General features: G+C 46.7%; 3 protein-coding genes across 4 annotated transcripts; 1 reads left to right on the plus strand and 2 right to left on the minus strand.

Annotated features, from left to right (window-relative positions):
* Positions 1-3,825: 3,825 nt before the first annotated feature.
* On the minus strand, positions 3,826-16,534 carry LOC309378700 (alpha-N-acetylneuraminide alpha-2,8-sialyltransferase-like). The gene is made up of 8 exons (XM_081927275.1): positions 16,380-16,534; positions 13,275-13,389; positions 12,302-12,382; positions 10,114-10,266; positions 9,855-9,996; positions 8,728-8,840; positions 7,331-7,420; positions 3,826-5,435 (listed from the first exon to the last, which is right to left on the minus strand). Exons 1-8 carry the CDS (start codon positions 16,486-16,488, stop codon positions 5,012-5,014), a joined length of 1,227 nt encoding a protein of 408 aa, XP_081783401.1. The 5' UTR covers positions 16,489-16,534; the 3' UTR covers positions 3,826-5,011.
* Positions 16,535-21,749: 5,215 nt separating this feature from the next.
* Positions 21,750-31,596, minus strand: LOC309378772 (C-type lectin domain family 1 member B-like). Its single transcript, XM_081927417.1, has 6 exons — positions 31,305-31,596; positions 28,062-28,160; positions 26,470-26,568; positions 24,897-25,048; positions 24,053-24,195; positions 21,750-22,359 (listed from the first exon to the last, which is right to left on the minus strand). Exons 1-6 carry the CDS (start codon positions 31,543-31,545, stop codon positions 22,236-22,238), a joined length of 858 nt encoding a protein of 285 aa, XP_081783543.1. The 5' UTR covers positions 31,546-31,596; the 3' UTR covers positions 21,750-22,235.
* On the plus strand, positions 30,386-45,884 carry LOC309378791 (C-type lectin domain family 1 member A-like). 2 transcript variants are annotated; one of them, XM_081927468.1, is made up of 7 exons: positions 30,386-30,483; positions 33,964-34,097; positions 37,180-37,266; positions 39,035-39,133; positions 40,508-40,662; positions 42,694-42,836; positions 45,590-45,884. In XM_081927468.1, the coding sequence occupies exons 2-7, from the start codon at positions 33,998-34,000 to the stop codon at positions 45,708-45,710; spliced, it is 705 nt and encodes a 234-aa protein (XP_081783594.1). In that variant the 5' UTR covers positions 30,386-30,483; positions 33,964-33,997; the 3' UTR covers positions 45,711-45,884. The 2 variants fall into 2 exon arrangements, with proteins under 2 accessions (XP_081783594.1, XP_081783593.1); XM_081927467.1 differs by lacking the exon at positions 30,386-30,483 and having other exon boundaries at positions 33,573-34,097.
* Positions 45,885-51,199: the final 5,315 nt, after the last annotated feature.

The following is a 51,199-nucleotide window of genomic DNA, read 5'->3' on the forward strand; positions in this document are numbered from 1 at the left end:
TTATTATGGGTGCTGCAGAGGATTCTGGGCCTAGCTGTCACCTTTCCCCTTTTCTTGCGAGGATTCCTATTCGGAATAATGGGATTTCCCTTTAAAAAAGGGAAGCGTTGACAGCTATGTTTCTGGGGCACAGCCTTGGCTTGCAGGTAGTTGTGCAAGAAGCATGAATCTGTGTGCTGAGGTTGGCATAGTGAATGCATTGTGAACAGTGCCATTCTAGGCATGGTCGTAGGCTAGCTGCTTCCAGATGTGTGGTTGCAGTGGGATCAGTGGGATTCACATGCACCAAGCTTTTTTTCCTGGCATCCACACGACATCTGCAAAAAAATGTCAGCCCATGTTCCTCCCCCCTACTTAACCTAGATTCACCCTTTCACGAGAGTGTGAGCACAGTGTGCTGGGCCCGGGGATAACCCGAGTAACGCGGTCCAGGTCCAGTTCCGAATCCAAGGGTTCCGTGAGGTCCAGTTCCAAATCCAAGGAGTCAGTCCAACAGGGCCAAGGCAGGACAGAAAGGCAGGAAACTAGGTCAGGCACAGGGTCTCAGGCAGGATCTAACATACAGCACTGTTGCTCCCGCAACCTGGGGCGGGGTCCGACAGCCTTTTATCTCTGTTGGGGTAACAGCCGGTCCTGATCCCCCGGGGACTCACCTCCCTGTCTCGCCCGAAGGCAAGCACTCCTCCTGCAAGTACTCAGGTCTCTCCTTCTCTCAGACGTCAGTCTCTGCAGCTCGGGAGATGTCGGTGGGTTACTAGACCCAGAGGCCGCCTCAGCCTCCCCTGACCCAACCGGTAGTGGAGCAGCTGTAAGTGATGGCCCAGCTGGAGGCAACGAGGTCATCCCTGCATCTGGAGCCAGGGCAGGCTCAGGCTCCTGACTCGGCCCAGCTGGTGTTTGTTGCAGGGGAACCTGTGCAGACTGGGACTCTTCAGGGTCAGGCCCCAGACTCAGTTCAGATGCTGCCTGAGGCAAAGGATCCGATGCAGACTGAGACTCCTCTGGTTCCGAGTCTGAGCCCAGGTCCTAGGCCATCACACTGTGGTCCTGTTGTCACAGTGGCCAACCAGGTGTGCCAATGGGATTTGAGCAACTCTCCCCTCCTATGGTTTTGAGCAACTGCTGTTTTGGAAGCATCGCTGCCTCCAACTGTCTTTGACCTGTGTCACCCAGATCTGCCCCCCCTCTCCTCCCCCTTTCCTATGGGGCCATCTCCCCTCTTCATGCTCCTTCCCTTAAGCCTCTAAGGCAGGCATGGCCAAACTCAGCCCTCCAGCTGTTTTGGGACTACAACTCCCATCATCCCTAGCTAACAGGACCGGTGGTCAGGGATGATGGGAACTGTAGACCCAAAACAGCTGAAGGGCCAAGGTTGGCCATGCCTGCTAAGGCATTCGACAGGTAGCCATTGGATTTTCTGCAGCCTAAGCAAATGCAAGGATGACCCTGGTGGAATGACGACACGGCAACTCGGCAAAAATGTGCGGTAATCTGGTGCGGAAAGACCCAGTGCTTGCCTTTGCAGAAGCCATGCTGCAAAGTCCTTCAGCAAGACTTGTCCTTCACTAGGCTCGGTAGTTTCATTTACAATTTACAGGTGTTAAGACCTTAAATAAGTTGGCGTTCTTGTTATTAAATATACCAAGAAAAAAGCACACCAAGAACTCAAGCCAATGTAAGTTTCAATAGTGGGAGTGCTCCCTGCTCACAATTCAATAGTCGATAGAAAAAAGCTTTTCTGTGTGCACGTTGATCTACCCACACGTAGTTGTTTTCCTTGAGAAACGTAGAGAATAACAGGACATATTTATCTGAAAGTCCTCAAACTTACAAACTTCAAACTTAACTGATGAAGGTGAATACATCGAAACAGGGCCCTGTCCTGGTTTCCAATCCATAACTGACTTCTGCTCAATGATTGAAACTGAGTCTCCATCTACAAGCTGATAAATAATAAGGATCAACATTATTGTAGAGTGAAAAGGAGAAAATGTTTGTAACAAATTATTGTTTTATACATATCTCTTTGAGTTTGAGTTTGTAATCTCTGTTAGAGTTTGTAATCTCTATTTGAGTTTGTAATCTTTATTATAATACATACCGTATTTTTCGCACCATAGGACGCACTTTTTCCCTCCTAAAAAGCAAGGGAAAATGTGTGTGCGTCCTATGGAGCGAATGCAGGGGGGAGGCAGGTGGGAAAAGCCCCCAAGAGCTGCACACAAGCTCCGTGCGCTCTTGCGGGCTTTTCCACAGGAGGGAGAAGGGACTGACTGGCCGCATCAGTCCCTTCTCCCACCTCCCAGAAAAGCCAGGAGAAGCCGCGATCTCTTTAAAGGAGTTGCACGGCTTCTGCGGGCTTTGGGGATAGGTGAGGGAATCCCCCCACATCCCAGGAAAGCCAGGAAAGCCCTGCGCAGCGTCTCCCGGCAAGGAGAGGCTGCACAGGTCTAAAGGGGAAGCCTATACAGCGAGCGGGATCCATCCCGCCCGCTGCCTTGGCTTGTTCCATAGCTGCGCGCAACCCCTCTGGCAAGGAGAGGCTGCATGGGGCTATGGCTTCTTTAGCCCTGCACAGCGTCTCCCGGCAAGGAGAGGTTGCACGGGGCTAAAGAGGAAGCCAAAACAGCCAGCGGGATCCGGCAGGGAGAGGTTGTGCGCAGCCTGTACGCTGCTCTTTGGGGCTGGGGGGGGAGATTTTTTTCTTGATTCCCCCCCCCCTAAAAACTGGGTGCGCCCTATGGTGCGAAAAATACGGTACTTTTGAATGGATTAGTTTTTGTTTCTATTGACTGTTGAATAATAATAATAATAATAATAATAATAATAATAATAATAATAATAATAGTAATAATAATAATAATTTATTATTTATACCCCGCCGATCTGGCTGGGCTTCCCCAGCCACTCTGGGCGGCTTCCAAAAAAATATTAAAATACTGCAATACATCAAACACTAAAAGCTTCCCTAAACAGGGCTGCCTTCAGGTGTCTTCTAGAAGTCTGGTAGTTGTTGTTCTCTTTGACATCTGGTGGGAGGGTGTTCCACAGTGAGGGCGCTACCACCGAGAAGGCCCTCTGCCTGGTTCCCTATAACTTGGCTTCTCGCAGGGAGGGAACCGCCAGAAGGTCCTCGGTGCTGGACCTCAGTGTCCGGGTAGAACGATGGGGGTGGAGACGTTCCTTCAGATATACTGGACCAAGGCTATTCAGGGCTTTAAAGGTCAGTACCAACACTTTGAATTGTGCTCAGAAACGTACTGGGAGCCAATGTAGGTCTTTCAAGACTGGTGTTATATGGTCTCGGCGGCCGCTCCCAGTCACCAGTCTGGCTGCTGCGTTCTGGATTAGTTGTAGTTTCCGAGTCACCTTCAAAGGTAGCCCCACATAGAGCACATTGCAGTAGTCCAAGCAAGAGATAACCAGAGCATGCACCACTCTGGAGAGACAGTCTGCAGGCAGGGAGGGTTTCATCCTGCGTACCAGATGGAGCTGGTAGACAGCTGCCCTGGACACAGAGTTGACCTGCGCCTCTATGGACAGCTGTGAGTCCAAAATGACTTCCAGGCTGCGCACCTGGTCCTTCAGGGGCACAGTTACCCCATTGTGAGTAGGGACCACTCCCACTATTGAAACTTACATTGGCCTGAGTTCTTGGTGTGCTTTTTTCTTAAGATGAGTGACCTGCCACTTCCTCTATAAGTCCCCCTCTTGACTCTAGTGGGGAAGCTGAACAAAGACCTTTGCAGACCCCAGCTGAGGCTTCGGAGTTGAATGAAGACTTAAGTTCTATGCAAGCTGAGTTGCTGTTGGGGAAAGCAGAGCTGCGCTTGTATCAAGTTTTATTTCAGAACCTCTCTGATTTCTCTTTACACTTGTTTCTGAAGATCTGAACAGACATGAACCTGGGCCCTGCGGCCTCAACGGAACACATGAAAAAGCATTCAGTTGTAAAACAACAACTAACAACACAGTAAAAGTAGGATTGGCGTGGAAAGCAGGTTGGGGATCAGACTGCTATTGCTCCGCTATAAATCTGGGAAGTGTCTTTCTGCATCCCTGGCAAGGGCAACTTTCTGCCCAGGCGCCTAGCAATGCGCTTTGATGTGCTCCAAAACTGACCGAGTAGTTTCCCAAAGAGCTGAGATGAAGAAGGCAGCGCAACGGCCAGCTCCTGCTCTCCGCCGCAGACATCCCACAAACACAACAAATGCCAATGAAACCAAGAAACTCTACCGGGGGAAATCGTCACTTCCGGTGACGGTGGTTGAAGCTGCTTCCTGGCTTCTGAATCTTTAGGAGCAGCCGGAATAAGCAGCTGAGGTTTGAACGCCCTTGGACTGCAGACAAAGTTTGGGGGGTTCCTTGTACTCCCGTCTCTGCGGCTGGGAGACTGTCCCCTTCAGGAATGCACCAACGACCTTCCTTATCCGGGGACAGGGAAACCTCCGTTTGCGTGGCCCCGCAGCTAGCCAACCCTACCCATTTGGCCCATGAGACCATTTTGACCACTTGCGGCAAAGGCAGAGGACCAAGAACAGGGAAAGAAGACGCAGCTTGGTCGAAAGGGGGCTTTGCAAGCCCTGACAACCAGCTGGTTCTCTAGACTGAAGGGCTAAGTTATGGGGATGGGCCCTAGATGTCCACTGCCCAACGCTTATTTCTGGGGTGCAGGGACGCACGTCCACCTCCAACTCTTCGTTCAGGCTGTTCACAGAACTCTACTCTCAGAAAAAGAGCAGGGGGACAACGTTAGCCTTCTGAAAGGACCCCCTTTTCCTCATTTCGGGAGACTCTGGTAGTACTAAACAACCCTGTTCCTCCTCTAGAAGTCTGTGGGGTCCCTCCAAACGGTATCACCGGACTCCAGTTCCCATCATCCCTGGTGGAAGATGGGAGATGGAGTCCAGCAACACCGAAAGCTTCTCCAAAATGGCTTGCCCACGCCGGAACTGAAGTCTGAGAGGAAACGCAACCTCCTCCTTACCCCAGAGAGAGATTTCCCTGTTCCTCACTGACATTTGCCCAGCCGCAGTCTCAGGATGCCCTGCAGGTACATCTTCAGGTAGCAGGAGAACTCGCTGGGCCTGATGCGCACCTGGGTGTGGCGCGGGAAGGGCTGGCCGCTCAGGCCGTGCGCAAAGGGCCAGAACCCGTAGAGAGTGATGCGCTGGCAGAGCTCCAGAGCCAGGCTGACGAAGGCGAAGTTGGGCGAGAGGCACTCGGGCTGGAAGCCCTCGCGGGTCCAGTAGCTCCCCAGGGCGTCCAGATACTGGGGGTTCAAGAATGAGGCCCGCTGCAGCACGTCTGAGTCCTCCAGCGGGTGCAGAGGGGGGTTCCTGGCGCGGCTTTCAAGGGTGGGAAGGAGGAGGAGGAGGGAATCCCGGTAGGGGCGCAGGGCATCCGCAAGACGCTTCCGCTGGGAGCCCTGGTACCTGTGGGTGGAGGAAAGGAGAAGGAAGCTGCCTTCAGAAAACAAGTAACACATGTGTGGGGATACATAATAATAATACTACAGTGGTACCTCGGTGTCAGGGAACTGACATCAGAGTGAGAGGCGGAGGCAGGGCTCCAGAGCGATGCCGGAGAGGGGACCAGCAGGGGGGAAGGAATTCAGCGCAACACCAGTAGAGAAAGGAGGGAGATGGAGGAATTGGAGACTGGTCTCCAAGACCCTGCATCATAGACTAGTGGAGAGAGCGTTGGCATACCCCTGCCTTCCTCTTACTTGTGCAGACGAGTTCCGTGCAGAGAAAGTATGAGGACTTGGCGTCAAACAGCTCTTATGCTGGAAAAGCTTCAAGAAACGCCCACTGACAGATTCTGCAAGCGACTGACTGGCCACGGAGTGTGGGCTGGCAGCCAAGGCATGGTGAACCAGGCAATCGAACACAGCTAGCAGGCAACTTGCGCACAAGTAACCCCTTACAACCATTACACAGGTTATGGAGGGACACGGGTGGCGCTGTGGGTTAAACCCCAGAGCCTAGGACTTGCCAATCAGAAGGTCGGCAGTTCGAATCCCCGTGACGGGGTGAGCTCCCGTTGCTCAGTCCCTGCTCCTGCCAACCTTGCAGTTCAAAAGCATCTCAGAGTGCAAGTAGATAAATAGGTACCGCTCCAGCGGGAAGGTGAACGGCGTTTCCGTGCGCTGCTCTGGTTCGCCAGAAGCGGCTTAGTCATGCTGGCCACATGACCCGGAAGCTGTACACCGGCTCCCTCGGCCAATAAAGCGAGATGAGCGCCACAACCCCAGAGTCGGCCACGACTGGACCTAATGGTCGGGGGGTCCCTTTATCTTTACCTTGGGTTACAGACACTTCAGGTGATAGACACTTCACATTACAGACTCCGCTAACCCAGAAATAGTACCTCGTGTTAAGAACTTTGCTTTAAGAACAGAAATCGCACGCCAGCAGTGGGAGACCCCATTAGCTAAAGTGGTACCTCAGGTTAAGAACAGTTTCAGGTTAAGAACAGACCTCCAGAACGAATTAAGTTCTTAACCCGAGGTACCACTGTAATAGTAATAATAATAATAACAATTTATTTATACCTCACCCATCTGGCTGGATTTCCCCAGCCACTCTGGCTGGCTCCCAACAGAATATTAAAAACATGATAAATACATCAAACGTTAAAAACTTCCCTAAACAGGGCTGCCTTCAGATGTCTTCAAAAAGTCAATATATTTGTTTATTTCCTTGACATCTGGTGGGAGGGCATTCCACATGGAAGGTGCCACCACTGAGAAGGCCCTCTGCCTGGTTCCCTGTAACCTTACTTCTCACAGGGAGGGAACCGCCAGAAGGCCCTCGGTGCTGGATCTCAGTGTCCGGGCAGAATGATGGGGGTGGAGACGCTCCTTCAAGTATACTGGACCAAGGTCGTTTCCACACCGGGTACCACCTGACCTTGCTATGCCACTGAGTCCAACATGGCCCTGATAAATCCAATGGCTCTTCTGATGTGCTGAGACCCCTTTCACTGGTGCACAGAAGCCCTTTTTCGGACATCATTTATGCACAAGGCCCTTTTTAAACAATTAAATCATGAGCTTGTATCGAACAGCATTAGCTGTTTCTTGAGCTGCTTGGTTTTGCGCTATTCATGTGCTGTTGTGTGTTGGTTGTTGTTTTTTTTAACATTTTGCTGATTTTTAAATGCTTTGCTTTTCTGGCGAGCTACACAGCTCAGTGTCGCTCTTGGGAGAGCAGACAGTATCAGTTTGGACCTAATTTGGGGTGCTTAGCGTTGCCAACTGTACCTGCTCCCCAAATGGACAAGACGTCTCGGCGTGCCACCCCCCCTCCGCCCCCCCTCCTCTTACTTAGAGTCCAGGCTGCTGAAGTTCAAGGCCACCAGACTCGTCTTGGACCCCACATCTTCCGAGGAATTCCTGGCTGGAGGCAAACTGAACCTGGATTGCAAGAGGAGAGGGTGAGATGGAAGAGGAAATCAAAGTCTGCGTTAGCTCTCAGATAAACACTCTCCTATTTATTTATTTCATAAAATGTAGGAGATAGGCTGTTCCACCTTCCCGATTGTAATGGTTATATGGGGTTGCTCGTGCGTAAGTTGCCGCCACTCCTGGCTAGGTAGCCTGGTTAAACCTTTTCTGTCTGGACAGCCCTTCACTTCGTGGCTGTCTCAGTCGCTAGCAGAATCCGTCAGTGGGCGTTTCTTGAACTTCTTCCAGCAAAGAGGTTCTTTGACGCCAAGTCTACGCCTACTCTCCCTGCGCGGAAGTCTTCTGCGCAGGGTGGGTGTGGGCAGCGGAGGACCCGTGTTCTCCCCGCTGGTCTCCGGCGAGGAGTCCTGGAGCCCCCTCGCCGATTCCCCCATCTGCCCCCCTTTATCCCTGGTGTTACGGTGATTTCCTTCCCCAGCCGATGAGCTGCCTCTCTCCCTGCTGGGCCCTTCTCCAGCATCGCTTGGGAGCCTTGCCTCTCGCTCCGATGGCAGTTCCCTGACACCGATATTTAGCTGTTATAATCTTAGTATAAGGTTACCAGTCGTCCCCATTTCCCGGGGACAGTCCCCCGATTTACAAATCAGTTCCCCTGACAAAATCCTATCATTTCTACTGAAGTTGAAAAGCGCCCCCCGGATTTATTGAAAAAAATCTGGTAACCTTATCTTAGCAGCAGGTTGAACGTTATTTTTGCATCATTTTCCAGAATAGTGCCTTACGTTCCAGGGGTATTGATGGCATCATAACATATCAAGGAGGGATGCGGGTGGCGCCGTGGGTTAAACCACAGAGCCTAGGACTTGCCAATCAGAAGGTCGGTGGTTCGAATCCCCGCGACGGGGTGAGCTCCCGTTGCTCGATCTCAGCTCCTGCCAACCTAGCAGTTCGAAAGCACGGCAAAGTGCAAGTAGATAAATAGGCAGAAGCAGCTTAGTCCTGCTGGCCACATGACCCGGAAGCTGTACGCTGGCTCCCTCGGCCAGTAAAGCGAGATGAGCGCCACAACCCCAGAGTCGGCCACGGGGATTCGAACCGCCGACCTTCTGATCGGCAAGTCCTAGGTTCTGTGGTTTAACCCACAGAGCCACCCACGTCCCAAAACACCCCGGTAGGCTGGCCTAAACAATATTTTGGCCCAAAGGGTAACACAGCAAAGGCGCTTGCCTGATCTCAATCGGCAGGGTGTTCCCAAGTGTAGTAAGGAACATTCCCCCTACCTCAAGGGCTCTGAATCACTCTCAAAGAAGAGTTACCTGATTACGAAGTCTGCCTGGTCAATCTCTTTCCCGCAGCGGCTTCTCTGCAGGATCCCGCCATTGCCCACCACGGCGCAATGCTCGTACTGAACTTCCGAGAAGGTGGATCTCTGGAGGTTTCGAGGGGAAAGGGAGAGATTTCAAAACATCTGTGTCTTAAAACGTTTTCAGAATCGACGTGCGAAAGAAACGCCAAAGGCTGATTCCACCCTGGGAGACCCCAAGGGTATGTTATAAGAATTCAAGGTCTCAAATATAGAAGAAATATTCATAAATTCACACACATCTAAATATAAGAACCATGTGTCTGAAATAGTACGGAAGAGCAATTCTGAAGCCATTTTGAGCTCCTTGTCAAGGAAGGGAATTATAATAATACAGTGGTCCCTTGGTTCTCAAACTTAATCCGTTCCGGAAGTCTGTTCCAAAACCAAAGCGTTCCAAAACCAAGGTGTGCTTTCCCATAGAAACTAATGCAAAACGGATTAATCCCTTCCAGACTTTTAAAAACAACCCTTAAAACAGCCATTTAACACGGATTTTACGATCTAACGAGACCATTGATCCATAAAATGAAAGAAATAAACAGTGTACTGCAGTCACACTATCGATCAATGGCGCTCAAAACGGAGAATGTCCAACTTCCAAAAAAAGTTCACAAACCAGAACACTTGCTTCCAGGTTTGCAGTGTTTGCATTCCAGGTTGTTTGAGTACCATGGCGTTTGAGAACCAAGGTACCACTGTAGTAGTGGTAATAATAATAATAATAATAATAATAATAATAATAATAATAATAATAATAATAATAATATATTATTTATACCCCGCCCATCTGGCTGGGCAGCTTTCAACCAAATATTAAAATACAGTAATGCATCAAACGTTAAAAGCTTCCCTAAACAGGGCTTCCTTCAGATGTCTTCTAAAAGTCTGATAGTTGTTTTTCTCTTTGACATCTGACGGGAGGGCGTTCCACAGGGCGGGTGCCACCACTGAGAAGGCCCTCTGCCTGATTCCCTGTAACTTGGCTTCTCGCAGGGAGGGACCTCAGTGTCCGGGCAGAACGGTGGGGGTGGAGACGCTCCTTCAGGTATACAACAACAACAACAGTCTTCCCAGCACCTCAGGGAGCAGGTCCACCAGCTCAGGTGTCACGGGCACTTTTTGTCCATCCTTCCCGAAGACGATGTTTGATCCCAGAGGGGTGTTTTCCTTGGTCAGGATGAGAAAGGAGGAAGCGTTGCAACAGTGTCCCAGTTCTGCCCTGCAAAGGGAAGGCAGGTTAGGGATGCGCCGGCAATGGCAGGTGGTCCGCATACACCCTCACCTGTCGCCTCCAAGGGCATCTTGCTGATCAGGTGAGTAGGAAGGGTATTTTTACCTGTACTGGGCCACAACTGCCGCATCCGGGTCCCACTGGCATTCCTCCGTGAGCAGCACGTGCTCCAAGATATTCTTGTCCTCAGTCCAGATATCCCACTTCCTGACGGCACGGATCCTTTTCTGATTCCTGGACGTCTTGCGGTACTGGAAGCTGCCACCGGGAGAGAAAGAGAGAAGAAGATCAAAGGCTCTCACGCAGCAGGACTTCGCTTTCTGGTCAGGGCTGTGTGGAATTGCACCTGGTACCTGGTGGGTGTGCTTGTTTAATAAAATTAATACTACTACTACTAATAATAATATTTTTCGAAAAGGTTATGCAAGATGGCTGCAAAATACAGTGCTACCAGACAGGATCGGATGGCAATATGCACAGACAATGCACATTTGCACATCACAGCCAAACGCAAACAGACATGAAATGAAACTAGGGTAAATAAACCGCAGGTAGGTGAATGTCTGGAAGGTACAGACTGGAACTTGTATTTTGTTTTGTTTTGTTGTTTGTTCATTTATTTATTAAATGTGCATGTTGCCCTTTATCTGTAGACATTGGGGCAGTTCACAGCATTCCATCACCCATCTATCATCTATCTATCTATCATCTATCTATCATCTATCTATCTATCTATCTATCTATCTATCTATCTATCTATCTATCTATCTATCTATCATCTAAATCTATCTGTCTATATCTATCATCTATCTATCATCTATCTATCTATCTATCTATCTATCTATCTATCTATCTATCTATCTATCTATCATCTCTATCTATCATCTATCTATCTATCTATCTATCTATCTATCTATCTATCTATCTATCATCTATCTATCTATCTATCTATCTATCTATCTATCTATCTATCATCTATCTATCTATCATCTATCTACAGTATATCATCTATCTATCTATAGCTATCTATCTATCTATCTATCTATATCTATCTATCTATCTATCTATCTATCTATATCTATCTATCATCTATCTATCTATCTATCTATCTATCTAATCTATCATCTATCTATCTACAGTGTCTATATCTATCTATCTATCTATCTATCTATCTATCTATCTATCTATCTATCTATATCTATCTCTATCTATCTATCATCTATCTATCTATCATCTATCTATCTATCATCTAAATCTATCTGTCTATATCTATCTATCTATCTATCTATCTATCTATCTATCTATCTATCTATCATATCTATCATCTATCTATCTATCTACTATCTATCTATCTAGCTATCTATCTAGCTATCATCTATCTATCTATCTATCTATCATCTATCATCATCTCTATCATCTAATCTATCATCTATCTATCAATTTATCAATCATATCATCTATCTATCTATCATCTATCTACTATCTATCATATCTATCTATCATCTATCTATCTATCTATCTATCTATCTATCTATCATCTATCTATCTATCTATCATCTATCTATTTATCGGTCATATCTATCTATTATCTATCATCTATCAATCTATCTATCATCTAATCTATCATCTATCTATCTATTTATCTATCAGTCATATCTATCTATCATCTATCTACTATATCTATCTATCTACTCTATCTATCTATATCTATCTATCTATCTATCTATCTATCTATCTATCTATCTATCTATCATCTATCTATCATCTATCTATCTATCTATCTATCTATCTATCTATCATCATCTATCTATCATCTATCTATCTATCTATCTATCTATCTATCTATCTATCTATCTATCTATCTATCTATCTATCTATCATCTATCATCTATCATCTATCTCTATATCTATCTATCTATCTATCTAATCTATCATCTCTCTATGGATATTACATGATAAAAACAAAAACAAACCAATAAGCCCCCTCCCCCAAACACATTTAAAAGGGGAATAAGATGTTAATCAGCCCAAGGCCTGGTTGAAAATGAACATTTTCCCCTGGCCCCTAAAGATATGTAATGCTGGAAATTGTAGTATGGGGGGCACCGGCTTGGCGAAGGCTTAGATGGAGAGAAGATAGAGAGGCGGTGAAGTTTTGGGAGCTGCAGGCAGGAATTTGAGATGGGACCAGAAAAGTGATGGTAGCGGAGGTGGATTTCGGGTTGCAAGCCGGAACAAGCCCCTGAGTCAATGTGACCTCTAGCGCTAGCCACCAACCTGTGTCAATACTCACTTTCCGAAGAAGAGGTTCTTAGATTCCAGCAGCCAAATCAGTTCCTGACATTCCTTCTGGTCTTGTATTTGAGCCCATTCTCTGGAAAAGGAAGCCGCAGGCAGAAATAATAATAATTTATTATTTGTACCCGGCCCATCTGGCTGGGTTTCTCCAGCCACTCTGGGCGGCTTCCAACAAAGACCAAAAATACACTCAAATGTCACACTTTAAAAACTTCCCTGAACAGGGCTGCTTTCATATGTCTTCTGAATGTCAGGTAGTTGTTTATCTCTTTGACACCCGATGGGAGGGTGTTGCACAGGGCGGGCGCCACCACCGAGAAGGCCCTCTGCCTGGTTCCCTGTAACTTGGCTTCTCACAATGAGGGAACTGCCAGAAGGCCCTCGGAGCTGGACCTCAGCGGCCGGGCAGAACAATGGAGATGGAGACGCTCCTTCAGGTCTACTGGACCGAGGCCATTTAGGTCTTTAAAGGTCAGCACCAACACTTTGAATTGTGCTCGGAAACGTACTGGGAGCCAATGCACGTCTTTCAAGACACGTGTTATGTGGTCTTGGTGGCCGCTCCCAGTCCCCAGTCTAGCTGCTGCATTCTGGATTAGTTGTAGTTTCCGGGTCACCTTCAAAGGTAGCCCCACGTAGAGCCCATTGCAGTAGTCCAAGAAGGAGATAACCAGAGCATGCACCACTCTGGCCAGACAGTGCGCAGGCAGGGAGGGTCTCATCCTGTGCACCAGATGGAGCTGGCAGACAGCCGCCCTGGACACAGAACTGACCTGCGCCTCCATGGACAGCTGTGGGTCCAAAATGACTCCCAGGCTGCGCACTCAATTTTAACTCATGAGCTATTGCTGCAATCTGCTCCGACTGTATATTTTACCTTTATGAACGCTGTTTTTATGGTGTTATGTTATGCGAGCTGGTCTTTGACCGTGATAAATTATCTAATTATTTAACCCTCGGAAACTTACCTTGCTCTATGCAGCAGCAAGAGCGCCACCCCCAGGAAAAGCAACAAGCAGACTGGTCCCAGCGCCAGGGACCATTTCCGGGGCAGGCAGTTCAAGGACATGATGGCACGAACCGCTGGCACCAAGAGAAATAATTATTATTATTATTTATACCCCGCCCATCTGGCTGGGTTTCCCCAGCCACTCTGGGCGGCTTCCAACAGAATATTAAAATACATTAGAAACAAGCCTGTTTATTTTTTTATTTTTTAAAAAAGTTTTCATTGTTAAAATAGTTCATCATTAATACACATATATTACAGATATACAAGCATACAAACATACATTTCATACAATCCTTAAAAGTGTTCAAACATACTTACACTCAATCCCACAAACAATTTCTTTTTCCCATCACCGTCCACCACCCCTCATCCCACCTTTGTGTTAGACTTCCAATCTACTCAATTGCAATTTATTTCCACTTCTATTACTTTCTTTCACACACCTTTAGCCTAATTTCATGCTTCTTTTTCTATTACACATTGTTATTCATCTTATTTAGCATTTCAGTATTTGAAACGGAAATAATAATAATAATAATAATAATTTATTATTTATATCCCGCCCATCTGGCTGGGTTTCCCCAGCCACTCTGGGCGGCTTCCAACAGAATATTAAAATACATTAGAAACAAGGCTATTTAGTCTGGGGAACGGAGGACAGAGCAGGGGCACAAGAAAACTGCAGAGAAAATATTGTTATTATTATTATTTTCAGATAATTTTAAATTGAGTTTTCCATATTTAATCACATTTTATCACCGAAATCTATCACCTTAAGGATTGCTCAAACGGAGCATCGACTTCCTCTTTCTGACTTCCAAACATCTTTTAATAAATTCTTAGCATTTCTATAACCACTTTTCCCCTTCTTTTAACATTTCACCTCATTATATGTAAAATAGCTCCTTGTTTTAACATCGCAAAACATTTCAGCTCAAACCTAGAAACGTTTTCAAATGTCTACAATTTTGAAAGCTGCAGAGGAAATATTACGTTCCGCCGCATGCCTCGTTTAATTGCAAATAAAAATTTAAAAGGGGAGTTGGTGGAGAACGGGTACTGCTCCTTGTACCATCCCCTGAGGACCGATGGTGACAGGATGGGCAATTGCCTGGCTGAATAAAAATGGCCAGAAAATGTAAGGAGATCATATCAGCAAGCCGGTATGTAATTTAAATTATAAAACTATTAATGGCCTGCGCATTACTGGGCCAGGGCGGGGAGTCCTCTGTCCACATCTGAGCACAATTTTAGAAGGATATTCACAAGCTGGAAGTTCTGCAAGACCAAGATCAGCAAACTTTTTCAGCAGGGGGCCTGTCCGCTGTCCCTCTGACCTTATGGGGGCCGGACTATATTTTGGAAAAAAATAATAATGGACAGATTCCTATGCCCCACAAATAAGCCAGAGATGCATTTAAAATAAAGGGATACATTCTACTCATGTAAAAACATGCTAAGTCCTGGACTGTCCAGGGGCCGGACTGAGAAAGCGAATGGGCCAGATACGGCCCCTGGGCCTTAGGTTGCCTACTGAGTTGAATAGGATCCAAAATGCAGTAGCGTGATTGGTCCTAGAACAATAGGATCCAAAATGCAGCAGTCTGATTGGTCCTAGAACAATAGGATCCAGAATGCAGCATTCTGATTGGTCCTAGATCAATAGGATCCAAAATGCAGCAGTCTGATTGGTCCTGGAACAATAGGATCCAGAATGCAGCAGTCTGATTGGTCCTAGAACAATAGGGTCCAGAATGCAGCAGTCTGATTGGTTCGCAGGAGCCACCCAATCCAGCTCCAGGTGGACGTGAATTCGCAACCTGATTGGCTGACAGGAGAATCCTGGAATTAGCCAATCACGTGGGGCCCACTGTGAAAATAATGTATATAAAGTAGACATTTGGGGGGAACGGGCATTCCTCACTACCATGAGCTGAATAAAGAGCATGAAATCCACACTCGACTCCGAGTACCGTATATTTCACTACCCCTGGCTAAGATGGTCAAGGATCTGGAAGCCGAGCCTGATGAGGAACGGTTGAAGGAGTAGGGGGTGTTTAGCCTGGAGAAGAAGAGACTGAGATCAGAAATGGGAGCCATCTTCCAATATCTTTCAAGTGGAGAAAGCTTGTTTTCTCCTTCTCTGGAGGGTAGGAATCGAACCCATTACAGTATTATGAACCGTTTTGAAAGGCTAATCTGGTAAAGCAAAATGGGAGCAAAGGAAAGCAGGGTGTGGTTTTTGTAAACCGCTCTGAGGTCTTCTGACGACGCGGCGGCTTGTAAATCTGGTTCAATAACAACGATGAATTCAACCGAATCGATTTAACGACCTTTGATGAATTAAGCCTCCCTTTGCAACCTGGCACCCGCCTGTCGCGCTGCAATGGTTACGAGTGTGTGGGGGGTCACCCATCTCTCTGCCTCACCCACCTCGCAGGGCCGTCGTGAGCATAACACAGAGAGAGGGAGAACTGCTTAGGCCACCTTGAGATTCCGGGAGGAAAATAATAATAATAATAATAATAATAATAATAATAATAATAATAATAATAATTTTTATTTATACCCCGCCCTTCCGGGTTCAAAAACCGGGCTCAGGGCACAAACAACAAATCTAAAACACTTTAAAACCCTTAATTATAAAAGCAGCATAAAATACAGTATGAAAACATGAATAACAATAAAATTCAAAAATTCAATTAGAGCTAGCTGGTGGGATTTAAATGCAATAAAAGCGATAGTGGTGCAGGCAGGCTAAATTTAGCAAACAGGAAGACCCCTCGTATTTCTTTATCCCCACCCTAAATTTATTTTTTTTCCCAAATTTATAGCAAACATAAAAGAAAAAACATTACATTACAAAATATTTATATAAAAAGGAACAAACAGACAAACATTTATCTTGACTGTATTTCTTTTGGGAATGGGGGAACAAAAAACCCCAAGCTTTTTTAGTTTTTGCTAAGAAATAGAGATGAACGGAGCAGGCTGCGCCATTTGAACCCAGGACCGAGCAAAAGAGTTCCAGCCATCCCTCCGCCTGCCCCACTTTACATACCACCAGCCCAAGGAGATGCTTGGGGGCTGCCTGCCCCACTGGGGGGTGCCTTCCCCTTGTGTGGAGCTGAGCAGGTCCCCCCCAGTTCTTCCTGGCCCAATCCCCACATACAGAAACCCTAACAAGGGAGAAGTGGAGCCCTCAGAGGTCAAAGCCAAAATGGGCTCAGCCTGGCTTGTCCCCTGGGTTCTTATACCAAGCAGCCGGCCAATCAGGGACCCCCAAGAGCGGCTGTGTCCTTCTGGCCGGCCAATGGGCCGCTAGCGTGCTGCTGGAGGGCGTGGCCTGCAGCGGGTTCTGGGCGTAGCTCTCATTTGAATAGCGTGGCTCCCTTCCCCCCCAAACAACTGCAAAGAATCATGGGAAATGTAGTTGCGGACGCCCGACTCAGAACTACGTTTCACGGCACCCAAGAAACTAGGCTTCCCAGGATCCTTTGCGGGGGGAAATGCACTTTCGGTGCGTGGCGTGGGAAGATAATAATAATAATAATAATAATAATAATAATAATAATAATAATAATAATTTATTATTTATACCCTGCCCATCTGGCTGGGCCTCCCCAGCCACTCTGGGTGGCTTCCAACAGAACACTAAAATACAATAGTCTATTAAACATTAAAAGCTTCTCTAAAGAGGGCTGCCTTCAGATGTCTTCTAAATGTCAGGTAGTTGTTCTTCTCTTTGACATCTGGAGGGAGAGCGTTCCACAGGGCGGGAGCCACCACCGAGAAGGCCCTCTGCCTGGTTCCCTGCAACTTGGCTTCTCGCAGGGAGGGAACCGCCAGAAGGCCCTCGGAGTTGGACCTCGGTGTCCAGGCAGAACGATGGGGGTGGAGATGATCCTTCAGGTATACTGGACCAAGGACGTTTAGGGCTTTCAAGGTCAACACCAACTCTTTGAATTGTGCTCGGAAACATATTGGGAGCCAATGCATATCTCTTAGGACCCGTGTTATATGGTCTCAGCGGCCGCTCCCAGTCACCAGTCTAGCTGCTGCATTCTGGATTAGTTGTAGTTTCTGGGTCACCTTCAAAGGTAGCCCCACATAGAGCGCATTGCAGTAGTCCAAGCGAGAGATAACCAGAGCATGCACCACTCTGGCAAGACAGTGCGCAGGCAGGGAGGGTCTCATCCTGCGTACCAGACGGAGCTGGCAGACAGCTGCCCTGGACACAGAATTAACCTGCGCCTCCATGGACAGCTGTGAGTCCAAAATGACTCCCAGGCTGCACACCTGGTCCTAGTGCCCATTTGCCATGTCCATTCTGTGGCTTGCAACCGAATATTAAAAACACAATAAAACATCAAATATTAAAAAAATTCCCCAAACAAGGCCACCTTCAGATGTCTTCTAAAAGTCAGATATTTGTTTATCTCCTTAACATCTGATGGGAGGGTGTTGCACAGGGCGGGTGCCACTACCGAGAAGGCCCTCTGCCTGGTTCCCTGTAACCTCGCTTCCCGCAGGGAGGGAACCACCAAAAGGCCCTCGGAGCTGGACCTCAGCATCCAGGCTGAACGATGGGGGTAGAGATGATCCTTCAGGTATACTGGGCCGAGGCCATTTAGGGCTTTAAAGGTCAGCACCAACACATGACCCCAGTCAAGCTTGCAAAAATTTACCACTTGCCTGATAATAAATGTTGGAAATGTAAAGAGATTGAAGGTACTTTCTTTCACCTCTGGTGGACATGCCCAAGGATTAAGGCTTTCTGGGAAATGATATATAATGAAATGAAAAAGGTATTTAAATATACCTTCCTGAAGAAACCAGAGGCCTTTCTCCTGGGCATGGTCGGTCAATTGGTGCCAAAGAAGGATAGAATTTTCTTTATGTACGCTACAACAGCAGCAAGAATACTCATCGCAAAGTATTGGAAGACACAAGATCTACCCACTCTGGAAGAATGGCAGATGAAGATGATAGACTATATGGGATTAGCAGAAATGACCGGCAGAATCCGAGACCAGGGAAAAGAGTCAGCGGAAGAAGATTGGAAGAAATTTAAGGATTATTTTAGGAAACATTGCAAAATTAATGAATGTTAGAATGACGTTGAATTAGAAATTAAGTGGTTTTCAGCTGTAATGATTAAGTAAAAAGAAAAGAAAGGATAAAAAGTAAATGAAAATTAAGGGAGAGGATTTGCTGAATTAATAATTAGAAATTGGAATACAGAAAGGGGAGGTATGAGGTGGTCGGGGAAGTAAGTTATAAGAAAATAAGGAATTGAAATTATACTTGTTTTTGTTTGTGTTTTGTTTGTATTATTCTTTTGTTTTTATAAAATTTTTGAAACTTCAATAAATATCTTTAAAAAAAAGAGGGGCTTTAAAGTCCAGCACCAACACTTTGAATTGTGCTTTGTGCATTTCTCTGGCTACTCAGCTGAATTACACGGTGCAGTCAAAAACCGCTAGCACATTTGCAACGCTAAGCAGGGTCCGGTATGGTTTCCAATTGGATGGGGGACTGCGTGTCGAGATTCCTGCGTTGCAGGGGGTTGGACTGGATGACCATTGGGGTACCTTCCGACTATGATTCTATTTAGCAATTTATTACTGGCTTCCAAGGGGTTAGGCCAGCCGTTGCATCGTTCATTTGCACCATTGCAGAGCATGTCAACTGGGACTGCTGGACCTCCAAGGTTGATTTGACGTCTCCAGGTGTACGGAGAAGGTGCCTATTATTTATTTGTAGTACCTTATCTTGTGAAACCACATTCCAAAGGTGCAGTCGCAAAATTAAAAGATGCCTGCTTCTTGGGAGAGAAGCAATGACACACCTGGACAACATCTTTAAAAGCAGAGACATCACCTTGCCAACAAAGGTCCGTATAGTTAAAGCTATGGTTTTCCCAGTAGTGATGTATGGAAGTGAGAGATGGACCATAATCGCTGAAGAATCGATGCTTTCGAATTCTGGTGCTTGAGGAGACTCTTGAGAGTCCCATGGATGGCAAGAAGATCAAACTGATCCATTCTGAAGGAAATCCGTGAGTGCTCACTGGAAGGACAGATCCTGAAGCTGAGGCTCCAAGACTTTGGCCACCTCACGAGAAGAGAAGACTTCCTGGAAAAGACCCTGATGCTGGGAAAGATGGAGGGCGCAAGGAGAAGGGGACGACAGAGGAAGAGATGGTGGGACAGTGTCCTCGAAGCTACCAGCATGAGTTTGACCAAACTGCGGGAGGCAGTGGAAGACAGGAGTGCCTGGCATGCTCTGGTCCAGGGGGTCAGGAAGAGGCGGACACAACTAAATGACTAAACAACAACAAGAGCATCTTGTGAAACCACATTCCAAAGGTGTCTGCATAAGAAAGGGATGGTCATCAATCAGAAGCTGCGCCTTGGTTTTCGAACATTTCGGAAGTCAAAGAGACTTCTGGAAGGGATTAAGTTTGGCGCTTTTGTCTTTGCTATTTATTTTGCTTTTTTGTTTTTGAGGCTTTTAAGGTTCACTTGTTTTTGTGACTGTGTGGAACCCAGTTCAGCTACTGATTAATTGATTGTGTGACTGCGTAAATGGATAAAAGCCCCCCATTCAAACAATGACTATCATCAGTGCAGGTAAGGAAATAATAAGAATCTTAATTTTTATCACCTACAATACTGTCTTATTTTATAGGACAGCACATTGATTATTGTTTTCATTTTATGGATCGATGATCTCGTTAGATAGTAAAATCCATGTTAAATTGCTGTTTTAGGGGTTGTTTTTAAAAGTGAAACGGATTAATCCATTTTGCATTGCTTTCTATGGGAAAGCGCACCTTGGTTTTGGAACGCTTTGGTTTTGGAGCAGACTTCTGGAATGGATTAAGTTTGAGAACCAAGCTTCCAGTGTATCTGCTAGGACATGAGCGCCGGGGACTCCTCCCTGACGAGCAGAGACATTTCACTGTGGTGGGCTGGTGCGTCCTCCCTCAGCCCGCATTTGTGGCTTCCAGCCTCTGGTGGAAGGCTACAATAATAAAATAATAATAATAAATTTTATTTATATCCCGCCCTCCCCAGCCGAAGCTGGGCTCAGGGCGGCTAACAACAATCAAAATAATCCAACATTCTAAAAACATTCATTATAAAATTAATTAAAATCAAATTGATGGCAACCATTAAGCAAAATTCTGTGCAGATTGCCAGAGGAGGGGGTCAGGCTGCGCCCTGACCAAAGGCCTGGTGGAACAGCTCCGTCTTGCAGGCCCTGCGGAAAGATGTCAGGTCCCGCAGGGCCCTAGTCTCTTGGGACAGAGCGTTCCACCAGATTGGAGCCGCGGCCGAGAAAGCCCTGGCTCTAGTTGAGGCCAGCCTAACCTGTCTGTGGCCTGGGACCTTCAAGATGTTTTTATTTGAAGACCGTAAATTTCTCTGTGGGACATACCAGGAGATCTACAAAAGGAAAGATCTCAAAGTGGAGCCACTGTAATAAGAATTTTAAGGTCTTATATATATAAAATACATGTTCATAAATGTACCAAGCAAACCACATGTCTGGAGCAGCACAGGAAGACAGTCCTGAAGCCATTTTGACTCCCAAGCTGACCAAATGTTTCTCTGCAAGGAGGGAGGAGGTGGGGAAAAAATCTTCCTCGTTACAGGAATTTAGTAGTCAGCATTTCAAAGGGTGACAGACTACAGTGGTACCTCTGGTTGCGAACGGGATCCGTTCCGGAGGCCCGTTCGCAATCTGAAAAGAGAGCAACCTGAAGTGCCATATCTGCGCAGGTGCGCCGCGCGATTTGCCACTTCTGTGCATGCGTGTGACATCATTTTGTGAGTCTCCACATTCACAAGCGGCGAAAACCTGAAGTAACACTTTCTGGTACTTCCGGGTCGCCGTGGTATGTAACCTGAAAGAACGTAACATGAGGTATGACTGTACCAGGAAAGGCATTATCAGATAACCTGGCAGACAGGAGATAAACAACGCACTCAAATTTCTGTTGTAGACCGCCTTTTCTGTGATGTAGGTATGATGTTTCTGGGGGGTGGTCTTGGGTTACACCCCTTCTGTGATGTATGTATGATGTATGGAGGAGTGGTCTTGAGCTCCAGGGCAGGAAATTAAAAATATCTATATAAGGGCAGGCACACCTTTGTTCTGGGTTCCTCCTCCTTTCCTGCGTGTGAGGGGAGCACCCTGTTGCAACAGATCAATACAAAATCAGGCTTACTAGCTGCTTTGCTTCTCAATATTCTCTGGTTGGCCTTTGTTATTTTCTCTTACCAATAGGGAAGCCACGTAAGGACTCTATATGGGCTCTTGGATACCCCATAAGGGGAAAAGGGCAGGTTTTGTTTACAACACCACTGAGCATCAGTCCCAGGGCAACCCAAGAGAGATCAACGGCCGAGAGCTGCGGAGGTAGTATAATACACATTTATTTTTAACATCTATTGACTTATTCTTCCAGATCACCCTCCCATCTGTCAGGATCACAGAGTGGTTTACCATAAGCACATGAGAACGGCAACGAAAACATCAACAAACCAACGGCCAAGCCAATGCACGGCCAAACAGTAAAAAGAACGGCCGCAATGGGATTTCAGCGGCAAATGGGGATTTTGCATTTCGGCAGATTTCGCCCAGTACGCCTCCAAAGGCCGAAGCGAAAAGACAAGTCTTAAGGGGCAGAGGTAGAAGCTCGCTAGCGGAGGCAGATGACTTCTCCGGCTGTTGCAGAGAGAGCAGCTCGTGGCACCGGCAGCTCGTGGCACCGTGGCCAGAACACCAGGCCCACTCCATGCGCCTTCGTAGGGTAAGATGCGCCCCTTGACGAAAGATGTCCGTGGATGCTGTTTTCGTGAGGGCCTCTAGAGAGAGGCGCCTGGACCCGGGATTGCTGCCTGCTTCATTCCACCGACTTCTTGCACAGACACTGGTGTTTGCTGCTGCATTCAAAGATGTACGAATCGCCATTTCTGAAGTTGACGCAGATGTTCACCATGGCGGAGACGTGCTGCCAGCCTCCAGACCTGTTAGGGATAAGGAAGCTTAGCCTATTTTATTTTTTAATGCGATTCCTGGGATCGGGGAAGAAGGCTGCCATAGCGAATGGGAAGAATCTGCTGCAAGCAGAGATTGTGGGAGATAACTGCAATTCGCACAGCAAGGAGCTACTACTAAAGCATTTGCTAACAGCTACCTGCCTAGTTGAAGGGACGCGGGTGGCGCTGTGGTCTAAACCACTGAGCCTCTTGGGCTTGCTGATCAGAAGGTCGGCAGTTTGAATCCCCGCGACAGGCTGAGCTCCTGTTGCTCAGTCCCTGCTCTTGCCAACCTAGCAGTTCGAAAGCACGTCGTGTACAAGTAGATAAATAGGTACCGCTCCAGCGAAAGGTAAACGGCGTTTCTGTGCGCTGCTCTGGTTCACCAGAAGCGGCTTAGTCATGCTGGCCACATGACCCAGAAGCTGTACGCCGGCTCCCTCGGCCAGTAAAGCGAGATGATGCCACAACCCCAGAGTCGTCTGCGACTGGACCTAATGGTCAGGCGTCCCTTTACCTTTACCTAAACTGATTTTAATTGATGTATAATAAAGTTCACTTTTTTAAAAGAAGAAGATATGAGCAAAGTAAGGCACGACTGCGGCCACGAAGCGGAAATGGAGCAATGATTCCAAACTACAAGAAAGAAGATTCCACCTAAACATTAGGAAGAACTTCCTGACAGTAAGAGCTGTTGGACAGTGGAATTTGCTGCCAAGGAGTGTGGTGGAGTCTCCTTCTTTGGAGGTCTTTAAGCAGAGGCTTGACAACCATATGCCAGGAGTGCTCTGATGGTGTTTCCTGCTTGGCAGGGGGTTGGACTCGATGGCCCTTGGGGTCTCTTCCAACTCTATGATTCTATGATTCTATTCTATGATTCTATGACTGGACCTAATGGTCAGGGTCCCTTTACCTTTACCTGCCTAGTTGCGGCTTCTGCATCCGCTATTACAGACTGGTTTTAAAAAGCTTTATTCCTAACCAGAGAAACGGACCCAACAACTCTGGGTTCTCAGAGGGGAAGCAGAAATTTTGGGCTTCGCAACTGTCTGGCGAGTCTTGTGTTTTTTATTAGCTTATTTAAGGACACAGCCTCACGGGTGGCAAATTCCACCCAATTATGATTTTGCCTGTCACCATTTTCCATTATATGAGTTTTTCATCAACTGTTTATGTCTTGGCTTGAAATACTGATGTATCGCCTCTTTTGAACACGTTTCTTCAAAATATGTAGTGCGTACAGTCAAACCTCAGATGTCGAGAGTAATCCGTTCCGGAAGACCGTTTGACTTCTGAAACGTATGACAACAGAGGCGCGGTTTCCGATTGGTTGCAATAACATCCTGCACTTGAGTGGAAGCTGCGTCGGGTGTTCGGGTTTCGAAAAAGGTTCGGAAACCGGAGCATTTACTTCTGCGTTTCTGGCATTCGGGAACCAAAACATTCGAAAATGGAGCCGTTCGAGAACTGAGGTTTGACTGTGCTGTTGTAAGAAATCCCCAGAGAGACCCTTGGCCAATGCAGCTACTCCCTGCGCTCAAAGGACTTGCGTAGATCTCCGAGAGCCCTCACAACAGGACACAGTCTTTTCATCATTATTATTAAGTCAATATTAGATGTAGGCAAAACCATTAGACATCAAACACCCTTGCTTCTCATGCAGAAAAAGGAGGAGACTCACATCCTGATGTGGAGGTTTGCCCCGTCAGCCCACTTCCAGATTCTGTCGGACGTGTTGTACATCAGGCCGATCCAGTAACTTCCACCTCGGAGCCGGTTGTTGTGCATCATGAACCAGTCCACCGTCTCCGACAGCAGGAATTCCTGTGGGAGAAGGAACCCCCAAGGCCCATCATGCAGGGCAGCCAGAATTTTGCAGGGAGCACACAGGGGCGTCTTACCCAGAGGCTAGCATTGCAGGAGTTTGGACTAGAAGACCCTCGAGGTCCTTTCCAACTTGACAGTTCCATGTTTTTAAGAAATTGCAAGCACAATATATGAGGTCCCAATGTGCAATGAGCCCGAAAAGAGTGTCAGGGTTGCGTGTGGGAACTGCACACCTATCGGGGAGGTTTATGCAATTTCTGCCCTAGGCACACGCCCCTACGTTTCTGAGCACAATTCAAAGTGTTGGTGGTGACCTTTAAAGCCCTAAACGGCCTCGGTCCAGTATACCTGAAGGAGCGTCTCCACCCCCATCTTTCTGCCTGGACACTGAGGTCCAGCACCAAGGGCCTTCTTGGTGGTGGCACCCTCCCTGTGGAACGCCCTCCCACCAGATGTCAAAGAGAACAACAACTACCAGACTTTTAGAAGACATCTGAAGGCAGCCCTGTTCAGGAAAGCTTTTAGTGTTTGATGCACTACTGTATTTTAATATTTGGTTGGAAGCCGCCCAGAGTGGCTGGGGAGGCCCAGCCAGATGGGCGGGGTATAAATAATAAATTATTATTATAATATTATTATTACCCCCTACCCCGTGCCAGAGCAAGAACCCCGCACCCCCAACTCCAAAGAGCTTTCACCATTTCTCCTTCGGTGCTCCCGATCAAGAGGCCGCTTTTGAGGGACTTGCAGTGGCTCAAGCAGTCTTTCCAGGACATGGGTTCGGTGGTATGCAGGTAGCAGTTGTCTCCCCATTGCATCCAGTGCCGTTTGCAGGACTTGCACGTCAGGGCTGTGGAACAAGGATGGGCGGGAGGGAGGTATTTAAGAGGTATTTGGTTAAGAAAGCCCAACAGAGGCTCTATCTCCTCAGAGTGTTGCGCAACAAGGATGTCAATCAACATTTGATTATCTCCTTCTACTGGTCAACTGGTCCTTTCATACTGCATCACGGAGTGGTACACTGGTTTGACATCAACTGATAGGAAGTGCCTACAGAGGGTGGTGAATACAGAACAAGATATTATGGGCTGTCCCGTGAATCCGCTGGAAGACATCACGGAAGAACGTTGCCTCAGGAGAGTAAGGAAAATTCTCAGGGATGATTCACACCCTGGCCGCCACTTTCTTGATCTCCTGCCCTCAGGCAGAAGATATAGAATGTAAAAACACGCTGATTCCCGGACTGTCCGTGGGCCGGATTGAGTAGGCGATTGGGCCGGATCTGGTGCCCGGGCCTTAGTTTGCCTACCCTTGAGCTATAGCGTATAAGCTAAACTGGGCATGAGCATCGTGCCTCCCCACTTAAGCTGGGCAGAAATCTTCCTGGGCCTTGGGAAAGAGGTGCCAGGCTTTAATACTTCAGTGCTCTAATTTACCGGGAACATTTAGGGAACTAGCCTCGTACCTGTAGTCCCCTGACCGTACGCCACTGCATTATTGTCAAATTATTTTTTCCCTTTGCAGAGCACAAGTGATGTGGCATTCTAGCGACATCAATTCTCCCTGGAGCGAGCTGGACTGGGCTGGGCCTCGGATATCCCCAGAAGAGTCAGGAAAACCAGCGCCAGGAGGGTCAGCAAACCCTGGCTCCTCCGCAGCCTGGCTGGGGAATTCAGAGGCTGGTGTCGCAGAGCCAGACCCAGGGACTCCTCATAAGCGCACCTATTATGTACTGAGTTGAATAGGATCCAAAATGCAGCAGTCTGATTGGTTCTAAAACAATAGGATTCAGAATGCAGCAGTCTGATTGGTCCTAGAACAATAGGATTCAGAATGCAGCAGTTCTGATTGGTCCTAGAACAATAGGATCCAGAATGCAGCAGTCTGATTGGTCCACAGGAGCCACCCAATCCAGCTCCAGGTGGAAGTGAATCCGCAACCTGATTGGCCTACAGTAGAATCCCGGAATTAGCCAATCACATGGGGCCCATTGTGTAAATAATGTATATAAAGCAGATACTTTGAGGGAACTTCCATTCCTCCTCAACACTATGAACTGAATAAAGAGCATGAACTCCATACTCGACTCCGAGTATCTTTCAGCACCAGAGCTTTGTCAACGAGAAGCAAGGGCCACTTATTTGCCAGAGACTAATTGGTTTTGCCATTTTACCCATTCCCACCCATTTCCCTATTGCATCTCTCTTGCAATAACGATTGCCGCTATTGCTTTAATAAACAGGTGAAGAAAATATCGAGAGCTCTTCTCACTTCTGCCTTCTGCTTGCTGCTGAACGGCCATCTTCAGTCTCTTCTCTGAACGCTGCAGCAGTTGAGATTCGGCAGTGATTTCTGTCGCCACGTGGGTGTCTGAAATGAAAACGTATTTCTCTGTGTGTGTGTTTTTTTAAAATAATAATAATGTTAACGGAGAAATCTGAGGGCTCCCTTGGACAAAAAACAAGGACACCAGCCAGGAATACCAGAGCAAAACAGCAGCCAGTAGGCTTGGTCTTGATTGAAGACTGTCGCGACAGGACTCCCACCTGCCACAAGGTGGAACAAGATGGAAGCCCTGAACAAAAGAGAACCCAAATTTTTATTAGCTGCTAATCTCCATGTTACACCCCCCCAAACTACATCACTAATACATCATGGTTGCATCATGAAAGGGGAGGTCTGGTGGCAGTAATCTGAGCATCCTGGACCCTGCCCCATGGTTCCCCTTGCCCTCCACCAAACACCCATCAAGTGTAACAAAAAAGATATTTACATTTCCCAGCCAAGTTAATCACACCCTTTTGTCTTCATCTGGGTTTGTTATTTCTGGAATGACTACCTGTCTGGCACTCAGGTATCAGGATGCCAGGAATTATCACTCAGGCAGAGGGGCTGCTGAGTAGCTGAGCTCACATATCTAGATGAATTTCTAAAGTTTCCCTAGTGAGCCAGTACATAGATAAAATTACCAGTGAATTCTTACATTTGGTATCGTGCAGCAGAGGCCCTTTGAATAGATAGGAAGAAACTGTGATGAAGTGTTTTGTGGGGACAAATCACAACAGTCACAAAAGCGATGGTGCTGATTTTGGTACTGGGCTGCATGTGCATGATATCTGCTGCCCCAACCTATACATAAATTCCTGCAACAATAATAATAAATTTATTGCACTGGGGCAACAGAGCACATTCCTTGTGCAGATGTAAAGGTATGTGCTTGAAACTCTCCTGGCTGCCAGTCTTGTTAACTTGCCCTGGGACCACATAATAATAATAATAATAATAATAATAATAATAATAATAATAATAATAATAATAATTATAATTATAATAATAATAATTGTTATGTACTGAAGTTCTCACCCTGGGCCAGCAGGGGGATACTGTAGACAGTTATGCAAATGAAGGATCGAAAGTGACGTTCAGTGATTGGATAGTTTGTATGCAAATGAAGGATCGAAAGTGACGCTCAGTGATTGGATAGTTTTAGAAAGTTGCTACAGTAACGTTGTACTGGAGCTCTATATAAGCAGGCTGACTGAGCTCTTCAGTTCAGTTCTGTTCTGGCCTCTGAACAAGAGCTGTTTGAAGAATCGCTGTGTCGTCTGATATGTTCACCCACAACTTAACAATAATAATAATAATAATAATTCCCTTGAGTTCTGCAGTCCCAGAGCCAGTTAACGATAGAGAACGACGCGCTGCATCATGGATCATGCAGCCCAGCCTTTTTATGATTATTTCCACCCCAAACAGGGCAGCGAGTCCCCGCTCTAGGGCAGCGTGCAGGCCCCAGAGGAAGGGAGACCCGGGTTGGGGGTTCGGAAGCCTCTTGTAAAGCCCCACCCCACCCCGGTACTCACAATTGTAAATCAAAATGAGCAGAGTGCAGAACAAGGCCAAGGAAACAGCCACCAAGAGCAGCGCCCAGATTTGCCACCAGGTGGAGATGCCCAAAACATCTGCAGAGGGAAAAGGAGAAGCATTAGAAGCACGCCCGTTCTGCTTTCCTGCCTGGCACGCCGAGGCCTCTGAAGAATTGCAGAATTGCAGAGTGGGAAGGGGATCCTCAGAGGCCATCTAGTCCAACCCTTTGCAGTACAGGAACAAATACAGAAATGCAATAGTGTCATACCTCGGGTTGCAGACGCTTCGGATTGCGCGATTTCGGGTTGCGCACTGTGATAGGAATTTTGAGGTCTTGGATATATGTTAAATGTTCATAAGTGTACCAACCAAGCACATACATAGATCAGCACAGGAAGACCGACCTGGAACCATTTTGATTCCCAAACTGACCAAATGTTTTCTTTGCAAGGTCAAAGGAAAATGGAAAAGCCTCCCCATTGTCTTTTCCTTCACAAATCCTGTCCTAAGGTCACATTTAAGACATGAATAGGGTGTGAGCCTGTGACCTGGATCAGGAACTAAGTATTTATCATTACGAAAGACTGGCCAGGCTCCCAAGCAATCCAATCAAGTGACCTGCCAGACAGGAGAAAAACAACATTCAAATTTCTGTTTTAGACCCGCCTTTTCTGTGATGTAGGTATCTGGGGGTGGTCTTAGGTTGCACCCCTTCTGTGATGTATGTATGATGTTTCTGGGGGTGGTCTGGATCTACAGGGTGGCAATTTCAAAAGTCTTTATAAGGCCTTGCCTTATAAGGTATGAATAGGGTGTGAGGCTGTGACCTGGCTCAGGAACTAAGTATTTATCATTACAAAAGACTGGCCAGGCTCCCCAGGCAAGCCAATCAAGTGACCATTAAACAGGTAACCTGGCAGACAGGAGGTAAACAAAGCACTCAGATTTCTGATGTAGACCGCCCTTTCTGTGATGTAGGTATGATGTTTCTGGGGGTGGTCTTAGACTCCAGGGAGGGAATTTAAAATGTCTATTTAAGGGCAGGCACACTTTTGTTCTGGGTTCCTCCTCCCTCCTGCATGTGGTGAGGACCCTGTTGCAACAGATCAATAAAGATCAAGCTTACTATCTGCTTTACTTCTCAATATTCTCTGGTTGGCCTCTGTTATCTTCTCCTACCAATAGGGAACCTATGAAAGGACTCTGTAAGGGCTCTTGTGTCCCCCATAAGGGAAAAGGGCAATTTTTGTTTACAACAGCACCGCGCCGAACCCGAAAGTACTGAAACGGGCTACTTCCAGGTTTCAGCGCTTGCTAAATCGCACTATGTGCATGTGCAGAAGTGCTAAATTGCGCTTTGTGCATGCGCAGAACCGCTGAATCACAACTGCGCAGGTGCCTGCACGGATCACGTTCGCAACCCGAACATCCACTGTATAGTTTGTTTGTTTTTTAAGGTGGGGGCATACGCTTCAGCATTTCTCCGATGGAAACAGAGACGTCCTATATAATAATAATAATAATAATAATAATAATAATAATAATAATAATAATAATAGTTTTACTATTTATACCCCGCCCATCTGCCTGGGTTGCTCCAACTTTTTCAGGGAGGCTCCCAACATAGACGAAAACACAATAAACATTTAAAACCTTCCCTATATGTACAGGGGTGCCTTCAGACGGCTTGGGGGGTCGCAAATCTCCATACCCTCCAATATTTCTCTGATGAAAAATAGAAACGTCCTAAGGGAAAGGGGGATCAAATCAGAAACAGGGATCAGCTTTTGAAATCTGGGACTGTCCCTGGAAAATAGGGACACTTGGAGGATCTGGAATCTCAGAATGGCAGAATAGGAAGGGGACCCCACAGGTCATCTAGTCCAGCCCGCTGCAGTACCTAAACAAAGACATAAATATAATGTTGTTGGTTTTTATATATATAAAAGGTAGTGGGCGAATTAAGCAGGGATTGGGTGTGGGGAACAGCGTCCTAAAATCCCCACCCACTGGGATGCTGCTATTGTTACTTTCTGTTTTGCAGAATCACCGTATTTTTCTGTGTATAAGACTAGATTCCCCCCCCCCCAAAAAAAATAATGTCCAAAATTTGGGGGGCGTCTTATACGCGACGGCCATCTCCCCCCATTTTCTTAAACTGGAGTCCCCCAAAATAGGGGTCGTCTTATACATGGGGGCGTCTTATAGACGGAAAAATGCGGTAACTGTATAATCTGGTATTTTAGCAGGAGGAATTCTGCCTTCGGAGGGAGCCATGTGAGAACCTGCAAAACGCAACCAAAATAAATAAAATTAACAAAGAAACGACGTACAGGGTAGGAGCTGTAGATGAAAAACGGCAGCCGGTTCCAGACCTTAAATCGGCCTTCCTCAACCAGGCTCCAATGAGTCAGGGAGGTAAAGCAGATAATGATAATGTGGATGTCTAATAATAATAATAATAATAATAATTTTTATTTATACCCCGCCCTCCCCAGCCAAGGCCAGGCTCAGGGCGGCTAACAAGCAATAATGAAAACAAGTTGAATGAATACAACTTAAAAACATGATTAAAATACAGGAGGAGAAAGGAAAAAGAAAAAAGAAATGGAAAATAAATAAAAATTTATACCGCGGTACCTTGGTTTGCATATGTCTTGGTTTGCACACATTTTGAATGACAAACATATGAAACCCGGAAGTGCAGGTCCCGGTTTCTGACCTTTTAAAAATTATTATTACAACCCATTTTTGGGGGGGATTACCGACAAATTTATTTGGGGAGGCCCCACTGGCGAAAGCGCGCCTTGTGTTACAACCTGTTTCGGTTTACGAACGGACCTCCGGAACGGATTATGGTTGTGAACCAAAGTAGCACTGTATATATCAATCAATCAATCAATCAATGCATGCTCCCCAGAGATCTTGGAGGGCGGTAAATGAAATAAAAACCCCAAACCCAAAATAAAAAACGGGGAATCTCAAGGGAGCAGGAACCTCCGGAACGGATTATGCTTGTAAATCAAAGTACCTCTGTAAATATCAATCAATCAATCAATCAATCAGTCAATCAATCAATCAATCAATCTGCATGCTCCCCAGAGATCTCGGGGGGCGGTAAATGAAATAAAAAACCCAAACCCAAAATAAAAAAGTGAGGAATCTCAAGGGCCTTGGGGATGCGTGGCTGATCCTTGTCGCCAGGGTCACCCGCTGCCACGCTGCCACCTTCCCCTCACCTGGGGGGCCGGGGATCCTGTCCTGCAGGGCCCAGGCGACCCAGGAGACCCAGGAGGGCCGGCTGGGGGGCTTGGGCAGCTCCCGGCGCAGCTGGGGCGAAGACTTGCTCCAGAAGGCCGGTCCTTTTGAGGGGGCCCTCACCTCCGCCGAGCGGGACTTGGCGCTCAAGACCTGGGACTTGGCCTGGAGGCTGGAGGCCGGGACCACCTTGGCCCCCGGGGGCCTGGGCTCCAGGGGCATCTCGGGGCCTCCGTGGGGCAAGGCGGGGGAGAGGCTTCAGAGACCCCTTTGCAGGGGGTGGGTTGGGGGTCAGGAGAAGGGGGCTCTTGCTGGGTGGCAGAGGGTGCCCCCTAAAAGCAGGGGCCTGGGCGGCGGCGACCCGGGTCAGGCCTAGCTGGGGGTGGGTGGGGGGCACAGCCTGGCAGCGGGGGGGACGGACAGACGGGATTCAGACCCCGATTCTATTGATTCTCCAGGGTCTCAGATATCTATGGTTATGGTTTTTAATGTCTTGACATTTTAACGTATTCTTAATCTTTCGTTGGAAGCCGGTCAGATGGGTGGAGTATAAATAAATAAGTAGTTGTTGTTGGGTATAAATAAATAAACAAACTGATGTTGTCGGGTATAAATAAATAAACAAACTGTTGTTGGGTATAAATAAATAAATAAAGTACAGAAAGAATGGGAAATCTTTAAAGAGTCTTTGGAAAAGCATTACAATAACGAATACCTCCTGGCAGAAATAGAATGATCCTTGCAAAACAACAAATATAATGTTTTTTGCTATCGGACGAAAACCAGGAAAGAAATACAATAAGATGGCAAAAACTGTAGAAATAATAATACAATGAGTCTAATCGGAAGCCAAATGTGTTTGTTTTTTCCCCTTCTTTTTCCTTTCCCCCCTTCTTTTTCCTTTTTTTTGTGTTTGTCTCCTTTCTTGGTCTTTCTCTTTTTGATACGTTAAGAAAGCGATAAAGAGCTAAAAGTGTAATATGAAAACTTCAGTAAGTCAAAAGTGATGTTGTGTAATTTTCTACTACTATTTGTATATTGTTAGAATAGGTTAATTGTAATGATTTGATGTAGGAACTGAAAAAATAAAATAAATAAAGCTGGGGAAGCCAAGGTTTCTGCATGGACCGGGGTTGGGATAGATGACCCTTAGGGATCCCACTTCCAAAAATCTTTTAGGATCCTTTAGATAGCTTTTTCCCCTCTCTCAGGGATAGACCCCACGATAAGAGGAGAAATTCAGGGGTCCCTTTGGTGGGAAAGCGGGGACATTTTTAAATTTGAGAATTTGATGCGAGCGCCAGTCAAAACATGGCTGACGTGGTCTCACAAAATGGCTGCCGGGAGGCCCTGAAGGGGCACAAAATGGCTGCCGTTTCTGGAAGGCGCCAAATGGCGTTTTGTGGCATTAAATGGAGTTTTTCCTTACGTTTCCCTTTTCTTCTCCCCACCCCCCACTCTTTCTTTTGGCACGGACATAAATAAAATAAAGTAAAATAAAATAAAATAGCCCAGAAAAACATTCTCCTGCAACCCGGCCTTTGGCCTTTCACTATTGTCTCTGGCCTTTTAAAAGCCGGACGGGATGTTTTAAATAAATGCATTTCTTCCACTTTGCATTCATTCATTCATTTGATGCATCTTTTTAAAGGACTTTTCCTTCTTTGCTTTCGTGGGTTTTGCAAGCCTGTTTTTGTGTCGCAAGATAAGAGCAAGCGGCCAACCCCATGAACGAAACAAACCGATTTCATCTATTCGTTCTTCATTTTATTGGTTGTTAGGCATTTATTCGCTCGGCGATATTTGAGGTTTATTTGTTTGCAATCGTCATTTATTTATTGATTGATTGATCGCCGTTTTTATTTAACTCTTTATCATCTGTTTGTTTATTCACCATTCCTCACTTATTTATTGATTGATTTTATTGATTGATTTTATTCTATTTCAGAGCTCTCCCTCATTTCGGGAAGTTTTTAGTGTTTGATGGATTTATCGTGTTTTTAATATTCGGTTGGAAGCCGCCCAGAGTGGCTGGGGAAGCTCAGCCAGATGGGTGGGGTATAAAAAATAAATTATTATTATTATTATTATTATTACTTTCACATTCACAGTGTTGCTGGGGGGTTTTTGGCGAGTTTTTTTGGGGGGGGATTGTTTGTTTTTTCGTCTTCTGTGGGGCCGCAGAGGTGCATTGTGGGAATTGTAGTCCCTCGTCCGTCTGTCCCCCCACCAGATTTGAGGCCCTGAGGAGACACCTGTGAATTTATTTATTTCTGCCTTCTGTAGGGCCGCAGGGGTGCATTGTGGGAAATGGAGTCCGCCACCCCACCAGATCCAACGCCCTGAGGGATTCGCCGGCACCTGGGAACTACAACTCCCATCCTGCCTCTCTTTCCCCAGCCTGAGGCTGCCCCCCCTTGTGGCTGTGCCCTGAAGCCCCACAGAAGAAGCCCCTCTTTCCAAGCAGGTCTTCCTGGGGAGCAGCAGCCTGCTCCCTTTCCCCGGTGCTGAGTGCGAAAGGCGGGCACCTTTAGGCCACGGTTCAGCCTCGCAGGGTGCCTGAACCCCTTTTTGGGGGGCCACAAAGACTCTCCTTGTTCCTCGGGAGGTTTATTTGGGGGGGGGGTGTTTTGGGGGCAGGTGCGGTCGCCGGAAGGCGCTCCCCGGAAGACCCATGCTCAACGTCGCCCGCTCGGCGCGCTCTTTCCGCTCTAACACTCCCGACAGATCGCGGGTCACCATCGCCAGCAGAAAACGCCTGGAGGATGAAGAGGGTGAGGAGGAAGGCGGCCGAGCCTGTTGTAAACAAAAATCTGCCCCTTTCCCCCTTATGGGGTACCCAAGAGCCCATATAGAGTCCATACGTAGGTTCCCTATTGGTAGCAGAGAATAGCAGAGGCCAACCAGAGAATATTGAGAAGCAAAGCAGCTAGTAAGCTTGATCTTTATTGAACTGTTGCTTCTTCTTTTTTTAAAATAATATTACTGAAGTTTTAAAGGTTACAAAAAGAAAAGAAGAAAAAACACCAAATTAAACAAAAACAAGGCAACACATCACAAAAAAAACAAAAATAGAAACAAAAAACAAATCGAACCTTCCCATAACTTATCTTTCATTTGCTTGTTTCCTTGACCTCCTCACATCTCCCTTTTTTGTATTCTAGTTCAGTTAGCTACTTCAGCAAATCCTTTCCATCCTTCCCAATTTTTGTTCTATAATTTATCTTAATATGATGTAACTTTACATTCTCTCCTTTCACCAATTAACAATCTATTTTTACTTAATCCTTTATAACATTTCCACTAAAACCACATAATTTCATTCCAGCATCCTTCTAACGTTCCTTAATTTTACAATGTTTCTGCAAATAAACTTTAAATTTCTTCCAGTCTTCTTCCAATCCAAGACCACCCCTCAGATACATCACACCTACATCACAGAAAGGGCGGTCTACAGCAGAAATCTGAGTGCGTTGTTTATCTCGTCTGACAGGTTACCTGTTTAATGGTCGCTTGATTGTATTTCCTGGGGAGCCTGGCCAGTCTTTTGTAATTATAAATACTTAGTTCCTGGGCCAGGTCACAGGCTCACACCCTATTCAAACACAGACATACCCTTAATTTGTGAAGGAAATGACAATGCGGAGGCTTTTCCACTTTGACCTTGCAGAGAAAACATTTGCTCAGTTTAGGAGTCAAAATGGTTCCAGGTCGGTCTTCCTGTGCTGATCTATGTACGTGCGGTTATGAACATTACCATATATCTAAGACCTCAGGAAGGAAGGAGCACGCGGCGGGCCTGCGGAACTCCCTGTCGTGCGCATGAAGATGATGGGTTTTTCGGAGCTAGCCGATCTGGCCAGGGAGTCCGTGATCAGAAGGAGGAGGAGCAGGATTACCAGAAAGAAGACTATTTTAGTTAAATATGTTAAGTTCAACTAATTGGAAAAGCTTGCAAAGAACAGATAGGCTTAGGATTTAAATGCGTAATGTGATGATTTATTATGTTTCATGCTGGATTGGAAAGAAAGAAAGATTTTAAGTGATTAAGTTAATTTTATAAGAATACTGGAAAACCGTTAAAATGATATACACTGAAATTCAACCCGGGGGATACGAGGAAGTCACTTAACAATGTTAATAAGATTAGTATTAATAAGGTTATTATCTATGTTTGTTTGTCTGTCTGTTTGTTTGTGTGTTTGAATTTTTTGTGTGAAAATTATTAATTTTCCAAATTTAACACAACACAAAATAACAAAAACATATAACAAGAAAAACAAGAAAAACAAACATACATTCACAGCTTCTTACAGTTAAAACTCCACACTGCATTCCATTATTGGGTGACTTCCTCAAATCCTTCCTAACTGATTTTCATTCAATCTCATTTTAGCAATTTTCCAATATCCCCTTTCTAATAAAATTAACTTGTTCAAATTACTAACTTCCTTTCTTTTCGTAATATTCTCAATCCATCATTTTATACCATTCAACATAATTTAATCCTGAGCCAAATTTAGCACTTGCAAGTATTTCCACTTATTTTATATTATTATGTTTTACTAAATATTCCTTAAATTTCTTCCATTCTTCTTGATGTTCCTCCTCTTTCTGATCGCGGATAATTCCAGTCAGGTCGGCCAGCTCCAAAAAGTTCAACATCTTCATCTGCCAGTCTTCCACTGTTGGTATTTCCTGTGATTTCCAATTTTGGGCAAGTAAAATTCTTGCTGTAGTTGCGGCATACAAAAACAATTGAACATCTTTTTAAGGCAATCTCTCCATGCTCTTATGGCACAGAGCTCTCCGTCCTGGCGAAAAAGACCGCCCTGTGGCTAATCTTCCGCCATGCAGGCTGATAGATGAGCTTAAATTTTGGGCACCTTGGCAAGAAATTCCGACTTTTGGAAAGGGTGCATACCTTTGCCACGTTTCTCCGGCGAAAATGGGGGCGCCCTGTTATTTACCGTATTTTTCGCTCTATAAGACGCACCAGACCACAAGGCGCACCTAGTTTTTGGAGAAGGAAAACAAGAAAAAATATATTCTGAATCTCAGAAGCCAGAACAGCAAGAGGGATCGCTGCGCAGTGAAAGCAGCAATCCCTCTTGCTGTTCTGGCTTCTGGGATAGCTGCACAGCCTGCATTCGCTCCATAAGATGCACACACATTTCCCCTTACTTTTTAGGAGGGAAAAAGTGAGTCTTATAGAGCAAAAAATATGGTATTTTTTGGGGGGAAGCTTCCTGATGTAGAATAGGATGCCCCTATTTTCCTCGGAGAAATGTTGGAGGGTATGTGGCAGGGAGACGTTTCTCACGGCCTATTGGAGTGCATTGGAGCCTTCCGTGCCCAGTATACCAGTGTGAGATACTAGATTTTTTGTGCGTGCAAACTGGGCGGGTGGAACTGTCCCATTTGGAAACATGAGGTTGCATTGCGGAAATGTGGGCTGATCCATCAGGGCTCTCCTCCTGCTCAGATCCGTAAGCAGAGGGCACACCTCGTGAGTTACAACTCAGGGCATATGGCGGACCTGGGCACCGGGAAACCAAAACCATTTCTAGCTCTCTGTAGGTTTAGGATGGGCCGAACCCGGAAACTTCAGAGCTCTTCCGTCTAGCCCAGTGTTGCCAACTCAGACTTGCACCAGAGGGGAGCATTTCACATCATATGCTGCCAGCTGCCAGGATTGAACTTGAGTCCTGCATGCAGCCCATGCGCTTGGCCGTATCTCCCTCCCTCGCCATATCTCGGCGGCTTAAGATGCCTGCGTACCTTCATTCTCAAGAGACCAATCTCCCTGGCAACCTGGGATTTCTCACAACTGTCTCTTTCCTTCCCATTTCCAAGACACCAGCTACTGGCGCTCGGCCACCTTTGGCGTCCTGCTCACCACTGCCATTCTGGCCACGCTGGTGGCACTCATGTGCTTGCAAGGTAAGCGAGCGAGAGGGAAGGGGCTGACCGAGTCCCTTCACCTTAAAGAAAAACACGAACCTCGTTTTTGTATTGGCTTAAGGCATGGTTAGGGGATGCGGGTGGTGCTGTGGGTTAAGCCACTGAGCCTAGGACTTGCCGATCAGAAGGTTGGTGGTTCGAATCCCCGCGACGGGGTGAGCTCCCGTTGCTCGGTCCCTGCTCCTGCCACCCTAGTAGTTCGAAAGCACGTCAAAGTGCAAGTAGATAAATAGATACCGCTCCAGCGGGAAGGTAAACGGCGTTTCTGTGGCTGCTGTGGTTCATCAGAAGCGCCTTAGTCCTGCTGGGCACATGACCCGAAAGCTGTACTCCGGCTCCCTCGGCCAGTAAAGCGAGATGAGCGCCGCCGCAACCCCAGAGTCGTCCGCGACTGGACCTAATGGTCAGGGGTCCCTTTACCTTTACTTTAAGGCATGGGTAGGCAAACTAAGGCCCGGGGGCCAGATGTGGCCCAATCACCTTCTCAGTCCGGCCCACGGATGGTCCGGGGATCAGCATGTTTTTACATGAGTAGAATGTGTGCTTTTATTTCAAATGCATCTCTGGGTTATTTGTGGGAGCATAGGAATTCGCTCATTCTTATTTTTTTCCAAAATATAGTCAGACCCCCCACAAGGTCTGAGGGACAGTGGACCGGCCCCCTGCTGAAAAAGTTTGCTGACCCCTGGCTTAAGGCATGGGTAGGGAAACTAAGGCCTGGGGGGCGGATCCAGCCCAATCGCCTTCTCAGTCCAGCCCACAGACGGTCCGGAAACCAGCGTGTTTTTACATGAGTAGAACATGTTCTTTTATTTAAAATGCATCTCTGCGTTATTTGTGGGGCATAGGAATTCGTTCATTATTCCCCCCCCCAAAAAAAATATTGTCCGGCCCCCCACAAGGGATTTAAATTAAATTTAACTTTTTTTAAAAAAAATGCACCAAGTAGGAATGGGATTGGGGCTGCTTCGATGGGAAGGGAGCCTTCATGCTGCCTAACTGAGAGCTACTTGCCCCCTATTGTTTTCACACAAGTTGGAATGGGATCGGGGCTGCTCCGACAGGCAGTGCAAAGCCTCCTTTCCCAGCTGAGGGATCCCAACCCAAGAAGCCATGTGCGCCTCCACGCCTCTATTTCTCCTACTTTCGGAGGAGAAATAGAGACGGCAACGGCTAGAGAGGTGCCGTCTGAGATGTTTCCTGCAATGGAAAGGGACTTGGGCTCCTCCTGCGCCCACTTGCACATAGCCCCTCCCGGGAAAGGCCCTACCCGCAGCGAGTAATTCCCGACTCCTCAGCGAGGCTGCATCGCCACGTGGAGCTTCCCGAGCCGGAACGATTGCACTCCCCGCTGCTCGCTCTGTCTGCAGCGCCAGGGCAATTGCCGGGCACCGACGGGCCGGGTTTAGAACCCTGGTGAGCCTGAAACAGCCCAGGGAGCCGTAGTTTGCCGACCCCTGTTAGAAACCATGGGATCCTTCTGGGTCATCAGGGCAGGGTTAGGTCATCAAATGAACCAATGGCTTCAAAACCAGGGCTGCCTCTTCACCATAGCTGTCAAGTTTTCCCTTTCCTTGCGAGGAATCCTATTCGGAATAAGGGAATATCCCTTTAAAAAAGGGAACCGTTGACAGCTATGTTCTTCATAGAGGCAGCCCGTCCTTCTCAGGGGCTTTGTGAGAATGCTACGGATAAATTTGGGTCTTCAGTCTATTCAACCTGTCTTGTCTTTGGTTCTCTTTTGAAGTGGACAAGCTGTCGAAACATGCACAGAGTCACAAGGACGTGATGGAGCTACAGATCATCATCCTGACTGAAATTCTGAGACAGCTACAGATCGGCAAAGGTAGATGGGGACATTGTTTTGTCTCCCCCCCACCCTTCTCTTAAACCAGTTTATTCATTTGTTCATTAAAAAAATAATAAAAAATCGTCTCACAGGGGAAACAACGGCCAAGGATTGCAAATGGGAAAAGTTTTTAGTAAGAAAGAAATTATTAGTGCCGGTTCTAGTGATTTGTCCATTTGCAGATAGCGTGTAATATATAAAACACTCTGGACAGAATTGTTGTAATTTGCAATAAAAGGAACCACAAACCAATAAAGAACTAGACAGTGGAGATCTTCTGATCTCCTTTCACCTCCTGGAAACTCCAGCTATTGCAACAAACATCTCCAGGGCCGGATTTCGGTTTCATGAGGCCCTAAGCTCCTGAAGTTAATGGGGCCCTTTATATGTCCAGCTGTCCAGCTGTCCTTTGTCAACAACAAATTGTCACTGATTGTTGTGTGTTGAATAAATGCTATATGGTCATTGATGGACCTCATAGGTATCTCAAGCCATTTGCACATGACAAAAAAATGTATTTTATCAAAGTAATGGTTGAATTGAAATACAATTAAGAAGATCGTGAAGCTGACAGATTGTGAAGCTGAGGCTCCAAGACTTTGGCCACCTCATGAGAAGAGAAGACTCCCTGGAAAAGACCCTGATGTTGGGAAAGATGGAGGGCACAAGGAGAAGGGGACGACAGAGGACGAGATGGTTGGACAGTGTTTTCGAAGCTACCAGCATGAGTTTGACCAAACTGCGGGAAGCAGTGGAGACAGGAGTGCCTGGTGTGGTCTGGTCCAGGGGGTCACGAAGAGTCGGACACGACTAAACGACTAAACAAGAACAACATATTAATAGTGAAATACAAGTAAGAAGAAGTACAGTGGATGCTCAGGTTGCGAACGTGATCCATGCGGGGTGCAGGTTCACCACCCACAGTGGCGCGTCTGCTCACGCGCGGGTTGCGATTTAGCACTTCTGCGCATGCACAAAGCACAATTTAGTGCTTCTGCGCATGCACAACCGCTGAAGCCCGGAAGTAACCCGTTCCAGGTTTTGGCGTGTCTGTAACCCAAGAAAGCTCAACATGAAGCGTCTGTAACCCAAGGTATGGCTGTATATTAACAGTAAAATAATTACTAAGCTCTAACTGTATGTAGGTTTTATTTTATTTTATCTTATATTTTGGAAATGTATATCCAGTTTTTCCCCCCATTAAATTTTTTTGGGGGGCCCAAGAGAGCGGGGCCCTAAACTATAGCTTGTTTAGCTTATATGTAAATCTGGCACTGCCTGTCACCATTTTGGCCCATTCAGGGGTAGGGAAGGGGGATAAATGATACTTTACTGTCAAGCTTTTCATGCACAACCAACCCCGCCCTTTAGCTATCAACTGCAGCGTGTGCAAGATGCAGTGGTTGCAGCACAAAGATTCCTGCTACCTTTTCCGAGAAAGGAAGATGGGCTGGCGTTCCAGCATGGGCTTCTGCAGAGACGAGTTCTCCTCCCTGGCCGTCATCCACAACGACACAGAACAGATGGTACTGGGGCTTGTCTGGTTTGCTGCGGGGATGGAGTTGGGCAAGGCTCGATAGCTTCAGAGTTCCCTCTCCCAATGCCTCACCCCCATATCACGTAGCAGTAGCTCAGCTGTGCCACCCCCCCACCATATACCGTATTTTCCGCTCTATAAGACACACTTTTCCCTCCTAAAAAGTAAGGGGAAATGTGTGTGCGTCTTATGGAGCGAATGCAGGCTGCACAGCTATCGCTGAAGCCAGGAGAGTAAGAGGGATAGCCGCGCGAAGCCTCTTCATGGCAATGGGAGGAACACTCCCCCTGCCCTGAAGAGGCTTGGCACGGCTATCCCAGAAGCCAGAACAGCAAGAGGGATAATAATAATAATAATAATAATAATAATAATAATAATAATAATAATAATTTATACCCCGCCCATCTGGCTGGGCTCCCCAGCCACTCTGGGCGGCTTCCATACAAACAAAAAATACAGTAAAATATCACACGTTAAAAACGTCCCTGAACAGGGCTGCCTTAAGATGTCTTCTGAATGTCAGGTAGTTGTTTATCGCTTTGACATCTGCTGGAAGGGCGTTCCACAGGGTGGGCGCCACTACCGAGAAGGCCCTCTGCCTGGTTCCCTGTAGCTTTGCTTCTCGCAATGAGGGAACCACCAGAAGGCCCTCGGCGCTGGACCTCAGCGTCCGGGCAGAATGATGGGGGTGGAGACGCTCCTTCAGGTCTACTGGACCGAGGCCATTTAGGGCTTTAAAGATCAGCACCAACACTTTGAATTGTGCTCGGAAACGTACTGGGAGCCAATGTAGGTCTTTCAAGACCGGTGTTATATGGTCTCGGTGGCCGCCCCCAGTCACCAGTCTAGCTGCCGCATTCTGGATTAGTTGTAGTTTCCGAGTCACCTTCAAAGGTAGCCCCACGTAGAGCGCATTGCAGTAGTCCAAGCGGGAGATAACCAGAGCATGCACCACTCTGGCGAGACAGTCCGCAGGCAGATAGCGTCTCAGCCTACGTACCAGATGAAGCTGGTAAACAGCTGCCCTGGACACAGATTTGACCTGTGCCTCCATGGACAGCTGTGAGTCCAAAATGACTCCCAGGCTGCACACCTGGTCCTTCAGGGGCACAGTTACCCCATTCAGGACCAGGGAATCCTCCACACCTGCTCGCCTCCTGTCCCCCCAAAACAGTACTTCTGTCTTGTCAGGATTCAACCTCAATCTTTCACTGCGCAGCGATCCCTCTTGCTGTTCTGACTTCGCTTCACTGGAGAGGCACTGCGCAGAGAGGGAAAGCTGCGCAGCGCCCCTTCAGCGAAGCGGGAGGAGAAGCCGAGTCCCTCCCATTTCTCCTCCCGCTTCGCTAAAGGAGCGCTGCGCAGAGAGGGAGGGAATTTTTTTTCTTGTTCTCCTCCTCTAAAACTAGGTGCGTCCTATGGTTGGGTGCGTCTTATCAAGCGAAGTATTATACCTTTAAAGCAACCCATTTGATGACTGGACTGTGTCCTTAGAGAATAATCAGCCATTTTAAAAACAACCCCAAACCCAATAGGTACTGTTAGAAGTAAAAATACCAGTCTCAAGGCTTGAAGTCCTAAACGGCCTTGGTCCAGTATACCTGAAGGAGCGTCTCTACCCCCATCATTCTGCCCGGACACTGAGGTCCAGTGCCAAGGGCCTTCTGGCAGTTCCCTCCCTGCGAGAAGTGAGGTTACAGGGAACCAGGCAGAGGGCCTTCTCGGTAGTGGCATCCGCCCTGTGGAACGCCCTCCCTTCAGAGGTCAAGGAAATGGGAGGTCAAGAGGATCTCTGTGGGAGTGTTCTGGCCTTGCCAACCCCGGCCTTATTGGTTTCTGCCATCCCTTTGCTCCTCTCCTCCCGTTTTTTGCTGAGCTGGTTGCTAGGGAAGAGAGGCAGATTTCTCTTGCCGGGGTCTTGAACTGACAGCTCACATACTTGGGTTTTTGAAAATTAGGTTGAAGAGCAGTGGTGTATCTCCCCTCCTGAAGGCAGGGTGCTTGTGGCTTTGCCTTGCAGAACTTCCTGAGGTTTGAATCAAGGAAACATTTCCGCCAGCACCGCGGCAAGAATAAATACTACAAATTTTGGATGGGCCTGACGTACGACGTCGTCACGAAGCAATGGAAATGGGCAGATGGCTCTCTCTATGACCCCAAAATGTAAGTGACTCTGGCACCCCCATACTCCCTAACTCATTTGTCACAAGATTGGGTACTCATTATTAAGCTATATTTCATCATCATCATCATTATATTTATGATTTTCAATTTTATACATTTCAGTACAGTGGTATCTTGGTTTAAGAACAGCCCTGTTTACTAACTATTCGGTATGCAAACTCAGCAAAACCGGAAGTAGTGTCCCCTTTGTGAACAGTAGCCGAAAGGTGGAAAGGCACTAGTGGCGAGAGGCCTCATTAAGGAAAGCGCACCTTTAACATGTTAAAAAGCACGTTTTAATATTTCAAAACTCGACTTCCTTCCCTTTCTTTCTGTGGCTCCTTAATTATTATTTTTTATATTTTCTGTATATTTCAAATTAACTGAATTTGCTCATTTATTCATCTACTTTAAATATATACTCTTATAAAACTGGAGGTTATTACAATAATCCGGCCAGTGTTCTTATCTGTTTACAGTTTACAGTGGTTCTTTGGTTCCCAAACAGAATCCGTTCCGGGAGTCCGTTCACCTCCCCAAACCGTACAAAAACCAAGGCGTGGCTTCCGATTGGCTTCAGGAGCTTCCTGCACTCAAACGGAAGCCGCATCGGATGTTCGGCTTCCAAAAATCGTTCGCAAACCGGAACACTTACTTGCGGCACTCGAGAGCCGATTTGTTCAGGAAATAAGCCGTCCGAGAACCAAGGTACCACTGTACTTGTAAATATTCAATAAACCATGGAGGGGCAGTGGGAGGAGGCAGGCTCCGTGCAAAGTGGTGGAGAAGGAGGGAGGGGTGCTGGAGGAGGCAGCAGTTGCAGTGTGTAGCCTCGAGCGCGGGGATCTCCCAAGGTAGAGTGGACAGGGGGAGCAATGATAGAGTCACGTTTATTACCTGTCAGGGAACTGCCATCGGAGCCAGAGGCGGAGGGAAGGCTCCAGAGGGATGCCGGACAGGGTCCCAGTAGGGAGAGAGGCAGCCCATCTGCTGGGGAAGGAAATCAGCGTAACACCGGTGGAGAAGGGGGGCAGATGGGGGAATCGGCGAGGGGGCTCCAGGACTCTTCGCCGGAGACCAGCAGGGAGAGCACGGGTCCTCTGCTGCCCACACCCTCCCTGCGCAGAAGACTTCCGCGCAGGGAGAATAGGAGGAGACTTGGCGTCGAAGAACTTCTTTGCTGGAAGAAGTTCAAGAAACGCCCACTGACGGATTCTGCCAGCGACTGAGACAGCCACAAAGTGAAAGGCTGTCCAGACAGAAAGGGTTCAACCAGGTAACCTAGCCAGGAGTGGCAGCAACTTACGCATGAGCAACCCCTAGAACCATTACATTACCGTATTTTTCGCTGCATAAGACGCACCAGACCATAAGACGCACCTAGTTTTTGGAAGAGGAAAACAAGGAAAAAAAATATTCTGAATCCTAGAAGCCAGGACAGCAAGTGGAATCACTGTGCACTGATCCCGCTGGCTGCCCTGGCTTAAGGGATAGCCGCATGCAGCCACTCCCGGACTGGGGAGGCTGCGCACGGCTAAGCAAGAAGCCAGGACAGTCAGTGGGATCGAAGCGCAGCGATCCCGCTGGCTGTCCTGGCTTCTTGCTTGGCCGTGCACAGCCTCTCCTGGGCAAGGGGAGCCTTCATCCCCTGCCCGGGAGAGGCTGCGCACAGCTAAGGCTCCCCCAAGAGCCGTGCTCCCTTTAAAGAGCGTGTGGTGTGCAGCCCTTCTCCCTCCTCGGGGAAAAGCCCCCAAGAACCGCACACACGCTCCATGCTCTTTAAAGGGAGCGCTGAGCAGAGCCTCCCGCCTGCATTCGCTCCATCAGTCGCACACACATTTCCCCTTACTATTTAGGAGAGGAAAAGTGCGTCTTATAGAGTGAAAAATATGGTATGTGCAGAGCTTGGGATGCAACCACGCAGCTGAGGAGGTGGTGTGTTGCGAAGCCAGTGGAGAGAGCTCTGGACCGCGGAAAAGCACCCAAAGCCTTCCCGCCTCCGACGGGCGCTGGAGGTGCGCAGGCACCAAGTCCCCGCTCTGCCTCGCTTGCCTCCCCGCTCTCCCCTCCCCGGACTCTCCCCGGACTCTCCGCCTAGCGTCCTCCACTGCTTGGCGCCCTGGCTTGCTGCTCCACTACGCCCAGTGGTAAAGACGGCCCTGCGTAGAAATAAAAGGCTGTCCACAATATCTTTGCTTAGTTTTATTTTCAGAAACGTAACCATCAAAAACTGCAAGCCATCACTCGTGCATAGCTTACGGAACATGCAGAACTGGCAAAATTAACAGATAAATTACATGAAAAGGATAACAAAGACTTTAATAATAATAATAATAATAATAATAATAATAATAATAATAATAATACTACTTTTATTTATACCCTGCCCTCCCCAGCCAAGACCGGGGAACCATTTACAAGATATATGAAGAAGTGACGTAAAGAATTGGACTCATTGGCAGGGTTTGACTAAATGAACACAATTGTATATAACAAAAAGTAAGATTATATGGATTGGGAAAATTTTGGGAAACAACACACGGGGTGAATAATATGGAAATAAAACAAAATGGGAATTCGGAAAATTGTTAGAGAAATGTTGTTCGAGGTTGTATACATGGAAAAACATATATATATGAGAGAGACCACAGGTGTGCAGCTAAGTAGGTCAAACTGCAAACATGCACCTCTGAGTAGCACCATTGACCTTAAGATAAAGAAAAATCGACATCTTCTCCTTTTCTGTGTTGTAGGCATGGAAAGCTGCCTCCCAAGGGCTGCGCCTACCTCCAAAACGGATCGCTTTTCTCCCAGGAGTGTGAGGAATTGGCTTACGTCATGTGTCAGACGGCACTCCGGTTTGGCTGGAGTTGAGCAGCTGTCGAAGAGGAGAAGGAGGCGCAGAAGCTGGTGTGGGTATGTGGTTGTGATCCCAACATGTTGTCGGATCAGGACCCCCTCCTCTCCCCCGTCTCACGGCAGTGTTGTGGCCGTTTTCCTTCAGAAGTCCCCAGAACGTTAAAGTAAATAAATTTTCATTTCTCAGAATGTCTTGAGACTATTGATTCTCTACCCCCCCCCATTATTTTTTATTGTTTTCCACATGTTTACAAATCGGTCCAAATTATTTAAATTTAATACAATTTCTTTTTTAAAAATCAGGTTTTCCGCTCCTGTTGCAAACCTACGTCCATTACTTCCTGATGTAGCGACTTCATTCTTCTTTAATAATAATAATAATAATAAATTTTATTTATACCCCGCCCTTCCCGGTTCAGGAAACTGGGCTCAGGGCGGCTAACAACAAATTGAAAACACTTAATTGATGCAACAAGAAACAACATAAAATACAGTATAAAATGTGAGTAACGATAAATTTAGAATTCAAAAATCAATTTAGGGGGTAAATCCATCCAATAAACATTAGATGATCACCAGGGCTAGCTGGCTAATTTAGTCCTATTTGGGCCAGTGAGGAGACCAGGGGAGAATTAGCTGTGGGATCCCAGAGCGGGTGATCGTAAAAGGAGAGGGGGAGGGAAGGAAGGGGAATAAGAGATCATGCTAAGTTCATATTGAAAGCCAGGTGGAATAGCTCTGTCATACAGGCCCGATAGAAGGAGGTTAAATCCTGCAGGGTCCTGGTTTCATGGGACAGAGCATTCCACCAGGTCGGAGCCATCACTGAGAAGGCCCTGGCCCTGGTGGAGGATAGTCTGACTTCCTTAGGGCCCAGGACCTCTAAACTGTGATTATTCATGGACCCCAAGGTCCTCTGCGGGGCAGACCAGGAGAGGCGGTCCCGTAATACTGAGGAGATTTCACCCCTCCCATATCCAAGAATCTCCTGATGAGTCTGCTGATTCTCCAGAGGGGCGGGGCAGTGTTCTGCTCTCTACTTATTCTGCTCCAGCACCACATCAAAGAGTCAGTCAGTCAGTGTGTCGGAGAGAGAGAGACTGCGTGTTAGAGATCATGTGTATAGATAAGGTTGCTGCTAAGAGCAGCTGCAGGCACTCAGTGCAGTGCAGCATTCATTTATGCTTAGACCTCATTTAGCTCTGTATATAGTTGTGTATTATAGCTGTAGATAGAATAAAGAAGATATTCTACAGAGCTGCTCTCCGTTTATATACTCTGCTATATTCTGCTATACTCTGCTGTGCGACGACTGTCTTCTTGTTGGAGTGAATCCGGTGCTCACAACTCTAAGCTGTGAGTCCACAGCACTTTGACCTGTTCCTGTGCAGAAGGTGGTCTCTGGAAGTGCTACCCAGCTCGCCTGGCCCAGTCGGGGCTGAAGCGGATGAGTCCAGTTGGTGGCACTGGCTCAAGGGTGATGCTGACAAATCCGAGGGCCCTATGCCACAAAGGGCTTTAAAGGTCAAGACCAGCACCTTGTACAGTTGGAGGGGACCTTGAAGACCATTATTATTATTATTATTATTATTATTATTATTATTATTATTTAATGCAGGAATGAATATGCACCTGTCCTGTGCGGGGCTCGAACCTGCAACCTTGGAGTTATTAGCACCATGTTCTAACCAGCTGAGCTCTCCATGCTATACCTGGTGGAGAACGGGATGCTTGGCTGGTCTCATGGGACAGAGCATTCCACCAGGTCGGAGCCATTACTGAGAAGGCCCTGGCCCTGGTGGAGGGGGTCCATAGCAGGGGGTCCATAGATCAACCAGGATCAACCAAGGAAACCCTGCAATCGACCAGTACATTGTGATTGACCTGTAGGATATGCCTGCCATAGCATCATGAATTAAATAAAAACATTAAAAAATCAGGTGATCTAGAGGAGCTACAATGGGGGAAAATGGATTTAGTTTACATTTAGAGGTGAACTAATTTGAACTTTCTGGAAAAACAGGAGAACCAAAACATAGCCAGCCTTCAAAATCTACACTTCTCTGGAGGACTTCCGGAGGCGGCGCAAAACAGCAATGGCGGTCCTCTTTACCCAGTGAAGAGGGGCTCCGCGAAAAAGGGTTTTCCGCTACGGCGAAGCGGAGACCCATCCAGATAAACCGCAGGCAGAGCGAGCCTGTGGCCGTGGGACTCGGCGGGTGCCAGAAGCCCCCCCAGAAGCGAGGAAGGGACCTCGTAAGAGGCTCCGGATCGTGAACGGGGGAGCGGCGCTGTGAGTTCATCGCTCTTTTCGCGGAAGTGAAGCCGCGCTGCTGTTGCTGATGAGCGCCGACCTTTCTTCTTGAAAAACATCGAGATTGGCTGCAATTTACCCGTGAGTAAGGGGTACCAAAGAACTGACTAAGGATCAACTTAAATTTGTCTATTTTGGCTGAAAACGGGAGGCGAGTAACAGGAAGTCCGCCTTCCGGTCCTGCTAATCGGAGCAAAGCAAAGAACCCGATGCGGGCTGAAGTGTTAAAAAGAGACTTTGAAAGAAATAAGAAGGGGCATTAATAGACTGTGTGTTTTTAGAAATCGAAAAAGGGTGAAGAAATAAATGTTTTAGTCCAGTGTGTTAGAGAATCTTCCTCCTATTGTGAAGAGACGTGGAATTGAAGGGGACAACCGAGTTATTGGACTGCCAGTGTTGCAAATGAGTACTGTCAGGCTGCAGAAACTTTTCTTTTAACATAAACTGTTGCACTGATGGATACACTATCGCTTTAATACTGTTATTGAAACCTCTCTGTTACCTTGTGGCACTAATTCGAAACAGAACTCTCTGAAATCCTCCTTTCTGAACTTGGGGATTTCAGTCGAAATAGGAGCTTTGATGGTGGAAAAGAAACTTTCTTTCCTTTGAAAACCCCCCCTAGTGGATTTGCGGAGACATAGTAGCCTGGGAACTGTATCTTATTGGGATTTTTTGTGGTTTAATTGTTTATACTCTGGACTTGCCTTTCTCATGGACTGAAAGACTATTTGACCTTGAACAGCAGCTGGGGAATGAGTGGCCCAGCGAAAACAAGAGCAGCTAAAGCTAAGGAAGCTTTAGCTGAGGAAGTTAAAGAAAAGAAAAAAGACAAGAGAGCTGGGCAGCTGGTCCAAACAACCTTGATTCACCATCGTAGATCCTCGGTGCCTACTGTGTTGACGGCGCAGGAGGAGGAAGTTGAAACGCCTGCTACAGAAGAAATGGCAGCTGGAGGAACTGATCCAGTCTTGAAACAAATTTTGGAACAATTGGCACTTTTGAATAAGAAGGTGGACGATCAGTCATCTAAAATTGATAGAGCTACATCTACTATCAGCAAGTTAACAGATCAGGTTTCGCAGCATACCCAGGCTATTGAGAAACTGCAAGGAGCTACGGCGGAGAACTACAAATTAGCTGCGGAAGCCAATCAAAAAGCTGAGCAAGCGTGCAAGAAGGTGGAAGAGATCAAAGGGGAAGTAAGACCTCTGAGAAGACAGGTAGGAGAACAGCAAGCCTACCTGTCAATGGTGGAACTGAAAAGTAAGGAATGTAATCTTAGGCTGAGGGCTGTCCCAGAGTTGGAACAGGGCAACCTAGAGAAATTCTTGACGGAGCTGTTTTCTAAATTTTGGGGGGTTGAAGAAGATAAAGACTTCAAGATCGTGACGGCCTTCAGACTGGGAAGATCGGTTAAAAAAGATAAGTCCAGAGACTGTTTGGTTTGTTTGAGAACAAGAGAGGAAAGAGACAAGATATTAGGCCAACACTTTAAAAAATCCCTGGAAGTCGAAGGTAAAAGGGCAGAAATTTATAGAGATATTCCTAAATATTTGTTGGACCTTAGAGCCACATATACAGACTTGGCCAAATTGTTAAGATACAACGCAATCCCATACAGGTGGGAATTTCCTCAAGGTCTGTCATTTACCTATAAAGGAAAGAAGGTAAGAATCAAAACGCCAGAAGACCACCAGAAGTTCCTACACGACAACGAGGAGGACCTCCAAAAGAGAGCCGCAGATTCTTGGCCTCCACCACCGGGATTACCACCAGGATCCACACCATCTGGAGGCGGCCCGGCACCACAGCTTCCGGAAAAGGAAGACAAATTAGATACCCAACTGTGATATCCAAGAAGTAGACCGGGATGTCTCTACAGCTTCTTAGCTGGAATATAAATGGCGGGAATTCTCCAGAAAAACGCAGAAAAGTATTTCATATTTTGAAAAAAGAACAATTGGACATTATTTGCCTGCAAGAAACACATGTGACAAGACTCCATAGAAAAGTGCTAATTAATAAAAGGTTAGGCCAAGAATTTATTTCATCGGATAAAGTTAAGAAAAGAGGAGTGGTGATCTATGCAAAGGAGAACTTGTCCCCAAAATTTGTATTTAAAGACGAACAGGGCAGAATTTTGGCAATTGAAATCCAGACACAAGGAGAAAAGTTTTTAATTCTAGGAATCTACGCCCCAAATGATGGAAAATCGGAATTTTTTAAGAAGCTGCATGAGATTATGCTGGACTATTTGGACTATAACAACATTATCATGTTGGGAGATATGAACGGTGTCGCCTCAGTGAATATGGATAAGTCACAAAGTGCTAATATAACGAAAGATGGCAGACTTCCAAAAACCTTTTTTGAAATGACTGACAATTTGGATTTGATCGACATATGGAGGATCAAGAACCCTCTAGGGAAAGAAGGAACTTTCTTTTCTGAGGCCCATATGACATGGACGCGAATCGACCAAATATGGATAACTAGAGGGCTGGCACCTAAGACCAGAAAAGTGGAAATCTGCCCAAAAACCTGCTCCGACCACAACGCCTTGAGAATGGAATTGAGACTAAATACAACCGGATCGTTCAGATGGAGAATGAATGACGCCTTGTTAAGAGATCAGGAGATTGTTAAGAAGGCCCAAAAAGTTTTAAAGGACTATTTTGAAATAAACTTAAAGACAAATGTGGAAAAAAGAATAATCTGGGACGCAAGCAAAGCAGTGATAAGAGGGTTTCTAATACAACAGAACACGATTAAAAAAAGACTCTGGAATGAAAAGAAGGAGAAGATCTTGGAGAAAATAAGAGAAGGAGAGAGAAAACTGAGATCCAGGCCCAAATCGAAGGAAGTATTGAGAGAAGTGAAGTTTTTCCAGGCACAATATTCGAAACTGATAAATCAAGAGGTGGAATGGAAAATTAAACAAATGAAACAAAGATCCTTTGAATCTGCAAACAAATGTGGAAAATTGTTAGCCTGGCAGTTGAAAAAGAGACAAAAACTTAACACAGTTACAAATCTAGAGATTGAAGGGAGAATGGTTCAGAAACCCGAAGAAATCAGAAGGTCCTTCCAGAAATATTTTAAAGAACTCTATTCTCAAAGGCCACAAAAAAGCTCAGAGGTGGACCAATTTGTCATAACTAATGGATTACAAAAAATACCCCAGGAA

This window comes from Podarcis melisellensis (assembly GCF_964234715.1).
Source record: "Podarcis melisellensis genome assembly, chromosome: 10".
NCBI lineage: Eukaryota > Metazoa > Chordata > Lepidosauria > Squamata > Lacertidae > Podarcis > Podarcis melisellensis.

What these genes read in the sequence shown, in the direction of transcription:
- LOC309378700 (XM_081927275.1), bottom strand. Translation starts at nt 16,488, where the DNA reads ATGTGGGGATTGGGCCAGGAAGAACTGGGGGGGACCTGCTCAGCTCCA. An exon ending in TTGCTGCTGCATAGAGCAAG is followed by an intron (nt 12,383 to 13,274) that starts GTAAGTTTCCGA and finishes TTCCTTTTCCAG; the next exon opens with AGAATGGGCTCAAATACAAG. An exon ending in GCAGTTGTGGCCCAGTACAG is followed by an intron (nt 9,997 to 10,113) that starts GTAAAAATACCC and finishes TTCCCTTTGCAG; the next exon opens with GGCAGAACTGGGACACTGTT.
- LOC309378772 (XM_081927417.1), bottom strand. Translation starts at nt 31,545, where the DNA reads ATGCCCCTGGAGCCCAGGCCCCCGGGGGCCAAGGTGGTCCCGGCCTCC. An exon ending in GCAGCAAGCAGAAGGCAGAA is followed by an intron (nt 25,049 to 26,469) that starts GTGAGAAGAGCT and finishes CTTGTTCCACAG; the next exon opens with CCCTGACGTGCAAGTCCTGC. An exon ending in GGAGCACCGAAGGAGAAATG is followed by an intron (nt 24,196 to 24,896) that starts GTGAAAGCTCTT and finishes CTTCTCCCACAG; the next exon opens with GAATTCCTGCTGTCGGAGAC.
- LOC309378791 (XM_081927468.1), top strand. Translation starts at nt 33,998, where the DNA reads ATGCTCAACGTCGCCCGCTCGGCGCGCTCTTTCCGCTCTAACACTCCC. An exon ending in ACGCCTGGAGGATGAAGAGG is followed by an intron (nt 34,098 to 37,179) that starts GTGAGGAGGAAG and finishes CCCATTTCCAAG; the next exon opens with ACACCAGCTACTGGCGCTCG. An exon ending in TCTCTCTATGACCCCAAAAT is followed by an intron (nt 42,837 to 45,589) that starts GTAAGTGACTCT and finishes TCTGTGTTGTAG; the next exon opens with GCATGGAAAGCTGCCTCCCA.